Genomic DNA, 72,089 nt, shown 5'->3' with positions numbered 1-72,089 from the left:
CTGAATCTGGGTGTCAGTGAGGAGGCCTAGGTAATCTATTGAGCCTTGGACAGCAGATCAGTACCCATCCCAAGTATACACACCGACTCTGGACTCCCATAGAACAATGTGAGGTGAACTCTCACCCTGAACTCTTGGGGAAGGGTCTAGGCCCTGCCCTATATGAAATGACAGACTATGGACACCCCCATGGAGGGCCTCACCCTGGGGGAATGAGGGGATAACGGGGGGGGATGGGGGGAGGGCACGGGAGGAGGGGAGGCAAAGGGAGAGGGACCTCGAACTGACTTGTGAAGCAACCTTGTTTCTTATCTAAATTTAAAATGGAAAATAAAAAAAATAATAATAAAAAAAAGAAATGACAGCATTATTTTCTATTTATTTATTTATTTTATTTTCATTTATTATTTTGTTCAATTAATATATGCTTAATCATAATATATGGAGATATATTTGTCCTTCAATTTTCATTTAGATATATAAAATTCCCAACGGTGTTTATTTTAGCATTCCCAGAAAATAAAGTATAGTTTCTAAAACTTTTCTCACAAGACACATACATATTCATTTGAGTTTTCATGCTCAAGCTAAAGAACCTTAAAGAAGGTAAATTTACTGAAGGCCATGAACAACTAGATACTTCTGGCTCATGAAGATTTCATGTACCACCAAAATAATTATGAACTTCCAGTTTCATACAAGTATTGACTCAGCTCACAGCCACATAGCAAAACAAATATGAATCACCTACTGGCCTGTGCATGCCCTCTTCTCATCTAGCCTGGAGTATTTTTTGCTAGGGTCAACAGTTTTGCAGAATTGTTGTCAGGCAATGGAAAAATGTTGTTTCTTACTTTACATGGAGTGAAAAAGCAATAAATTATGTAATTTTTTAAAGGGAGTGCTGTGCCATTTGGTCAATGCTCAACTTTAAAAAGAGGGGTCAGCTCTTCTTTTCCTTGGCTGCAGTTCGTATGAGAGTCTGGAGACTGTTGGCTGGTTCATGCTGGCATGATCAAGGTCACTGTGATGCAGGAAACTCACAATGTCACTAGGAGTTCTTGTTGGGGATTTTTAGTCTTCTATTTTTAATGAGAAGATGCACGGAGGGCACTTTACTTCTACAGAAACATGCTGTAGATAAGCACTTATTCCTGCTCAGACATTATCAGCTTTCAGCAGAACTGAATTTTCAACACAGTGCTTTGTGGCTAATTAGCCAATTCATCAATCTTTAGAAACAGAGAAAAAAATTGAAAACCTGAGAATGAATGACCATTATTTGAGTCATTAAGTGTTCCTCATTTGAGATATACAGTCTCTATTTAATATATAGGAATTGAAATTAATTATTGACAGGACATGAAATATCAATAGAGGAAAATAGCAAAGTAAAATAACTCATTAAAAATAAGAGAAATATAATCCTCATATAATAGTTTCATGGCTAGAATCATGCAAATATAGTCTGAAAGTCACCCAAAATAATGGGAATGTTTCTTAGTATTAAAAGAAAAAAATTATTACTCTTATGATTGGATTATTTTTACCATTTGTGTTGTGTGCAAAGAATCTAGTGTTTCCTTGGCCTACTTACTGATTCTTTTTAGTATCAGACAGAAGAGAACACAGGGGTCAAGAGAAGGGTCTAAGAAAAACCGTACACAAAACATTGTTTCAGTGTAAGTATCGTAAAAGATGTCTCCCTGCAAGAGCGACCCAAGGTCTGCCTCATAAAAAGAAGAAAGATTTAGTGACCAACAAAGAAGAGCAATTTATTACTATCAAATAGACTGAACAAACCAATAAATCAAGCATACCTTTGACTATTAATATGATTGTCAATGGATGCTTGTATACACATTAGGTCCACAACATCAGTTGAATTAGGTCGTGTTTGTATTGTGATAGGCATAAACACCCAAGGGGAATTTAAGTGTTCTTATGGAGGAAGGGCACAACTATATTTTTAATTCTTAGGAGAATATAAAATAATTTTATTTGGGTGACAGTTTTTAGTTGAGAGAAAAACAACTTAAGAAAATGTAATTAACCTTAGACAAATTAGAAGAAATTGTAGAATTGCAAATTTGATAACATATAAATTGACAGCATATTTACATTTCAAAATATGTCTTCTGGCATGGAGTGATGCCCAAATTGGTAAAGTATTTTCCTACAAATTCTAGAACCTGATATTGATTCTGAGAACCCTTGTAAAATTACCTTGGATTCCCTTCCCTTGCTATTATGAATAAAGAATCAATAAATATGAATGTGCTAGTATCTCTGTGATAAAAATTAGGTCCTTAGATTTATGACCAGCCTTGGTACAGTTGGGTTATGTGGTAGATATTAAATTTTGATATCCCATGACAGTTGTACTAATTTACACTCCCACCAGCAGTGGATAAAATAAAGGTGACTTGTCCTGTACATTCTCACCAGCATTAGTTGTTAGAGTTTTTAACTACAATTTTTCTGACCTGGATGAAGTGTTTTAAAAAATGTTTTAATTTTCATTTTTATTACAGTAATGTTGAACATTTTGAAATACTCTTTGACCATTTGTGGTGTTTTTTTTCTCTTTGTTTTAGACCTGTGAATGTTAGTCAATGTATTGATTGGTAGGGTTGTGTTGTGGAGAGTTCATATTTAATATTTAAATTCTTATCTAATTCTGAGTGTTAGCCTCCTTTCGTCAACACAGATGGGATTTCTTCCCGTTCTGTAGGCTTTCTCTTTGATATACTGATATGGATAATGAAAACATGACACTTAAATATAATCAAAACTATGAAACTAGCCGGGTGTTGGTGGCACATGCCTTTAACCCCAGCACTGGGGAGGCAGAGGCAGGTGGATCTCTGTGTGTTCAAGGCCAGCCTAGTCTACAGAGGGAGTGCCAGGATAGGCTCCAAAGCTACACAGAGAAACCCTGTCTCAAAACACCAAAATAAATAAATAAAAAGGAAACTATATATAATTGGATTGTATGCTACTCTAGTGAAAATGAAATTTGCAAGGAAAAGACTGTATATGAAAAGAATAAAAAAATGACTCTAACTTTAAAGACAAACAAAGGTTGTTCTTTCTCATGCATGTATCCTACTTATAAGAGTATCTTGCTCCATAGTATATAAACCTATTTATATAAAAGAGAACTAGAATAATAGGAGATGGGGAGGGAAGGAGTAGAACAGCAAAAAGATACATGTGACATGATACTAGAAAGAAAACAGTTCAGATTTATAAGAGGCATAGATGACAGGTTGAAGAGGGAAATGTGAAGTGAATATGCTAAAGCATATTATGTTTAAAATTGTTATAAGAGCATCTAATATATTTTTTACCAATTTCAGAAAAAAAATAATAATAACAATAATAATAATAATAATAATAATAATAATAATAAACCAGTTGTACTGGTTCTTGCAGGTCCCTAAAGTTCACTGGCCAGGCATACAAACAAGTTATTTGGAGAGGTAGAGGGCACTCAAAGACTCTAGCTCAAAATTTTTGAAATGTGAACTGGCCCTTGTGGTTTTTGCCTCCACATTGATGAATAAAGCATATATGCATGTGTGCATAGAGACGGACACTGACAGACATGCAACAAGACACACGCATAAACAGAACCAAGCCTCCTATTCTGATATGATTAAGGAAGAGAAATATGGTAGCAAAATGAGGTAGTAGCCTTGTAAGGGAAAGTGGCCACAGTGGATGAAACTTCCATCATTCTTTGAGAAAAGAATCTATTAGGTTGTGTCTTTGTTTCCCCCAAGGACACAACAAAACCTTTTCAGGTATTTAGTGGCCAGCATAACTTCCACTGGGACTGAAGTTGAAAAATCAATTCTTGAAAGCATTCTGACTTCTTCATTTTATGCTCGGGTTTTGTAAAGAGCTTAGAATCCAAGTTCTAAGTGATTGTGCACACTTTCAAGGACATTCGGCAAATGAGACAAACAGTGATAAATCGTCTTTTGGTTCGAAGGTGCTGCACCAAGATGTTAGTGTCCCCCTGCAAATAAGATGAAGTTTCAGAAAAGGGAATGTGGCATTTAGAGTGGACGAAGAAATTAGCCTGATATATTAGTACATTTTGAAATCTCGGTGATATTGTTATATTTAGTTTTAATTTCTACTTTTAAATTATTTTCTGGTTAGACATGAGAAAATTGAAAAAAATAACAATATCATGCTATTGAGGGCAGAAGGAGGTGCTGCAAGCGATATGATCACACCCTGATTGTCCGTATTATAAGACATCAAATATCTGGATGCCATTGGTGCGGTCATCTCCGTTCCCTTGAATTGTTATCCGTTATATACCATTTTTCACTACATCGTCAGGCTGTGCATCTGCAGAAAGAACCACACCCTTCCAGACCATGTGTTTCTTTGTCGTTGATGCCTTTTGTTTGTTTGCTTTTGCTCGTATGCAAAAGCTTGCCTTAATGGGTAGAAGTTTCCCAAGAAGAAAGAATCCCTGCCTCACCCAGCAAACATCAGCTTGTTATAATCACGGTTTATTTCTTTAAACTTGATAGATTGCTCTTCTGTTTGATTTGCTACAATGATCTTAAATATGCATGTATACACATACGTAAAATAAAAATACAGCTACTTTAGAAAGATAATATCCAATTGAAATTAAAAGTTGAATTTTAAAAAATGATGAATGGATATGACACAACTAGACTCATCTCACAAGAGGGAACCTCAATCGAGAAAATGCCTCCTTTTCATATCTGGTTGTAGGTAAACATATGGGGCATTTTCTTAATTAGCAATCAATGGGGGAGGTCCCAGGCCATTATGGGTGGTATTGTCCCTGGGCTGGTGGTCCTGGGTTCTACAAGAAAGCAGGCTGAGCAAACCATGAAGAGACAGGCAGCAAGCAACACCCTCTATGGCTTCCGCATCAGCTCCTGCCTCCAGGTTCCTGACCTGACTGAGTTCCTGCCCTGACATACTTTGATGATTTACTTTGACTGTGGAAGCCCTTTCCTGCCTAACCTGCTTCGGTCATGGGGTTTCATCACAACAGTAATAACCCTAACTAGGGCAGTGGATAATTTTAACATATTTGAACTTGTAGGAATTCGAATAAGGACATCAAAATATATTCAATTTCATATAGGGATTAAAACTCAGACTGTGTTCATGGATACTGATGTGAGCAGATGATGCAGAACAGCAGTAATGGCTGTCACACTTTTGAGCAGCGGGGGGGTGGGAGAGAAAGGTGTAACAGCTGAGAAATAGCTCCACTCTCTGAAAGTATTGAAGAAGGCACTTAGCACTCAGTGTCCCAGTGTCTCATGTTGGAAGTCTCCATTTAAGCAATCTTCATGCTTCATTTCTACTGCATTTACTTATTCTGTCTGTACATGGACAGTTGTTTGAAATTACTCTCTAGAGTGTGCTGACAAGGAGTTAATTATTTTTTCTGTGGGTGTATGAGCTGATTTGCTGATCTGCCCAAGAAAGTCCTGCCTCTAGTGTACCCTGTATTCTTCCCTGCCAGGTGCTTGGGTTCCAACGTTGTCTTAAGCCCCAAATAACACATGAGACGCAGTATTAATTATGAAGTTGTTGACCATTTACTACGGTTTCTCATTGACTAGCTCTGACTCAACTATTAACCCATAATTACTAACATATATTTCTATAAGGACTTATCTTACCAAGGATGCATCCTCATGTATCCTCTCTTCCTGGGATCACATGACAACTATCTTCTCTTGACTACCTTTCCCAGAATCCTCCTCGATTCGTAGTTACTCCTATCTTGCTTCCCCATTGGCCAACAATACTTTATTAACCAGTCAGACAGACATATACACAGAAGGACTTCCCTCTCAACCTAGTATGATAAAATGAAATGCAAATACAATGTCATCACATATAGCAATGTTTTATTTATTTTTTTAAAATGTGTTACTTTAAGATCTCATATTCTAAGTTAAAATTTTCCTATTTTTAGTCTTTAGGTATGTGTCTATGCATTGAAAAGTGTTTATTAAATGTTAAGACAACATTGCATACAATTGAGAGATTTAAGAAACTGAGTGCAAAGAATTGTACTATAAGTTTGAAGATTCAAGAGGAAATTAGATATCCGATATTTTGAAATATCATATTCCTATGTGCTTTTATACTTGGCAAAATAATTTTCATGGTTATTCAATGATTATTATTTATACTTCCGTGAACAATATTTTTGGAAGAGTTAAATGTTATATTGCAAAAATGTATACAATGAGTTATAAGATTAGAAAGTAAAATACTCAGTATAAGATTGTGATAGTTTATTGAGATTCCATGAATGAAATACAACCATGAAATAAAGCTGGAAGCTTTATTAATGTGAATTTTTTCTTAACTGTTTTAGTCAATTTTAGGATTTACTGAACTATTTTTAATTATCATTTTCATATTATTTGCTCAGTGGCCATTTCGTGACTAATTAGATTGATTTGAAAAAATCTAATTTCATGCTGATAATTTACTTTCATTTACCAAAAGACAGATATCCTGCCAGTAAGTACAGAATAAAACCTCAAGTGTGGAATTTAAGAGACCATTTGTTTTTAGTGTACTTCTAGATTTGTCCATTATTTTCCATTTTAAAATCTTTAAAGATAATTTGTGAACATTGTTGCTGCTTTGTACAAAATATAACAAATATTCATTTGAAGCATGCATGCAAATTCCCTACAGTTTCTGACTATATTAATTTTGTTGTGTAGAGAGATTAAAGCAATAAGAAATTATTATTGCTATACAGATAATAAAAAAGATATCAGGACTCATCATAATGTCTTTCAACAATTGCATATTTAGTCTCCATAAATACATACTGCCCTGCTGACATTCCATAAGCCAAATTATATAGCTCTGTCCCTGGTGCTCTATAAACCATGATCACTGATGGAAACATGCACTTGTAACCCTGCAGGCATAGCAGAAAATTTCAGGTTTTAAAACAAACATAAAAAGCAATAATGATCACTAGTAAGAAAAAAAACTCAGGAAATTAGATGTTCATTAATCTGAAACATAAGATGAAAATTATAAAGTTAATACAAAACCGTCATTATGATTTTCTTAATTATGTTTGCTAACAGTTTAGAATGAGGACGGCAAAAATAATTTTTCTCGCACAATGCATATGAAGCACTGTATATTTACTCTATTAAAATTGCATGCTGATTATCAAATAAAACATGTACAGGAACAAAGCTTTCAAGAATGCCTGCTCCTCCCACCACCCTCGTTTTACCCCTTGCATTTCAAAACGCAAAAGTTACACTATCTCTCTCCTCCAGGATACACGGTCTTCCATAACTGACATGTTAACTGTGACTAAGTCTCAGTACCACAGACATAAAAAAATAACATTTACTACTTGCAAATATATTTATGTTGCATACATTTGCATATATATACCATAATAATTAGAGCAAATGGGCATATTTGCATGAATATGTGGAGGTATATGGGAGGATTGTGAGTGAAAAAAAGGGAAGGGAGAATTTTTGTAATTATGAAAGCAAACAGAAAAGGAGAAACCTAGGAATAATTAGTGAATGAAATAAATCTGCAATAAAAAATCTGCATTATTATGTGGTTGTTTCCTCTAGCAATATATCGTCATGTATTCAAGTTTATTCTGTATTTAGCTCAAGGTAAGAATAGTCCAAACAATGAGACTGTCTAGGATTCATGGGCAATTTCATGTTTCATTTCTTCATCTTTTTCAAGCAAAATGAACCAAGTCATCTTTGCTCAAGAGTCTATTGTTTTGTGTACGTGCTACAGTTGTAGACTAAGTGGATTAACTAATCCTGGTTCTTCTTTATATTTAACATAGATTTCGATCATAAATGGAAATTGGGACACATATACATATAATATAGTTTCCCAGCAGTATACAAGTTTTCAAGGAATTTAGCAGAGAATTAAATACCAACCCTGCTGGGTACAAGTTTATGCTCTACAGGAGTGATCTCCCTGCAAGATATGCCTGTGCAATAGTAGTACAACAGTTGTCAGGGTAACCAACCAATATGTGATTGAGTTTACAGCCAACCCGAAGAGATGGAAACCATCCCTGATGCTACACAGATGATTAAGAACATCACGAGGTGTGGACTTAGGGAACATCCAAATACTACTCTTCTAACAAAGGAACACAGCAATGAAATGATTCCTTGCAACACACCACTGCACTCATAATATCAGATCCTTATTCAATCATCATCTGAGAAGCTTCCTCCTGCAGTAGAGAGGGGACAAATACAGAGACCCACAACTGTACAATATGCAGACAGTAAAATGTCTTTGAAGAGTCATTCCTAAGTAGGATGTCTCCATCATCTCCTGTGACAGTTTGAGGAATTCAAAGAACAGAAAGCAGAAAAGTTATAAGAGCCAGAGGGGATAGAGGAAACAAAAGACCAGCATCTTGATAGGAATGCTACACATCTGCACTCCCAGAGCCTGTTGCAGCAATGTGCAATACATAGGTCGAAGATATGATGGTGGTTCCAGGGCTGATTGAGAAAGAGGAAACAAGCTCTCATCCCTAACCCAGAATGTATCTCTGATTGAGAAGTGCTCACAAAAGAAACATTAGTTTTCTTGACCATAGTTTCCCTAGGGATACAAACCACTCCTAAAGGATGGCCCCATGTCTAACAGTAGATGGTCACCCCAAAGTCAACTCAGTGGCGTTACTGGAGTTTTCATCTTAGTGCTTTTTTCTGATCACTTTTTCACCTTTTAGATTGTTTGCTTCAATATTGTAGTTTCCAATTTTATTTTTATGGGTTTTCTGTGTGTGAACATGCCTATCTCATTGTCCTTATGTGTTTCTTTTGCTTCTTGGTTTTCTTTTCTGTTTCACTGTTTGCTTTATCCTGTTTTGTTTTATTTATTAATATTATTATTATTATTATTAATGCTTATTTGCATTCTAATAGAAGAGAGAAAGAAAGGGTGTGGATTTAGGGGAATGGGGAAGATCTGACAGCACTTGAAGGAAGGGAAACTATAATCAAAATACATTGCATAAAAATCTGTTGTCAATAACAATGGTTAGTGCTATCAATATATATGTCACTTGATATTCTATTTCCTGTTTTATATTAATATATGAAACTTATAGTAACTGCCTTAACTTTTCAGATAGGAACTCTTGCTGGAGTGGAAATCACCATCTTTGCCCAACTGGCCGGTAAAACACTCAAGATTTCTCTTTCATATCTGTGCCTTCCAAAAACAGATTGCAGGACTGAGCAACTGCTGCTGTGTTGTCATCATTACTGTCGTTATCTTCTACCCCCTTTCTGCCCCACCCCTTTTCTCTCTCCCATGCAAGTTCTTGGAAATCAAGTTCAGGCCCTTACATTTGTTCAGCAGGCACTTTACCAGCTAAGATATTTGATCAAACTATAGCTGTATATAATGATGGAGTGCAGAATGGCCCTATGAAAATCTGTGTATAAATGGGAAGGGTGAAGGAACATCTCTTTCATATCAAATGCTATTGTAGCCTTTACCTACCTAACTGCGAAAAACATATTGATAAATGGGAATTGTTGGCAATATTATGTAAGGATTTTATAAGAGCCCACATTATTGCTTTCGGTAAAAAAATTGAAACTGCAATTAGAGTGCCCATCCAGTCTGTTACTTGAAAGACCAAAGACCATTAGGAGACATAATTAAGATTGTTACATAAATTATGTCTTAACTATTTATGTTCTATTAGGGATATGAAATAAGTGCTTAAGCCATTTGCAGGCACTTATACTTGTTTCTGATCATAAAGATTTACTATTTTCAGGCCAACTATAAAATATTTTATAAATGTGAACATCTTCCAACATGATTAAGATATGAGACAATAATTTCAGCATAGTGCAAAAAATTTTGGTTTTCTTATGGAGTATTTCATCAGTGGAAAACACTCGCTATATGTGGAAGGCTTGTCTTCATTGAAAAAGGCTTTCAAAGTGACACAATGTAAACTGGCAGACAAACCACACTGTTGCAGCACAATCTTGTTCCTATGCGTGTCCACCTGGATGCCGTCATACAGAAGCTCCAATTGTGCACAGCCCAGGCAGCTGCAACTGCAGGTCTTTTTAAAGACCTGCTCTTAAGATTTACCTCGTGGCTAACCAAAAAATGTTCATAAAACTGCACTGTTAATTGTGATTAAACTTTTATATTTTAATGTTTTGACACCATTTAAGACATTTTTGGGTGATTTTCTTTAACCTACTTTCCAACATTTATTCTACTATTTAATATAATGTAATAATGTCTAAGAATCCAGATGTTGCATTAATAATGTGTGATCTAAGTTTGCAAAAGCGTAAGAAGTTAGTAACAGTTGGAGTGTGGAAATTCCATCAGGGCTAAGGATATTAACAGGAGAAGGGAGAGACATAAAGAAACAGAGACAGAGAGCAAACTCTAAGAAGAACATTTTTACATTTTGGTTTTCAAGTAGTTATGCTTCCTTGTGCAAAAGGTTGTGCTGATTAATATACACTGCTTATCTTTAACAAAATATGTTGAGACAAAGATATCTGGGTGCTAGCTAGCCTCTATGAAATTCTTTTTCTTTTCTTAAAACATGTAAATAAAGCAAAGACAATATCATTTTAGTGTTGCAATTAGCAAATCAATCACAAATCTCTAAGGCCTGAGACATTAGAATGCTTGATGTTAGGTCATTTTAACTTGTTTGATAGAGGTTTAGCTCATGGTAGAAAAGACAATCTGTTGTTTCCTTGATCTGGAACTCATGTCACTGTTTTGGAAGGGCAATCTCATTTTAATAATGCTTTTGTCTTTAAAACACAATTACAGATGGTGCTAAAATTAATTTCTCTCCTATAGACAGGATTAATAAAATGTGAAACGTTTAATTTATGTTTTCATGATCTATTCCACCTTTAGATATTCTGTGTCCACTTATATTATGATTTTGTCTATAGACGAAATCTAGAAATTTTTCTAAGTTTAAAGACAAATAACTTTATTTTAAAAAACTCATTTACAAAGACAGCATCCTTTATATTCCCAATGCTATGCTAATTTTGCATAAGATTATATTTATGAGGGTCATAGAATCATAGTCCTTGAAATAATCAATATATGAAGAGGACAGATTGTGTCGATTACTGAAACTGTGCATAGGGGTGGGATTTTCACAGAGTTCACTGGCAGTACCCTGTCTCCAGCGGAGGATAAAGTAGCTTAATTTTAGGAACTTTCAAGTAGTCCATCTGCTTTGCCTTAGAAAACAAGCTACATGTTCTTGTCTGGCCTTTAACGATGTGTTCTTAGAAAAGTTCAAGCTCCTATATGTAGTTTCTTATTTTAATCATAGTGACAAAATACGGGACAGAAAAAGGCTGAGGCCAGAAGGACTCATTTTGGGGCAAAGTTTAAGAGTACAGTCCACCACGTTTGGAAGGCACGGCAGAATTCATGGCACAGCACTGTGGCTGTATGACCCCATCTTTGACGAACAGGACTTGCAACAGGAAGTGTTGACTCTCATATGGTGCTCTCCCGCCCCACCCTGCTCCCCATTTATCTACTCTGGGTCTTCACCCTGCAGCATGCTGCTATTCACACTGAGGTGGCACCTCCCTTCTCTATTATCTTGTCTAGAACAGCCCTCATGGAAATGCTTTTGAAATTCTAAATCCAATCAAATTGACAATGGCGATGCACTACCATTCAGGCTGTCAAGATTAATATGTTTGAGGACAAGATATACCAAAATAAAACCAGTGAGTCACAGTATATACAATTCCTGAATGTGAAATCATGTAATGAGTCCAGGTTAGTCAGTTATTTGTGTTGGTATATCTAGAACATGCTGAGGTGGTGCACTACTATATTTTGATGTACAAGTCTTACCAAATCACCTTAACAGATGTTATAGTTGTGAACTATTCCCTCTAACCTCCTGTTTCTGTACCCTCTGACCCCACCTGCTGCTGCTGCTTTAGAGGGTTGCTTCAGGTAATGTGAATTTAAGGCCAGCACTGAAGTTGTGTAAGCCCTGGGACACTTCTTGTCTTCTCTAACTTCTAAACTGTCTTTGCTATGTGTTCAGCATCCTCCAACTCCTTTCCCGGTACCCATCCTACTGTGATGGAATTTGGCCCCTTAATCTCAGAGCCAAAAATAAATAAATAAATAAAAACCCATCCGCCTACTCCACTTGATTCTTGACAGTATTTTGACATGACAAGAAGAAAAGTAATTAATAGTTACTATTAGAACCTTTTCATATGAAGTTATCTTTGCTGTTTGAATTTATGCTTTTCCGGATAGAGTAAAATTTTGCCTGTCATCTTGAATGGTGCATTAATAGTCCCAGTGTTCCCACAGAGTTTGACAGATAAAGCAGCTATGTTTGGTTAGCTTACACAATTTTAGCTAATAATACTGTTTTTAAATGTAAGTTATAAAGATTTCATTATATTTCTTTTTTTATTTCTTGAAACATTCTTACTTCAAATACTAAATGTAGATAGTTTGGAAAAGATTAGGCTGAGAATCAAAAGGAGATTGTATAACACTCCTTATGAAGTTTTTAATTTTTATACATCATTTATATCTCTCAATATGCTTCAGTTGTAATACACTAACCTACATTATACACATACTGTCTTACTAATCACTTAGCATAAGTTTTAAATTGTTGAATCCATAAATATAGATCTTGCATGGGGCTATTTTAATATCCTAGAATTTTAAAATGAGTTATCATGCAATATCATGCAACACATAGTTACATTAGATAAATGTGTTATTCTTGGAGAATATACTTAGAAAATATGTATGAGTTACATTCTGTTTTAAATTTATTCTTTGAAAATGTAACATATAGATATATACGAGTTTTTTAAATCACATCTACACCCTCTTTCTCTCTTCTGCCAGAACCTGCCCAACATATTTCCTTCCCAATATCATGTACTCTTTCATATTTCTCTTAAACAAATCCACTGAATTCTGTTTATACTGCCTGCCTGTAAGTCCACTAAAGTATGGGTCACCTAACATGGTCACAACCCAAAGAAAAGTGATTCACTCTCCCCACAACAGCAAGTCATTTCAGCTGGGTGTGGGTCCTCAGGAACCCCTCCTACTTCTCTTCTAGATGTATTTTGACTAGTTTCGTGTTGTGCAGGTCTTAAGCTCTTCTGTCATGTGGAGAAGGCAGCACTTACAGCACTCCTCTCCATCATCTGGTCTGAACCTTGGGTACATGGACGATAAACAGACTCTACCCATGGCTGAGTGCCCACATAGCTTCCTGTCAGCACTGTGAGGTTACGGGTTTCTGTAATAAGCACTAACAGTGGTTATAAAAATATTCTCTGACCAAGCTTACAAGTAGTACAGCTCTATGTAAATGACCAAGCATATTTGAAAGAAGCTGGCAACGTGACAACCAATCAAGTTTCTTCCCTTGGCTCTGACTTCTCTAGTTATAATTCCAAATGATTTAAAACATTTTATTTGGGAAATAGAAAAGTTTAATTTTAAAAATATTTCCCTTCAGTTTTTTCCTCTTCCTTTTTTTTATTTAACTTAGAAAAAAGTATGTTTCACATGTCAATCCCAGTTCACTCTCTCTCCCCTCCCCCCACACCCTGCCCATCAGGCACCCCAGGTCCCCACCCAATCTCCAGTCCAATCCCCAGGGAGGGTATGGCCCTCCATGGTGGAACTCCAGAGTCTGTCATTTCATCCAGGGCAGGGCTTCAGCCCTCCCACAAGTGTCCAGGCTGAGAGAGCAAGCCTCATTGTGGGATGGGCACTCAAAGTTTTTTTTTTTTATTTTTAAGTTTAAATTCAGATAAGAAACAAGGTTGCTTCACAAGTCAGTTCCAGGTCCCTCTCCCTTTCCCTCCCCTCCTCCCGCGCCCTCCCCCGAACCCCCCCCCATTATCCCCTCATTTCCCCAAGGAGGATGAGGCCCTCCATGGGGGTGTCCACAGTCTGTCATTTCATCCAGGGCAGGGCCCAGATCCTCCCGCAAGAGTTCAGGGTGAGAGTGCATCTCACATTGTTGGATGGGAGTCCAAATTCCATTTGCATACCCAGGATAAATACTGATCTACTGCCCAAGGCTCAATAGATTACCTAGGCCTCCTCACTGACATCCACATTCAGGGGGTCTTGATCAGTCCCATGCTGGATTTCCAGGCATCAGCCTGGGATTCAAGAGTTAATCCTTGTCAGGTCAGCTATTTCTGGGGGTTAAACCAGCCCCTTCTTAATGCCTTTGGTCATCAGTCTGCCCTCTCTGTTACTGGATTTCTTGAGGTCAGCTCAGTGCTTAGCTGTGGGAGTCTGCCACTTCTTCAATCAGCTGCTGAAAGAAGGTTCTGTTTCCCAGATTCTCTGGCCATGGGATTGTAGGCTGGCACTCCCCAGATCTATGTCTAAAATCCATATATGAGAGAGAAATGCCGTGTTTCTCTTTTTGTGACTGCGTTACCTCACTCAGGATGGTTTCTTGTAGAGTCATCCATTTGCGTGCAAATCGCAAGATCCATTTCTTTTTTTTTTTCTGCTGAATAGGACTCCATTGTGTAAATGTACCACATTTTCTCTATCCACTCTTCGACTGAGGGGCATCTAGGTTGCTTCCAAGTTCTGACTCTTACAAATAATGCTGCTATGAACATAGTGGAACAGACATCATTGTTGTATAAATGGGCATCTTTTGGATATATGCCTAAGAGTGGAGTTGCTGGGTCTTGTGGTAGGTTTATTCCCATTTTTCTGAGGATTCTCCATACTGATTTCCAAAGTGGCTGTACAAGCTGGCACTCCCACCAGCAATGGAGGAGTGTTCCCCTTTCACCACACCCTCTTCATCATAAATTGTCTTTGGTGTTTTTGATTTTAGCCATTCTGACAGGAGTGAGATGGTATCTCAGAGTTGTTTTGATTTGCATTTCCACGAGGGCTAAAGATGTTGAGCACTTTCTCAAGTGCATCTCAGCCATTTTAGACTCCTCTATTAAAAATTCTCTATTTAGTTCTGTAGACCACTTTTTGATTGGATCCTTTGGTGTTTTGGAGACTTACTTCTTGAGTTCTTTGTAAATTTTGGAGATCAACCCTCTGTCAGATGTGGAGTTAGTGAATATTTTTTCCCATTCTGTGGGCTACCTTTTTGTCTTGCTGTGTCCTTTGCCTTACAGAAGCTTCTCAGTTTCAGGAGGTCCCATTTATTAACTGTTGATCTCACTGTCTGTGCGACTGGTGTTATGTTCAGGAAACTGTCTCCTATACCAATTTGTTAAGGGTTCCTCCCACTTTCTCTTTTAAGAGACTCAGTGTGGCTGGATTTTTGTTGAGGTCTTTGATCCATTTGGACTTAAGTTTTGTGCATGGCAATAAACATGGATCTATCCGCATTCTTCTACATGCCAGCCTGCAGTTATGCCAGCACCATTTGTTGAAGATGCTTTCTTTATTCCATTGCATATTTTTAGCTTCTTTGTCAAAGATCAAATGTTCATACGTGTGTGGGTTAATATCAAGGTTTTCAGTTCGATTCCAATAGGCTACCTGTCTATTTTTGTGCCAATACCAAGCTGTTTTCAGGACTATAGCTCTATAATAGAGCTTGAAGCCAGGGATGGTGATGCCTCCGGATGTTGCCTTGTTGAACACGGTTGTTTTGGCTATCCTAAGTCTTTTGTTTTTCCATACAAAATTGATTATTGTTCTCTAAGGTCTGTGAAGAATTGTGTTGGGATTTTAATGGGGATTGCATTGACTCTGTAGGTTGCTTTTGGCAGGATTGCCATTTTACTACGTTGATCCTGCCTAACCAAGACCATGGGAGATCTTTCCATTTTCTGAGGGCTTCTTTAATTTCTTTATTTAAACATTCAAAGTTCTTGCGATACAGGTCTTTCACTTGTTTGGTTAGCATTAACCCAAGGTTTTTTATGATGTTTGTGGCAGTACTAAAGGGTGATGTTTCTCTGATTTCTTTCTCAGCCCTTTTATCATCTGTATATAGTAGGGCTACTGATTTTCTTGAGTTGTTTTTTTTTATCTGCCACTTTACTGAAGGTGTTAATCAGCTGTAAGAATTCCATGGTAGAGTTCTTTGGGTCATTTATGTAAACTATCGTATCATCTGCAAACAGTGAAATTTTGACCTCTCCCTTCCCAATTTTTATTCCCTTGATCCCCTTTTGTTGTATGGCAATGGATAAAACTTCAAGCACAATGTTGAAATGGTATGGAGAGAGTGGACATCCTTGTCTTGTTCCTGATTTTAAAGGAATCGTGTTGAGTTTCTGTCCATTTAGTTTGATGTTGGCTGTTGGTTTTCTGCATATAGCTTTTATTATGTGTAAGTATGTTCCTGTTATCCCAGATCTCTCCAAAACCTTTATCATGAAGGGTTGTTGGATTTTGTCAAAGGCTTTTTCAGCATCTAGTAAGTTGATCATGTGATTTTTGTTTTTCAGCTTGTTTCTATGATGGATTATGTTGATGGATTTTCGTATGTTGAACCATCCCTTCATCTCTGGGATGAAACCTACTTGATCGTGGTGGATGATTGTTTTAATGTGTTCCTGGATCCTATTTGCCAGTATTTTATTGAGTATTTTTGCATCAATGGTCATGAAGGATATTGGTCTGAAGTTCTCTTTCTTAGTTGTGCCTTAGTGTGGCTTGGGGATCAAGGTTATTGAAGCCTCGTAGAAAGAGTTTGGCAAAGACCCTTCTGCTTCTATTGCATGGAATACTTTGAGAAGAATTGGTATAAGCTGTTCTTTGTATTTCTGGTAGAATTCTGCACTGCACCACCACATGGTACCCTTTCAAAAATCGACCACATACTTGGCAACATATCCAACCTCAGCAGCTTCAAAAATTTTTGGTTTCTACATTCCCAATGATGTTGAAAGCTTGATGAACCAATTCAATAAAAGGATCAAGAATGATGCAGAGGAAGTAAAAAATGACTGCTGCCCTTTACTTTAATTTCCCTTCTCTCTCCCTGACCCTGGACAGATAATATGTAGTAACACCATTGTTACATGTTAGTATTACAGTTTCTAAAACATATCATTAATTGACTCCACAAATCACATGTGTTCTCAGAACCTATATAGATGTTTTAAGCATTTAATTTAAGAAGCTTGACACTTTGAAACATGTACAAAACACAGGGTTACATGTGTGTTCTATCAAGTTTGAATATCAGTTTATATAATTTGTTTTTTATTAAAATGGATATTGTGAATAAAACTATATAGGAAACATATATGGTATGTTATCTACAACAGAAAAATTTCAATCCTCAGTAATAAGAAAAAACATGATATTAAATATTAAAACATTTGTATGATTACCTCACCAAAGAAAAAACACAAATGACAAAGACTCACATAAGAAAATCATTGGCAATTCATTAGGGAAATGCACACTAAGCAATATCAAGATGTCAGACCTCACTACACATTTAAGATCGCAGCCCCCATCCAAAACATGGGGACAGGTATAGGCCCTTTAGTGCATTGCTGATGCTACAAAGTAGGATAGACAATCTTGGAAATACTTTGTAAGATTTTGTAAGTCTCAACTCTTATTATACAATCCTAACTGCTTGATAGTTGCCTAAACAACTTGGCATAGTTACTTTTACATGAAAATCTAGCAGATGAATGTTGAAAGTAAACTCATTTAAAATTGTAAAAACCTGAAAGCAACTAAGTGAGTGGATAGTTAGTGAATGAAAAAAATATTTTGATACATCCTGGCAAAGGGGTATTACTCAGCATTAATAAGAAATGAGCCATTAAGCCAAAAAATTAAGGATATTAAATACATGTTACTATTACAAAGAATCCAGTGTTTATAGACTATACCTTACAATATTCCAACATTTGGTAAAAAGCAGAGCACTGGAGTCCAATCAATGAACCAGCAGGGGCTTCGGTGAAGATGGAGTGGAAGTGATTCTTAGCCATTGAAACAACCCTCTGTAATTTTGTAAGTGTGGAAGCATGTCATAGTCTTGGCAAAATATGCAGAATATACAATGCTGTTGTAAATGCTTCCTCATGTCAGCTATGTACTTGTGGGACAGCAACAATAATGACTAACTGTGTATCGCACACTATCTGAGAGCAAAAATGGTGATACTAAGTGTGAGGTGTGCATTGAGGGATTTGGAAATGTATAGACAAAGTCTTTCTGTTCTTACTCTATTTTCTTCTGCTAACTGAAAACATAGCTAAAACTTTATATTTTAAAAATCCTTTAAATAATCTATGCCAGACATGTCATATCAATAGAAAATACTGACTGAGCAATAGCAATTTTTTTGCTGCTTCAAATTTTTTCAGAAGCTGGTTAATTTCCTTTAAATTCCAAGATTTCAGAGAATTGGCTCTGCTTACTTTAAATGAGTATACAATCTGGATTGAGGAACACTTAATAGAATGTTCCTGGTGTGCAACATGTTCATCTGTTGTCACTATTCACATTTTTAGTTGATCATTTAAACACCATTGGCAGAAATGATAGAAGATAACAGTCGTAACAACGTAGATATGATAATGCATGTATTCACTGTGTTAGTTTTCTTTTAAGTTATAAGCCCAAACAAATGCATGACTTGTAAGTTATTTCTAAAACTAAACGCTCATGTCTTTTGTCATTTCTGTCCCTTAGAAATTGTAAAAATAAAACTTTATATAGAGAGAATATTTTATGAGGATAACATTTATTATGAAATTAATTGTCTGAATTTTAAATGTTATCCATTGATCAATAAATGAAATAGAGCAATCATTACAGGATTCATATCTCTACAACCTCTGTAAGATAAAATGCATAAAGTCAAGTGAAAGCAGGTGTTTCGTTTTCCTGCTTTGGATATAATATAATTATATATATACATATATGTATATAGTGGATAATAGAAATTGCAACTTTTGCTACTCAATCATGTAGCAAGGAATGGGTTCATATGTGATTTAAGAGATGCAATTTAGATAAATTTAAGTAATAAAAATAAAAGCTAAATAAGAAACAATTCATAACATTAATACAAAGTTTTATTCAAAATTATTGCAGAAACAGTATGTTCTCAGGAAAATAACCATTACAAGAAACTTTACTGCCTCAAAATTTAAAATTCCTTGTGAGTGTCATCTACAATGTCTTAGTGAACTTAAACATCTGTGATATTGCTTGGGTGCTGTTATAGTGTGTGAAACATCCTACATCATGAGAATGTGAACCTTCATACTCTCGTTTGCAACAGAAATGTGAGCATGTCGTCAGTCAAAGTCCATAAAATGTATTCTGGAAAAGGGACCTCAAGTAAATGCATAGCTTAACTTTAAACACTTGACTGTAGACAAAATATAAAAATACTAACAGTTTTATTTTCAACTTTTGTGAGTTGCCTCAATGATTAAAAATAATAGTACACATTGTTTATAAAACAATCTGTGTTACTAATGATTTATGTATATGTATATACATGTGTATTTTTAAATTAGTATTTGATGTTGCATATAGTAACTTTACAAAATTGTGCAGGTAGTAGATATTTATACAAGAATGCACACACGTGTGCATTTATATGTGCTTTGATCTGTAAAGAAATAGTATCAAATTTAATATGTTTATGACTAAATGTGCAGGAGATTAAAGATCAAATATAGGAACTAGTAATTTCACAGTGATTCATTTAGATGACATTATACTGACTGGAATTTGTGAGATGATGAGATCTTACCTGTTTTGATTTTCCTGGGCAGAACTTTTAATTACAACTATGTAATTAGAGCCTTCCTTATATCCTTTCACCATGACCCTTACCAAAATGATTTGCACTTGTTGATTTGCCTGGCCTTCTTCACTGTGCACTGCCTTTAAAATATACAAACAGAAAATGAAGTAATCCAATCAGCCTCTGCATGCTAAGCTAAAAATGATAGAATATCTATATTACATATACTAATACATCTATCTTTATGCAAATGAAAGTCTCTATTGGATGCTGATTTTGTGACATCAATCTTTCTCCGTTAAAATGGAACAGTACAAAGCACGCATCTTTTAGGAATCACCAATAAAAACAAAAATGATATTAAAATTGAATATGCAAAACAATCATTTAGAAACTCATTTTACTACATGTTTCTTCTCTTTGCTGCATTTTTTTTCATTTAAGTAAGATGCCAAGTTTTAAAATATCAATTCATTTCCATAGAAGTACATTATAGACACCCTTGCTCTGACAGAATCCAGTTGGAGTCGTTAACATCTCATGTAAAGGGTGTATGTTAAATGAGTTGTGATGTTTAAGGAGTAGCTCCGGTTTAGTTTTATTCCCTTGCTCTCTCTTTATGGTATAAAAAGACAAGACTTGTGTTGATTACCTACTTTTTGTTGTAATTATGAGACACTTTTCAGTGAACAGTGTCTGTCTCTTAATCACAAGTAGCAGCAGGTACTGAGCAATTGATCTGCCACACATCTCACTCTGAGCAATATGCACAAAAGGAGCTACATGAAGTAAAACACTAATGAGTTCTAAAGTAAATGAGGGGGAGTTTTTTTCCACTTGAATTAACAAGGATAGAACTTAATGGAAAGGCATTCTAAATTTATATATTCTAATTAATACAAGCTACTTTTTGTTGTGAGTTTGCTCTTTCTTGATGATTTTGCTACTTTCAAAAATTGTATTTTCAGAAATATAGTATACAAAGGAAAACTGACTTCTCATCACAAAATATTATTACACATTTCTTCATGTAACAATGAATGATTTAATTTCTCCTAATTAAACAGCTGTGAGAGTAGAATGGAGCCAATTGAGAAGAAGCTGGACAAAAAAATGAGGATGGGGGGTTTGGGCAGGTTTTGGCAGGGTTGAATGAGTATTGAATAATTTTAATTTATGAAAATATCAAAATTAAACCCCTTAATTCATAGGCTGACTAAGAATATGATTCAAAGAATAGAAAAATCTGTTACAACATTTATTATTGATTTTGACTCAATACAAAGCACAGCTTTTGACAAAGCTTGAAGTTTATTTTCATTCAGGATGCTAGAACATTTCTCATCAGACAAATAGAAAAGGATCCAAATATTCCTCACCTAAGATTCACTTCTTGTGTACTTATTTATTTAAGTATCCATAATAGGTCCATTTATACACTATTCTTGATATCTCTTACTCTAATTCCAATATGGCATCAGATTAAAGCAACAGTGAGAAATCTTAGATAGTTGACAGAGACACTATAACACAAATATCAGAATGATGTCTCCAGCAATACCATTTAAATATTTAAAGGGAGTCAGAATTGAAGGGAAGCAACCCTAGACATGGAATCAACTGACTTTATTTTCAGCACTGGGGAAGCTGAAGCAGGAAGTTCTTGAGTTTGAAATCAGCCTCAGCTTCACTGGGGACCCTGTGTCAAACTAAGAAGATGGACTTGCTTATGGCCCAAAGTCATCAAAACTAAGAGGCTATGAACAAATGATCCTCACGTACTGTCACTAATGCAATGTATTCCATCCTTGTTCCCACATGCATTATTTGTGATGGTTGTTAGAGTCAGATCAAAATTGGTTTGTTGAAATAGTATGTGGTATAATATAAAGAATTTGTCAGAAATGCAAATATTAAAACAAGAGACACATGTGTCCCTCAGAGGGACCTGAACAAACTGGAATTCCCGGAAACATTTTTGTTGGCAGAAGACAAAGCCTAAAAAAGCCTTTTGGAAGAGAATGTCAGCTTCTTAGAACCTTAAAAAAAAGAGGCAGTGATAGACTAATGGTGAGTTTGTCCACAACTATACTGGGGACTACTTAACTCTAGCTCAATACTTAAGCCTTAACCTCATTCAGATCCCCCAAATTGACTGAGGTTGGAGGAGGAATCATTTTTTCAAATGTAGCCACATTAAGTAAATTTCCTTCTTCTGATTTTCAAGAAGGGAAAGGAAGAAATAAGGAAACAAAGTGGGGAACGAAATGATTGGAAAGAATAGACACACAGAGTGTAAATGAGACAGGGTATCCAGCAGCCATTTTCTCTTTAAGAAATTCAATCATAAATTAAGAAAGGACATGGGCTATGCTGTTTACCTCAGTTCGCAGGAACATTGAAATAGAAATCTGTATACTGTGATGATGATGGTATTTAAAGTGAGGAAGAGGAGGCATGCAATAAGTAGCCATAAGCACAGAGCAGTAAACAGAGCTCCCAGGGTGGGTGAGTGCTCAGGGAGATTTTCCTGCATGCTGTAGAGGAACAAGAAGTTCAAATATGTCTCATATGAGTCCACATGAAAGGAAAACTAAACTAAAAAAATAAAATCTCACAAAGCAAACAGTATATAATTGTCTTTCTGATATTTAGTAAGTTGTGAGTTAGTTATACTAAAGGAAAAAAAATCACCGAACAGAATGAAATGACATTGTTTCATTCCTTTTTTTGTAACGACAATCGAAGCAGCTAGGTACTTTTCAGTAATGTTGTCCCTACATCCACAGTATGCTATAAAATGAATCCCTGCAAGAAGGTTTATTAATATATTAGAGGATAAGCTTTGTGTCATCACCTGTTTCTAGTCAGGGGAAAAAGAAAATGCAGCCACAATGTACCCTCTGCTACAAACTTCATTGATGAGTAGGGATTATCATTTGAAGTTAAAGTATAGAGTTAGAAGAAAATTAAGTCTAGGAAATCTCTGGAAAAAAGGCCATTAATTGAGTAAGTAGGAACACAGAATAAATGCCTTATGATTAGCATCAGACCTGAAGCACAGAAGGTAGTCTCAGCAACCTTTTTCTCATAAAAGCTTTCGGCAAAGGAAAATGCTAAGTTGCAATTTGCCCTGATTATGTGTAATGAGGTTTCTGAGTTAAAACTAACCAAATTATATAACACAGCTAATTATATATAAACTTAATTGTCTTAGGTCAGCTCTCCTAGAAAAAAATTTGAGAGGCAGATTTGCATGCAGGCAATTTATTGGAAGGGTACAAGAGGAGAGTTGACCAGAGACGAGATTTGAGAAGCAGGGCAGAAGTCAATTCAATCAGTCTTGTGGGCTGTGACTTTGGAATGGGTCCTCTGTATTTGTCTGCTTTCAGCTGGAGCACTCAGCCCTTGAATGCGACGTGCTCCAAGCAGAGAAGGCAAAATGGTATGATGATTCTTGCTAAAGATAATTCCCCTCTCTGGTCTCTGCTGAGATCTCAGCTCTAAATATTCTAAACATCTGCACTTGGAGCATGATATTTCCAGACAGGATCTTGTCCCAGAAACGTGGACTGTATGTTCCAGCCATGGTACTGCCTTTCTCTGTAGTCCTTACATAGTAAGGGGTTCTGAAAGGAGCTCCTACAGTGTGGTTGTTCTTTTGGAAACCTCCAGAAAGGAAAGGTGATGGAAGCAAACTGTAGAGGCCCTAGGGGATGCCCATTGATGATCTTCTAGAATCCTTCAAGATTTCCTCCACCATCTACCCTGACTGAGGTAGAGACTAGATCCCTCCACGAGAAGTGATCTAGTCTTCCTGACTTCCAGGGCTCTGAGCACTGCACAAGGCTGTTTAAAATAAAACTAGACAAAGCATCCTTGTGCTTCTCTGTAGATCAAATTCCAAAGCTTCTCGTCTTTTAATGCTGTTTTTCAGTTTACCTTTGTTCTTTCTGTTCCTGTTACTATGGTAGCAATGATTCTCCTGATACCAATTCTAAATAGACTTTTCTGTGTTTAAAAATATATGGTCAGTTATATTCTCAAGTACAAAGGCAGATTTATTCAATTTAGTCATCACAAACTGTGGAAAGTTTGTAACTACTGAAGATCAACTTTTTGCTTTGCCCTCTCTTTAAAAGGCCTCTGTAAACCACCACTGAATTATCTACTACAGTTTGATGATTTGGGATCTTATTTAAATGGACTTTTCCAGTATTTATATCCCAGTTCTGAATATTTTTTACTTAATGTAGTTGCTATAGCAAGTAAGAAATAGGATGGTGCTCTTCAGAATGATTCATCAAAAAACAAAAGTTAGCTGCAAGTGATATAGAAGTTCTGTTTTTGGGTATAGTCCTCAAGGATTTGAAATAAGGATTTTTTAAAAGGTATGTTTCCAATGCAGTGCAATTTAAGCAGTGTGATGAGTACACTTCGGTACATAGAGACCATATGAATGGTAAAATGCAGCACAGAACACAGACATTATTCCTTACTATGTGCCTTTAAAGGAATCCCAACATATACAGATTCATGAACCTTGGGGATAGTATGCCAAATATGTCTACTAAACACAGAATCTTTGTATTTTCAACTGCTATCATGAAACAATGAACCAAAGTTTCTAAATGGAAATCTTAGTTTTCCATTAATTTTATTCCTTCTGAGTACTTATACTCAGATGAGTTTCTATTCTGAAATTCAATGTCTCAATTATAGAGTCTAGACTTATATAAAAAGAGAGCACTCAACAGAGATCTAATTCTACTGGACAACAAATGCCTGATGTGTTAGTAGATTCAGTCATAACTTGGTAGAGATTAATTTAGCCTTTTTAGTACTCAGGTAGATTTTGGTCCACACTTCATATCTGATAGGCTATAATAAATGAAATTCTTTATATTTATTCATTTGGATTTCATTTGTCTGTTTGAGTAGCAACAGAAAACACTGGTGAACATTCAGGCAATTATAATTCACCTATCTCCCACAGAGGCTTCATAGCTCAGAATCCGTTCCTGTCACAGTCTATTCTGTGCCTGAAAATTTGGGGTTGAGTTCAGCCTCCTGATTACTTACCTTGATCATTCTTATTTTCACAGTTAAGCCTACAACAGTAGCTCATGCTGTGTCTTAGACTATCAACTAAGTATATCAAGTATTTATCATATACTCTATAGTGCCACTTTTGTCATCTTTTCAGTTAAGACTACAAGCTATTAAAACTTCCCAAAGTCACCTGTGATCCTTCACTCATTGCCATGCTCTCTTCCACTGATCTCTTATCTACTCCCAGCTTTATCACAAGGAAAAAAATAATTGTGATGCATGCAGGGCATGATATGCCATGGCTACACATTTAGTTACCATATTCTCCTCATCAACAACATCATGATTGTCAGCCCTCAAGTGGTTCCAGTGCCTAACTCAGTAGCAAAACTAAACTGAATTGGATTTCGCAGTCCAAGTCAAGGCCCAACCTCATAGGGTTTCTAGAGGAACCAAAGCTGAGAGTAACATTTTTATCTACAGTGATGTTCTTGGGATTCATTATAGAAGTGGCACAAAAGACGCTTGGTGAGGAGTCTCTACTAGTGACCATGTAGTCTCAGTTAGGTACTTAGTCAATTTCCGTGCACACTTGAAGCAAAAGTGGCCATTTAGATTTGTCTCAAATAAGGGCAAGGAGATGAAATTTCAGATACTAGACTCTCAACCAGATAGTTTTTTTTCTAAACAAGCTGTTAGGAAAAGAATGGCAGATATGAGTCAATATATGTTATAGGGTTGGTTTAAATGCTGATGACATCACAGCACACTGATGACATCACAGCACACATCCCTTCTCTTCTTCTCCTTATAGTCACGTCCTCTATTAGAGCAGCGGTGCAAAGGTGTGAAGAGACAAAGCGACATCTTTTGGGATAACTTAAACACATACTCATCCTTAATTTTGTTTCTTTTTAGCTTCTTCTTAAGGGGCATGATGAATTAGAACACAAAAAGCCCAGAGCTGGTTTCCAAGGGAGCTGAAAAACATACAGATGTTATTATGGGGCTAAACTGGGAGATTTGAATAAACCTTCAAACCTCTGAAACCTGATATTTAGTGAGAATGTTTCAGAGATCTTAAATTTTTATTTTTTATTTGAGATTTTATTGTAAATGCTATTTTGTCTTTTCTTCCAATAAAGAGTATCTCATTTTAAATGTTATTCATAAATGTGTGTATTTATGCACAACATATAACCTGCATGCAGCATTAATACTTTTTTCTTGTGACAATTCTGTGGTCTTGGGATAGAAATGAACAAAAGAGTTTTGTTTGCATATAAATATTTAATAAATGTGTTTTAAAATATTCAGAATTATATAGACTTAACTTTAATAAAGTTCAAATTTTAACATGCTTTAAAATACTTCAATATATCTCTAATTACTCTTACATATGATGAGTATAAAGATAACTGGAAGATTTAACTTTTAAATTTTAATTAAATTTTGAATGTCTAGATACAGATATTAAGTAGTATATTATACATTTTATTATATCATGTATCAGATAATTACTACACTCATAATATGTAAAATATTAGAGTGTATAAATTGAATATGTATAAGAAATAAAATCTGTCATTATTTTAAATTGCATTAATTAAGATTTGAGTATTATTTTAACTGTTTCAGATTTTACATGTTTTACTCATATCTCATATGAAAGCGAGATTTGCAATTTGTTAAGTGTGGTTAGCACCTCATGTGGTCATTTAGAAGCAATTATTTCTCCATGCCATGGTAGGAAGAACATTTCTGTAGTTCTCCCAAGCACTGTAGCTCACAGATTGGCATGTAAATGTCCAGTGGGCTGAATTGAAAGAGCAACTCTTACCTTCCGTGAGGTCTGATCATTATTAATAGTAACAGAGAATGACCTGTGTCCTGGGGCTCTCTGTCACCTTGGTGAAACAGTCTGCAGGAAAGAGCCATGTGAGCACCTGCTGACCAGTGTGCAGAAACATAGACAAGCTTGAATTGTATTAGGGCTACAATACAGTTACTACGCATACCTTAAGATCATTACAAATTACAAAATAGCTAATCTTGTTAACTAGAATTGTCTTTCTTTTTCCCACCTACCCATTACCTTCTATATTCCACACCAACTTTTCCAACCCAAATTTGTGTGCTGTATTTTAAAACATATTGAATAATCTTAGTGCTGCAAACATGTGCATGGATATAGGATCATCTAGTGAGGATTTGGACCCTCTCAGTGGTGCCATTTCTAAAGAAAATTGACTGTCTCTCCCAAAGCAGCCATCAATTTCACAAAGCACTTCATCAAGGGTGGAGCTTCATAAGCTTTCCCCTTTTGTGAACTCATGCATGCTGGGACTTTGGTTTGCCAGGTTTAAAGACTTGTGTATGTGACTGCTGTAAGTTCATGTGTGCATTGTTGATATGATTTCCAGAAAATCATGTTTCACCATTTCAGCATCCAATATTTCTGCCTTTCTTACATAATGATGCCTGAGATTTGAGTGGAATAGTAGGATGTGGATGTCTCCTAAGTGCTGAGAATACAGCAATCTCCACATATCTGTGCATTGACAAACTGGGCATATCTGTTTTAATCATCAAAAACTGCTAAAAAAAAACCTAATTGGAAGAGAGTTAAATGACACACTAATGTAAAGGTAAAAATAAAATAACCCAATACTGTGTCCTTGTAGCATAGTACTAGTACCAGTTTCTCCTCTAGCACTGGTGACCTAGCCATCCAAAGAGTCTTGATCTAGGAAATGATACGAGGCCTGTGCTCTGTATTGTGGAGCTGGGTTTAAAACAAATCAGAAAAGTGGTTGGTTATTGTTATAACATCTATACCATTATTGAACCATACTTCCACACCAGTCATTATGGTTGCACACAGGGCTCACACTACTAGATAAGATTATTGATTACTTTTCTCCTACAAAAACATCAAGGGAACTCCCCAGTACTACGATAGATATCCCAAAAGGATAGAACTTCCATGTCCAAACCAGGTTTATTTTACACAGTCCATGGTTCAAGTATGTGGTTGCTTCAGAAATAGTGGCATGCTATCAAGCTCTTGAGAGTCAAAAAGAGCAATGCCAACGTCTTAGAATATTTACAGGAACCACTAACCAAAAACAAACAAAAAAAGAGCTAGTTTATGTCTGCCACTAGGCCTTTATTTAGTAACATATGGTGTGTGTAAAAGGGACCACTCCCAAGTTTAAGGGTAGCTCCTTCTAAACACTGTTTATATAGAGTTTCTTTTAGAAGCCTCCACTGTAGAACAATCATTCTGTACACTGCAATTACGCATTGTCTCATTGGTTAATAAAGAAGTTGACTGGTCATGAGCTGAACAGGGTAAGTTTAGCCAAGAGCAACAAACTGAGAAAGAAGGGCAGAATCAGGAGATGCCAGCAGATGAAGAGGAGCAGGAGATGAAAGTGCCATGCTAATAAAGGTAACATTGTGTGACAGAGCATAATTAAGAAATATGTGTCAATTTAAACTGTAAGAGCTAGTTAATAATAAGCCTGAGCTATTGGCAGAGCGCCTAAATTTATATTAAGCCTCTGAGTCAATTATTTTGGAATCAGCTACCAGTTATTTTGGAGCAGACAGTCAGGACAAGAAAACTCCACCTCTAAAGCCTCTTCAGTAATTTCATGTAGTAAAATATTATTTTAAGTGGTGTTACTTTTGTTTATGCTCTGGAACATTTGTTTAATGATGAAAACTTGTGTTTTCTTAAATAAAACTCACTTGTGTCCACAAGGCAGTGGGCTGGATCAGAAACTAGCTGACAAGAAGTTGTAGGGAGGAGCCAGGTGGAGAAGGTTTTTTTTTTTTTTTGGAGGGGAGAGAAAAGCAGGAGAACTTACTGGGAGACAGGAAAAGATATGCTAGGTGAGCTGCTTGCTGTTCAGCCTCTCTGGGAAACAGGATTCTTCCTCAGCCTTTGAATTTTGATTTCTCTAGTGGGAGAGACATTTAAATAAGTTTACAGAATTTCCTCAGGCTGCTGCTTGTGCAGCCTATCCACTTGCAGCAGAGTAGAAGTTGCTGAAAAGAAGAACCCCAACTTTAAAGGCAGAAAGAACTGAAAAACAAAAACAAGAGTTTCATGTGTGGCTTTTGCAAGGCTCCTTACTGCCTGTTATTCCTCATCAACTGTTGCACTGAACTTTCACCTCCCATGTGACTTAACCCATTCCTGTTCTATGTCCTCCCCACCACAGGACCTACATTCTGTCCTTCTCCATCCCTTGAAAGATGATAATAGTTCTGAAGTCTGGGCATGGAGTTTAGAACACTGATGCTGTAACAATAAATGGCAAACTTACTGAAAGTAAAACTAAGTATTTTTGTAGAAATTACTCACAAGATACCAAGCAAGTAACCCAGATGAGCCCAGTAGTTTCCCGCTGCTGAACCAGAAGCCAAAATCCGGGAAAAGGGACCAAGATTTCTTTGTGCTGTCTTTTATGCCTTCCCCCGTAACGCCCCCTAGCCATGCCCAAAAGTGGGCCTGGCTAGTGACATAGTTCACTGCCTACGTATGTATACATCTTTACGTCCATCCGTATACATCTTTAGTCATGCCTAAAGTGGGTGTGGTTAGCAGTGTGGTAAACTGCTCTTTTATTACCTCATCTGTATGCGCCTCTAGTAAGTCACATGGTTAATGGCGGCTTACAGGCTTCCTCCTACAATTCCCCTTTTAGTCCAAAAAAGATATTTAAACTTAAAACAACTTGTGTCAATGAACAAATTGTATCAAACATCTATTCTATCTAAACCTAAACTTATCTGAAAGAAACACCCAAAAATGAACACCTCCTTCCAATCCCAACTCTAAAATAATTGAAAACTAACACTAACAGGTGTTTTAAATCATGCCCTTCTACACTGATAATTGTCTGTAATTGAGAGATTTCCCCCTAATAGTTTTTGAAGATCATTAAGAGTCCGGTAACGATCTCTTCTGATCTGTACTTTCTGCGGTCTAATTTTCTGAGCAACTATTTTATAACCTAAATAGTTAATAGAATCTCCTCTTTGTATTTTTTCTGGGGCAATTTGTAATCCCCAGAGAGGCAAAGTTTCCTTTACTCCTTCAAACATCTTTTCCAAAGTATCCTTATTTGAATCAGATAGTAATATGTCATCCATATAATGATATATTAACGAATGTGGAAATTTTTTACGAATTAGTTCTAGAGGTTTATTCACAAAATATTGACACAAAGTTGGGCTGTTTAACATAACTTGAGGTAGTACCTTCCACTGTAACAGACAGGAATTATCATAGATAGGTACCATAAAGGAGAACTTGTCTCTGTCGTTTTCTTGTAATGGTATGGTGAAAAAGCAATCTTTTACATCTATAATTATAATTGGCCAATACTTAAGAATTAGAGAAGGTAACGGCATCCCAGGTTGTAGAGACCCCATAGGCTGAATTACCTTGTTGATGGCTCTAAGATCAGTAACCATTCTCCACTTACCAGATTTCTTGACAACAAAAACAGGTAAATTCCATGCACTAGTTGATTCCTCAATATGTCCAGCATCTAGCTGTTCCTGACCTAACTTCTCCAAAGCCTCTAACTTCTCAGATGTCATAGGCCATTGACCCACCCAGACGGGTTCATCTGTCATCCATTTTAATGGTAGAGCTTTTGGTTGCTCTGTAGGTTTTGCACTAGCATCCTGCTTCTGTACAGCCTGTACATTTGGCATCTGTTTTTTGTACTGCCTTACTATATTCTTTCTACTACTAAGAGCTTGGCTATAATTCCTAGCTGATACAGGAGGAATGTTAATCTGCATATTCCATTGCTGGAGTAGATCATGACCCCACAGGTTTATAGCAATATCTGCAACATATGGCTTTAACCTTCCTCTCTGTCCTTCTGGCACAGTAAAGTCAATCCATCTAACACTCTGTTTAACTTCAGATACAGTTCCATTCCCTGAGAATTGAACATTAACCTCTTTTAAATCCCAATTGTGGGGCCAGGACTTCTGATTAATGACAGTGATGTCACATCCGGTGTCTAAAATGCCATTAATCAGCATATTTTTTACTTTCACTGGTAACTTGGTTCTATGATATTGTATAGAAGTTTGTCAAAATATATGTTTTGTATCTCCTCCTGATATAATTGATTTATCCTCTGGAACTAATGTATTATCCAGTGCCGTATTATTTACAATGGGCAGTGGATCTTCTAATTGTCCTGGGAGAGGCTGTCCTCCACTGTCACTGGGAATGACCGGATAATCTTTCTTTCTGGGGGGCCTGCTTGAGCCCCCAATCCCCGTTCCCCGGCTTTAAAGATCTACCTTGTCTATCTCTTGTGGACCAGCATTTGTCAGTCCAATGTTTACCCTTTCCACACCTCCTGCAGAGACCAGGAGGCTTAGGCCTTCTGTTTGATGCATTCCTGGTAAAAAGCATTATTTCTATGAATGCGTTGTCTACAGTTCCTACTAAGATTTCCTATTTTACCACAGTTAAAGCCTGTGGCACCTTTATATCTGTTAAAATTCTTGGAGATTGCCTTCCCTACCCAGGCCTCTATATCAGCACAGGTAGCATATTCGGCATCCTGGTGCCTCCTCAAGCCTGTAGAAATAGCTTCACCTACCCAAGCTCCCGTATCCTGAATTTTTCATTCCAGGTTCGCTGTATGTAGGACCCATTCCTCCAATGGTGCTGATCTTATTTTTAATGGCCAAATTACCTGCCTGCTTTGAGGATTTGCGTTCTCATATGCCAAAGATTCTATAAGGAGTCGCCTAGATTCTGTATTTGCTACTTGTACATCTATTGCTCTGGATAATCTCTCTAAAAATTCAGTGAACCTTTCCCTTGGGCCCTGTAATACCTTGGTATAGGGTTTCATTATCTCTCCTGTTTCACAACCTTATCCAAGGCATTTAAAACAGCTTTCCGGCATAAAGACAACATGTGCTTGTCATATGCAGACTGAACCTGCATGTCAGCATAAGGACCCTCCCCAAGAATCTTGTCTTGGGGTACTTCATGACTGTTCTTTAATTCCTGAATCTCTACGGCTTTCGCTTCTTGCCTCCACAAAGCTCTCCATTGAATTTGACAAGAATTTTCGAGCACTGCGTAGGCTAATTGGACCCAGTCTTTTGGGGTTACTTTATTTACAGTGGCCCATGAGGTTAGGAGCTCTCTGACAAAGGGAGAATGAAGACCATATGAAACAATGGTCTCCTTGATTTCCTTTAGATCCTTCATCTGCATAGGTTCCCATTGATAAGCAATGGGACCATTTGATTGTTTTGTCGTTGCTGGTTTTTCTGTTAAAGATACTGGGAAAACCATAGGTGAACGAATAGCAACCTTAGGGAGATCTTTCCGGCATTTGAGAGGTGTTGTGAAACTCCTGTCCTGACCTATTGCCTGTATGTCTGATTTTGAAGTATCAGATAGAATGTCTTCTAAATCCTGTAGTCTATTCATCATTGTTTCTCTGAGCTCTTGAAGTTCTTGGGACAAATCATTTTCTAAGGACATAATTGAATCTTTCATTTTTTACATTCATCATTTACACATGATTCCAAATATTTAACATTCTCATCCTTAGAAATTACCTCATTGGCATGTACACTGCCTTCCACAAATGACATTCTATCAGTTAGTTTGTCATTGCTCTCAGACATGGAACAATTCTTTTCTGTTAGCATTTCAATCTTATGTTCCAGTCTTTGTAGTTTGCTAGTGAAGTCATCAAACATGAAACAGTTTTTTTTGGTTAAATGTTTCAACATTATGTTCCACTTTTTCTATTCTATCTGTTGAACACATTTTTCTTGAAAGGAATTCAATTTTGTGTTCCGTCTCTTTAAACCGGTTTGTCAGACCTACATTATCATTTTTAATATCCTGAATATTTTCTACCAACCCTTTCTTACTATCCTGCAAGGAATTTTGCATTTCCTGAATTCTTTGTATTAGGATTTCAAAACTATCCTGCGATGACCATATGACCTGTATAATTTTCGTCCTATTTTTGAGCCATTTCTTTAGTAAAATTATACTGATTATGAAACTAATAATCACCATCGTGGGTAGGAAGTACCTTTCAGGTAGGTCCTCAACACTTTCTAAAATCCCATCCATACAAAAACAAGAAAATTCTTAACATCCTGCATCGTAATGTTAGCTGTTGACATTGTATAAAGCAGTTAAGTTTGTTACTAGTGGAGTAATTCAGGCTGAAATCAACAGGCTGCCAGAGAAAGAGCACGTGGCCGAAGTCAGCAGGCCGCCAGTAAAACAGCACGTGGCTGCGAGGGAAATCCTGGAATACCACCTAACTTTACCGGCAGGTAGAATGTGCTGGTTCCTGGCAGCAGGAATCTTGCCTTGCCGAGCAAAGTGGTGAGGAACTTAGCGAAAGGAGAGTCCACGTGTGCCTGGTCGGGGCCGAGGAGCAGCCGCTTTTCTGGGTGCCTGGATCCAGATTCCAAAACTCCTGACACCGATCTGATGCTGTAACAATAAACGGCACACTTACTGAAAGTAAAACTAAGTATTTATTGTAGAATTTACTCATAAGATACCAAGCAAGTAACCCACATGAGCCCAGTAGTTTTCTGCTGCTGAACCAGAAGCCGAAATCCGGGAAAAGAGACCAAGATTTCCATTGTGCTGTCTTTTATGCCTTCCCCCGACGCCCCCTAGCCATGCCCAAAAGTGGGCCTGGCTAGTGACGTAGTTCACTGCCTACGTACGTATACGGCTTTACGTCTGTCCGTATATGTCTTTAGTCATGCCTAAAGTGGGTGTGGCTAGTGGTGTGGTAAACCACTCTTTTATTACCTCATTTGTATGGGCCTCTAGTAAATCACATGGTTAATGGCGACATATAGGCTTCCTCCTACAGAACACAACTTTTAGAAGCCAATTTTCTCTTTCTACTATGACGTTCCTGTGGATCACATTCAGGTTATCAGGCTTGGTGGCAAGTTCATTTATCTGCTAAGCCATTTGGAAGTTCCTTTTGGTATAATCTCTTCATTTCTGTGGACAATACCTTGCTATGTAAAAGGGGATGTCTCCTTTTCAATTAATACCCATCCTAATGACCTAGACCCCAATTTAATTACTTCTTCAAACACATGGTATCCGTTTATGTCCCTTTCTGACGTCCAGCAGATTGCAAATTACATGTGAATTTTGGCATTAAATAACTTCCCAAAATTAAAACAGAACATATGCTACTTAGTAATTACAAACAGTACATTGTCATTAACACTGAGCAAAAAAAAACTACAATTAATGACAATAGAGTCTGTCGTCCTTACAAAGCAAAAACCTTCACTGTCACAAAATATAATATAAATTATAATTATTTGAAAAGAAAAGTGTGTATCTGTGCTTTGGTCTGCCCCCTTTCTTTCCAGCAATAGTAGTCTACATGATAGTTATAAAGCTATGAAAATATTCAACTTTGAAATTTTTCATATGTTCATCATCATTCAGAATTCCATATAATATAGAAGTTTAAATATAATTTGGATTCTGCATCTTCTTTCTTTATCATCTGCCTGCCTACATACCTAACCATTTCTATTTCTATCTGTCTGCCTGTCTATCTATCTATCAATCTATCTATCTATCTATTTCTATATATACACACACACCAACTATTCTTTTGTCATACATTACATCCCAAATGCAAATCCTCATCCTTCCTCTCCTCTTAGTCCCTCCCTACCACTTCCCCTCTCCCCATTCCTCCTCTATTTCTCTTCAGAAAAGGGCAGGCCTCCCTGGGATATCAATTAAACATGGCATAACAAGTAACAATAAGTCTAGGAACAAATCCTTATATCAAGGCTGGGTGAGGCAACCCAGTAGGGAGGGAGATAGTTCCAATCCAGACAAAAGAGTAAGAGACAGCCCCAGCTACACCTGTCAGAATTAGCACAAGAATACCAAGCTATGCAACCATAACACATACACAAATGACCTGGTAAAATCCAATGTAGGATCCCTAACTGTCTGTCCAGTCTCTATGAGTCCTCATGAGCCCTGGTTATTTGACTCTGTGGGTTTCTTTTGGTGTCCTTGATCCATCTTGCTGCTCCAATCCTTCCTTTTGCACAGGACTCCCAGAACTCTAATATTTGGCTGTGGGTCTCTGTATTTGCTCCTATCAGTTTCTGGTTGAATCCTCTCTGATGATTACCATTTTTAGGCTATGGTGTAGAAGTATCTTTCCACATTGATGTATTTGTTTTTAAAGGCAGGGTTTCTCTATATAGCTTTGGATGTCCTGGAAATAGTTCTGTAGAACAGGCTGGGCTTAAACTCAGAGATCCACCTGCCTCTGCCTCCAGAGTGCTAGGATCAGATATGTGCACCACAAAGGCCTGGATCTACCTCTTCTTAAAGTTTAACCCGACCATTTAAAATTCATGTAGCAGTGTATAGATAAAAAGCAGTCCAAGTGACCGGATTGGATCTGTTTATTATTTCTTGCCAGTGTTTTAGGTAATTGATCTAATCTTTTGTGTTTCTTATATTTCTTAATGACAACTTTCCATTATCCACATGTTTTTATTTTACTGCTCTTATCCTAAATCGAGCCCATTCTCCTTCAAATGCCCTTTCTAATGCATTGCTTTGGAATTAAGAAATTATTCTCAGGGAGTATGGATAAGGCTACAGTTTAGGAGAAAAACTGTCTAATTATAACTATGACACCAAAGTTCAGTCCACTGAAAAGTATTTGCATTTTATATACTATGCATTTTAGGAAAAAATTAACGTTCATTTAGTGATTTTTCCAAGGGAAGTTAACAATGCAACCTAACTCTGAACTATGCTTATTATATGAGCTCATCAGGATATCTACGGTTAGGAAGAAATACTAGGCTTTTCTACTTCTTTATATTGTAAAGCTTCAATGTATCCTTTCATGGTTTTAATTACTGTCATTCTCAGTTTATACATCAGAGGGAAATGTGACCCAGTCCTACCAATGAAATACAGGAGAACTTCTGTTTAATGAGAAAGTAAAAAACCAATGGTTGCTGGTATTGCTATATGCCCTAACTTAGTATTCAGGATTTTAACACTCCTGTTTTTGTCTGAGATGTTACTCAGTGTGAGCTTATGGAATCAATTAAGTGGATTCTGTGTGTGTGTGTGTGTGTGTGGGTGGGTGTGTGTGTTTGTAGTTTTATCTGTGTGTATGTATGTCTCTCTGTGTTTAGGTATGTATACATCTATGTGTGTTTGTATATCTCTGTGTGAATGTATGTAACACAAGTTCTAATTAGTTTTAATAATAAAAACCCAGAGTCAGATATTAGGGACTGAATTCTAAAATATCAGAGAAGCAAAGCATCTGCCATTAGAGTTCTTTTTACCTCTACAAAATCCTCAGACTGAAAAATAGCCAAGCTACTGTGTCTTCCTTCATTCTGTTCCTCTCTCTGCCCAGGCATATCACTTCCTCTTTGTCTATATAGACCTCTATGGTTAACAAGTGGCTAACTCCACCCTCTGATCTTCAGGCAAATTTTATTTCTTAGAGCTCAAACAAAACATTACCATACATGTATGTATGCACATATGTATGGGTGTTTGTGTATGTCTCTCTCTGTGTGCATGCCTACATGTGCCTCTCTCTCTCTCTCTCTCTCTCTCTCTATATATATATATATATATATATATATGGGGGGGGAGGTGTGAGTGTGTCTTTGTATGTATGTTTGGGTGTGTGTCTCTGTGGTTATAACTCTGTGTGCCTGTGTATATGTGTGTATTACTATAATTGCTTTTAAAGACATTGCTTAATTTTACACATGAAATAAAATTTTGTACTAAAATATATTACTAATTTTGAAGGGAATTTTCAGAATGTTTTCTGTGTTTCTATATATATTTTCATCTGTGAATAAAGTGTATTATTTCTTTTAACTAAGTATAACTTCCAGAAAACATGCTATCTTATCATAGCATAGAGGAAAACATACCATTTTTTTTACCAGGACCTCTGGAATTTTCTGTGATGCAGGGATACTTTGTTTATAATCTAACAAATAAAGCTTTCCTGAATATCAGAGTGCAGAGCTAAGACACTAGTTAGTCACACACCTAGCTAAGAGCCAAACAACTAGTTAGTCACACACTTAGCTAAAAGCCAAGGCACTAGTTAGCCATAGAGGACAGACAGTGGTAGCCACACCTTTGATCCCAGCACTGGGGAGACTGAGGCTGATAGGTCTCCTCTATGAGTTCAAGGCCACCCTAGGCTACATGACAATGAATCAGTATAAAATGAAAACGGAACTCACACCTTTGATCCCAGCACTTGGGATGACACAACTTCAATACAGCACTAGAGAGGAACATAAGGCAGGAGCTCAGGACAATCTTAATGCAGTCTGATGTTTGGTGGAGAATATTGCAGTCTGCAGTCACTCTGAAGACAGGATGGCCCCTCTTTGGTCTTAGTCTTGGTAGAACTAAGAACTCTCTAGTGGCTTGGCTTCTTTCATTTTCTGATCTTTAGCTTGAGCCCCAATAAATGACTCTAGGTTTTTATTATCAGGACCAGCTAGAATTCATGCCACTCTTTGAGGTTTAACATTTATATTCCCATGTTCTAAGCAGAAGTCAAAGGGACTATTATACCATTTGGAAATACCACTGCTACTCAACATGCAAGGGGTATATTGCTGTCACATCTAAACAGTGCTTCTACAGAGTCATTTCTAGTATCTCGAAAATGGAGGGAGGGGTTACTTGGAAGTATTGAAAAGCATACATTTTAGAATTAAAACTTCAGTTTCTTCTATAGTTACTTTCCTATTTCGAATAAATATATTTGCCAAATTGAGTTCTAATATTTTATATTTACATGAAATAGATATCATTGTTCATATCAAAATTTGATTCAGATTCTAGGTATCCCACCAAGGTCTAAAATGCTATTTCCTATGGTGGCTGTATTAGCATGACTAGTCTCTAAAATTCCATAATTCATTTTGAATCATTAGGTAGTTGCCCACAACCAAAATATACCTCAATAAGACATGTACATGAGAGAAAACCTACTATGTTGTTTCATAAATTCACTGGATGAAGTACTACAAAGGAGGGGATATAGTTTCATCTTTATAGTTTTCTTTATATAAATTATTAATGTGGACAAATATAAGGAGAAATAAGTTTCATCAGAAAATGATTATTCCTCAGATACAGCAAACATTACAGATAGGAAGCTACATAAAATGAGGATATATTTAGATGATCTTGTGAAAAAAAGAACACAATGTACACAACATTAATCCTGTAAATACTTCTAAAGAAACAGAAAATAAAAAGCTTATAAATAAATACCGGCGGGTAAGCTTTGGGAGTCAACAAGAGGCCAGAAATATGAGTAGAATTTTAAGAGGTAATGTACTTTACACAATTGAGATCTGTAAGTCATTATCTGGGAAGAAATTGAAAAGGCAAATAGCAATTGGTACTGAATTGCTAAAAGAGTTAACAATAACACATAAAAGGCAAGAAAACTGCTGTTCTAGGCATCCTTGAATATCCACCTAAATTGCCATATTGTCTTGTCTAGCACTGGCCATTCTGAAATTAGAATAATTCATTTTTAATAGCTTCTTCGCAGAATACTAAAAGCAATGGCTGGATTTCACTGCTGGATAAGCTAAATGTATGTAACCAAGAAGACAGTAGATATAACAGACATACAAAGCATATTTCACAGGGATATTTTTATTTCTTTAACTGAAAATTAGCTATTATAATATGAAATTTCTGTTTTTCTCTGTTTCCTGTTTTCTCTCTGTAGGATCAAATTCTATCTGTGTGTGCAATGTCATCCTGGAGTAGTTGGAGATGCCAGCCGAAATGAACAATTGAGAATGTGGAGCAAAGCATTGTGTCTGAAATACACTATGGCCTTGCTTGTCACCAGAAGTGATAGACGGCAGCGGTTAATTTACTCTCAAATTCACAAATGTTTTGTAGGACAAATATAGTAAGAAAACGTTCTTTGAATAGCTGTTATTATATTCCCTGGTGGGCCATAGAAGTTTTATAAAGTTCCCATTCAGTCCTAACAGATGTCATAAACCATAGGGAACTTAGGGGCCTTACAAAACTACAATGGTTCCTGTAAAACTTGAGATACTCCATAATGCTACCTCATTTCACTTTTTTATTTTGTAATGGTTTAAATTTTGAGATGCAGTTTCACTCTGTAGCTTAAGATGGATGTCAGTTTATGGTGCAACCCAGGCTGGCTTTGAACCAGTGATGGCTTGCCCCAGTCTATGTACTATAGAGATTACAGATGTGAGTCACTATGTCTGCCTTTTTGTTTTCTTATGTGAATATATTCCTTGAGTACTTTCAGAGGCAAAAGTTGAGACTGAAAGATAACGCAGTGGCAAGCATACATTGGTAGGGAAACAGGGGGTGACTTAAAGGTTAGCAGATAGATACATAGATGATACAACTGGACCATTCCCCATCTCCGTCATCACAATTCACAACCCATGGAAACAAATATTCATTTTCAGTTATCGTAAAAATTCTTTTAATTATCCTTGAGTTCAGTTTGCTGAACTGTAGAAAAAGAATGTGCAGTGATGTGCTTACTACTTTTCTGTGGGTAAATTGCATGTACTAGGAAATGTAAATGTTCAAAATTGAAAACAGAAAATAACAAAACATTAAGATAACTGAGTTAAAAGCAAATAAATGGACTAAAGGAGGAATGGGATTATGTTAAATAATTGGCAACAGGACCCTACAGGAACATTGGTCAATAAACACATTGGTGTTTGGACCCTCCACTTCTGGGAGAGAGAGAGAGAGACAGAGAGACAGAGAGACAGAGGGAGAGAGACAGAAAAACAAAGACAGAGAAACAGAGAGAGACACACAGAAAGAGAGATATAGAGAGACACACAGAAAGACAGAGAGAGAGACACACAGAAAGACACAGAGAGACAGAGACAGAGAGTTAGAGACAGAGGGGAGGACATGGAGGCAGAACAAAACATTCAACATCCATCTGTCACAATTCCTGTCTTGACCCTGCGCCATCTACGAGAGACGAGAGGATAGAACCTTGAACCCATACCCAACAGGAGAGGGAGAGATCCTCACCAATACCCACTGGAAGAGAAGATAGTAAGACAACTGTATAAGAACACATCCAACAACAGATAGATTTAAATGACACATCCAGAGTCTAGGGACTATACAACAACAACATGTGAACAGGCCAATGCAGATGAAACAAAAGAGAATGACCTGAAAAATAACCTCAGGAAAATGATAGAGGCCCTCAAAGAGGATACGAGAAAATACCTTAAAGAAACGGAAGAAAAAACAAACTAAAAATGCAAGAAATCAGCTAATCTCTTAAAGAAAGCAAGGAAAGCCAAGAAAAGAAAAATCAGACAGATGAAGGAAACAATTGAAACAATTCAAGACCTGAAAACCGAAGAAAACACAAACTGAGGGAATGCTGAATTTAGAAAAGATGAGTAAGTGATCAGAAACTACAGGAACAAGCATAGCCAACAGAATACAAGAGATGGAAGACAGAATCTATAGAGCTGAAGATAAACTAAAGGAAATAGAGTCACTGACCAAAGGAAATCTTAAAATCAAAAAATACGTAACGTAAAATATCCAGGAAAAATGTGACACCATGAAAAGATCAAACCTAAGAATAATAGGTATAGAAGGAGGAGAAGAAGCACAGCTCAAAGGTGCAGAAAACATAATGAACAAAATCATAGAAGAAAACTTTCCCAACCTGAAGAAGGATATGCCTATGAAAGTACAAGAAGCTTACAGAACACCAAATAGACTGGACCAAAAACAACAACAACAAAAAAGTTCTCTTGTCACATAATAATCAAAATACCAAACACACAGAATAAAGACAGAATATTAAGAGCAGCAAAGGAAAAAGGCCAAGTAACATAAAGAGGCAGACCTATTAGAATTACACCTGACTTCTCCATGGAAACTCTGAAAGCAAGAAAGTACTGAATAGATAACCTACCAACAGTAGGAGACCACATATTCCAGCCTAGACTGCTATACCCGCAAAACACTCAATCACTATAGATGAAAACAAGATATTCCATGACACAACCAGATTTACACAGTATATATCCACAAATCCAGCCCTACAGAAAGTTCTGAAAGGAAAACTGTAACCCAAGGAAGTTAACTACACTCACAAAAACATAGGCAATAGATAATGTCACTTAATCAAAACCCAGAAATAGGGGAAAAACTCACAAAGTATCACCACTCAAAACAAATCCAAAAAAAAAAAGAATCAACAATCAATGATGATTAATAATTAATAAGTCAATGGTCTTAACTCACCTAAAAAAAACACAGACTAACACAATGGATAAAAAGTCAGAATACAACTTTATGTTGCATAAAAAAACACACCTCACCTCAAATACAGACATTACCTCAGAGTTAAGGGTTGGGAAAAGATGTTTCAATCAAATGACCCTAAGAAGCAAGTTAGTGTAGCTACCTTAATATCCAACAATTTAGATTTCAAAGTAAAATTAATCAAAAGACATGAAGAAGGTGATTTTATATTCACCACAAAATAATCTATCAAGACAAAGTTTCAATTCTGAACATCTATGCACCATTACAAAGAAGAAGAAACATAACAACTCAAGTTACACATTAAACCCCATACACTTATAGTGGGAGACTTCAGTACCTCCCTCTCACCACTGGACAGGACTGTCAAACAGAAATGTAACAAAGAAAAAAAGGAATTTAGTGAATTTATGACACAATAAGGTTTAACAGACATCTAAACTGGAAGCAATTTAGAGGTCCCTCAGCTGAAGAGCGGATAGAGAAAATGTGGTACATTTGCACAATGGAGTAATATTCAGCAGGAAAAAAAAACAATGGAATCTTGAAATTTGCAGGCAAATGGACAACACTAGAAGAAACTATCCTGAGTGAGGTAATCCTGTCACAAAAAGACAAACATGGTGAGTACTAACTCATATATGGATTATAGATATGAATCAGGGGAGTGACAGCCTACAATCTCACTTCCAGAGGTTCTAGGAAACAGAATCTTCACTGAGCGACTGATGGAAGCAGAGACAGACACCTACAGCTAAACACTGATATGAACTCCTGGAATCCAGTGACAGAGAGGGAGGAATGATGAGATTGGGGTGAAGAATGGCCTTGTTTAACCAACAGAAACAGCTGACTGAACAAGAGGGAGCACTTAGACCCCAGACTGATGGCTGGGAGGCCAGCATGGGACTGATCAAGACCCCCTGAATGTGGGTGTCAGTGAGAGGAGGTCTAGGTAATATATGGGGCCTTGGGTAGTAGATGAGTATTTATCACTGGCACAGAAATGGACTTTGGGTGCCCATTCTACAATGAGAGATGCTTTCTCAGCCTGGACTCTTGGGGAAGGTCCTAGGCCCTGCCCTGAATGAAATGATGGACTCTAGAGATCCTCCATGGAGGGTGTTACCCTCTCTGGGGATCAGAGTGGGGATTGGGTCAGGGTATAGGGGACTTGGTGGGGAAGTGGGGGAGGAAGGGAGGGAGAGGGAGCTGGGATTGGCATGTGAAGAAAGCTTGTTTCTAATTTAAATACTAAAAAAGGAACATTCCATCCAAAACAAAAGAATATATCACCTTCTCACTGCCACATGGAACCTCCTCAAAAAGCGACCACAAAATTGACAATAAAGCAAACCTCAATAGATATAAAAAGTTGGAATAAGTCCCTGTATCTTATCTCACCACCATAGCTTAAAATTGGAATTCAACAACACAAATTGCAGAAACTCCATAAACTCATGGAAACTGAGTAATACTCAACTGTATCACTCCTGGGTAAAAGCAGAAATAAACAAAGAAATCAAAGACTTCCTAGAATTCAATGAAAATGAAGGCACAACATATGCAAACTCATGGGCCACTCTGAAAATAGTGCAAAGAGGAAATTTCACAGCACTAAATGCACACATGAAAAAACTGGAAAATACCTGCATTAGAGAATTAACAGAATACCTGAAAGCTCTATAACAAAATGAAGCAAACTCACCCAGGAGGAGAAGATGCCCAGAAATAATCAAATTGAGAGCTGAAATCAATAAATTAGAAACAAAGGAAACAATACAAAGAATCAATGAAACAATGAGTTGGCTCTTTGAGAAAATAACCAAGATAGACAAATCTTTACCTACCCTAACCGTCTTTATTTACCCTAACCAAAAGGCAGAGAGAGAACATGCAAATTAACAAAAGGAGAAATGAAAAGGGACAGGATACAAGATTAATTAAAAGCAAAATCAGTAGCCCGGCTGATTTACAAAATATACAAAAACTCAAGAAGCTAGTCACCAAAACATCAAATAATTCACCTAAAAAGTGAATTCTCAATAGAAGAATCAAAAATGGCTTACAGACACTTAAGAAAGTGCTCAAATTCCTCAGCCATCAGGGAAATGAAAATCAAAACAATTCTGAAATATCATCTTAAGCCTGTTAAAGTGGCTAAAATCAAATACACCAATGAAGGTTTATGCTGGAGAGGATTTGGAGAAAGGGGAATACTTCTCCGTTGCTAGTGGGAGTGCAAACTTGTACAGCCACTTTGGAAATCAGTGTGGTGTGGCAGCTTCCCTGGAAAATGGGAACCAGTCTAACTTAAGACCCAGTAATTCCACTCATAGGCATATACCCAAAGGATGCCCATTCACACAACAAGGACATCTGTTTAGCTGTGTTCAAAGAAGCATTATTTGTAATAGCCAGAATCTGGAAGCAACCTCAATGACCCTCAACTGAAGAATGGATACAGAAAATGTCGTACATTTACACAATGGAGTACTACTTATCAGAGGTGGGGGTAGACAATGGAATCTTGAAATTTTTAGGCTCATGGATGGAACTAGAAGAAACCATCCTAAGTGAGGTAACTCAGTCAATGAAAGAGAAACATGGTAAGTACTCACTCATATATGGATTCTAGGTATAGTGAAAAGGATTACCAGCCTACAATCCACACCTCCAAAGAAGCTAAGAAACAAGGAGTACCATAAGAGTGATACACACGGTCCCCCAGTGAAGCAGAAAGGGACAAGAACCCCTGAAAAAATTGGGAGCATGAGCGTAGTGGGAGGCAGTAGGAGAAATAAGAGGGGAGAAGATAAGGGAGGAGGAGAATATGTGGGATCAGGAAGTTTGACTGGGGAGAGGAATAGAGGAGTGCAAGAAAAGAGACACATAAATAGAAGTTGCCACTATAGGTTTAAAGACAAATCTGAAAATTTTGCATTACACAGAGATCCAAAAGGATGGCTCCAACTGCGACCCTAAGCAATAGTGGAAAGAGTATCTTAAATGCCCTTCCTCTATAATGAGAATAATGTCTACCTTATACGCCATCCTAGAGCCTTCATCCAGTACCTGATGGAAGCAAAAGCAGAAATCCACAGTCAAGCATTGAGCCAAACTCCTGAAATTTAATTTCAGAGTGGGAAGAGTGACGAACAAAGGGAAACCTACAGAAACACCTGACCTGATCAAGTGGGAACTCATGGACCCATCGACAGTTGGGGAAACAACATAGGACCAAACCAGGCCCCCTGAACATGGCGTCAGTTAGGAGCTCTGGGCAGTCTATAGGGCCTCTGGCAGTGGAACCAGGATGTATCCCTAGTGCACAAATGGACTTCAGGAGTCTATTTCCCATGGAGGGGTAGCACAGATTCACAGGGGAGGGCCTGTAACAGATTTTAACCATTACCCAAGGTAGGCCTCACCCCCTGTGGAGTGGATGGTGAATGAGATGGGGGATCACATCCGAAGCATATGGGTGGATAGGAGGAATAGGGAACTGGGATTGATATGTAAACTAAGATTGTTTCTAATTTAAATTTTATATAAATATATGAAAAATGAACACATTGGTATATTTTTTTGTAAGCCACTATGCAGGCTAAATATATGTGAATCCTCCTTGCATGATGTGGAAACAGTTTGCCTATAAATAATCACAAATTCTCAGAGTATTCCAAAAGTCTGGACTAAAGGTGGACAAACGGTGAGACTGGGGGTCCAGGAGAACTCTGGGAAGGAGAAACACAGAGAGTCAGGATGTAAAAATTCTCAGAGTATTCCAAAAGTCTGGACTGACTTTTTATTTTGCTGGGATGAGGTCTCATTTTACCACACTTCTATAGTTACTACTAACATGGCTGGGCAAAGTGTATTCTTATGAGAAGCAATACATCACATACACTAACACACTGAAGGTATAATTAAGCACAAAACCCCCTTTTCAGAGCTTATAATACAAACTGTGAGGTTTGTACATAGACATGTTTTCCAATGACTAATTTTATTGCAAGGGGAGATCTTTGGCACATAAGGATTCCATTGTTAGTACAGTGGTATAGAAAAGATTTTTGTGTGTCCATTTATGTTTGAAATACTGTGCCATTTTCTCATAAATAATGACCAAAATTATTTATGAGAAAACATGCAGGACAATGAAAGACATTCTTTTTAAAATATTCAATTCACCTTTTATACTTAAAATCATAATATTAATTGTACAATAGGATATATTTCTTTTTTAATTTCTAAAATGAAAAAAATAGTTCATGTATGTCAGAGCTTCATGAAAACTGAAGTATATACTTTTGGAGATAGATTTTAATGTTGGGAGATGTCATTCTGTAAAAATGTGTCTGATTTGTTTGAACAAATCACTGTTGGCCAATAGGGAAGCAAGATAGGTGGAACGAGGCGTCGAGGAGGATTCTGGGAAAGAGAGGCAGAGGGAGACACCATGTAGCCGCCAGAGGAATAAGAGGTCCTGCCCCTTTCCTCCGGTAAGAGAAATACTTAGATTAACAATTATGGGTTAAACACTTAAGTCAGAGCTAGCCAGTAAGAAACCAAGCAAATGGCCAACAGCTTCATAATTAATGTAGTGTCTTGTGTGTTATTTGGGGACTGTAACTGTGGCAGGGCCTAGGCGGCTGGCAAGGAAAAAACTACACTCTACATTTTATTTTTAATTAAAGGGTTTCATAAGTTAATATAGAGCCTATGCATCCCTCCTACCCCTGTGTCCCCCATCCACATATTCTTATCACTCCTGTTTACCGTGTTTCGAGTCCCTGACCTTGTCTTCTATAATGACTTTTCACATTCAAACACACAGAGAAGGGGGTGGAAGAGAGACATTGCGGATGCTATGATTTCAGGAAAAGGAAAAAAAGAAAGATGAAAACAAAAGTGTATGCCCCTCCCTCAAAAGTCAGTGTCTGAAGCTGTTCATTTATCGTGGGGTGGTAAGAAATTTTCATTCGGCCGGGCGTTGGTGGCGCACACCTTTAATCTCAGCACTCGGGAGGCAAAGGCAGGTGGATCTCTGTGAGCTCGAGGCCAGCCTGGTCTACAAATAGAGTTCCAGGACAGCCTCCAAGATAATACAAGGAAACTGTGTCTTCAAAAACCAAAAAAAAAAAAGAAAGAAATTTTCATTCATCCATACTCACCTGTCAATTGTTGTGGTCTGTGTCGGTCTTGTGCATGCAGCTGTGTCATTGAGAGTTCATGGGAGCAGCACCTCGGCCTTATAGACTGTTGTGCAGCACTGTCCCTTCTTTAGTCCATTAAATCTTTCTGCCTCACCTCAAGGCCCCTGGGAGGTGGGTGTATGTATTGTGACAGAGAGATTTTTAGAATATAAAATTAGAGGCTATGACCAAAGATTGCAAAAATGGATTTAACAGCTAACAGAATGTAGATGACTTTCAAACCAGTCACTAGAGAAACAGGCATAGTAAGTAGAGAGAAGTGTACTATTTGATGACATGTGGAGAGTGTACCTATTCTGTGGCAAGTCCTCAAGCACCCCTACAGTTAGAGATCCTGTTAAAACCTAGCAAAATGTAGCCAGAAAGCAACCAATCATCATCGGGCCTCTAAGAGAGAATTCTCATTCCTAACTCTAGACTCCAACTTCCAAATACCTAGAATTTTCTTGAAAAACTTAAAAATCACCCACTTCCCTTGAAGTTGAACCTATTTCTTAGAGCTTCTTGGCAGTCTTAAAGCTAAAGTATGCCTCTGTCAGGGACCTGTGACCTTTTCCTTAGAAATGTCAAGCCACTATATAAGTGGGTGGCACCTCCTTTTCTCAGTCTCTGTGGGCAGATGAAACCTGACTGAAGCAGATACTACCTCCTCTGACTTCTGAATCCCTTCTATGAAGATGATCTGAGAAGGGATATTTCTCCACTTTGCAGGTCTAATTGGCAAATACTTGTTCTCTCGGGAGAGAGATCAGAGGCCCCAAACTCTTGTCTAGGGTCTTTAGGTAGAATTTAAACACTGTTAAGTACTATAGAGAATGATAACTTCATCTTCTGTCTTTTTTCTTAAGTACCATTTGAAGGTTAAAGCAAAGCTGTCAGAAGCAGAACACCCCGCCCATTGATTGAAGGCAGACAGTCCTTCCATCATTCATGCTCAGATATTTGATGAGAAACTATCCATATAGCAGCCCCCTTTGACAACAGCTAGACTTTTGTTAAATCAGCCCTCTGTTTTGAATCCTCCTCCGCAGTGGTGAGGAGATGCGGCATCATCTGAAGAGAACCCTGGAGTCTGGGTAATAGGTGTATCCATGACTGGTGTTCGCAGAAGCCTTGCTACAATCACAGCTCTTCCAGAAAGACTGCACCGCATAGAGGGGACTTCCCTACAGTGATAGATATCAAATAACCTTGTGGGAGACCTCATCTACGGTCACCCTGGATCTTAGAATAGCATCCTCTTCAGAGTTGGAGAAGAAGAAGGGCACCTGCTTTTGTGACTTGGTGAAAAGTTGTTGAAAGAGGACACTGCATCCATGTGAGACTTGTGTGTGTACGGAAGCAGGGATGTGTTCTGTGGACCTAAACTCCAAGAACGTCCCTGTGATTGCCAGTATTAGAAACCGCGTGTAAGTAGGGCACACCCTTCTGACAGCTGTGTGAATAGGCTGTTTTGACTAATTTGCTGTCACATCAGATCAACAGTTTTCTTTCCAGTGCACTATCTCCCCAGATACTGTGCTGTGATACTTGACCTTACAATGGCTTTCCCTGCTTAGTGTTTTATTCCCTAATCATATTCTTTATTACTGTTAGAGAGAGCTGAGCCAGTAATTGCAGACTGTAGCTCAAGAAACCCAGCAGTAAGTGGTGTCTCCAAACCCTTGAAAACCCAGGAGTAGCGGATGGGCATGCTGGTGCAAGCCTTTTCTTGGAACTCCATTTAGGAGCTGGAGAGATGGCTCTTGAGGTGAACCCAGGTTCTGTTTTAGTACTCCCATAGTGGTTCACAATTTGTGGGGATTCATTCAGTCAATAGCTTTTGGGGTGCCTGCCCTTAGCGTGTGGTCTGAGGTGTTATGCATGTAGAGTGATGAGCGGAGAGATATAATGTGCTCGCTTTCTTGGGAGGTTGGAGCAGAATCAAGCTGGTGGAGGTTGTTCACATCTCCCTTGGCAGAGTGGCAGAGCATCAGGACTCCGCTGCTGTGGTATTCTGTGAGTCTGTACTTCCCTTTTGAACCCCACTTCCTTTTGTATCCTCATAACACAGACAATCTATAACTCTTGAAATTTCCCCCCTGCTTTTCACAACCATCTGTAACTGCATTTCCAGGAGACCTGACACCACTTCCGAGGCCCCTAGGCACCAGGCACACATGTATACATGCAGACAAAGCACCCATACACCCAAAATAAGTAAACCTAAAAATGTTCCCTAGGGTTCTCTCTGGCAGAGTTCAACCCGCTCTTTCAAGAGAAGGATATTGAGGAAGTAACAGAATGTGAGGTAAGAAATAATCAGTTATCCATACAAGCCAGAGGGACTGAATTATATGCTATTATTATCACCATGCAGAAGCTTTGGGACACATTTCAATGTATGTTCCTAGGGTTCAAGTACATCTTCAGTTATAACCAACAGCATGGATCATTCAAAAACAACGGCCTTGACATCTGGAGCAAGAATGGGGTCTGCCTTACTTGATTGATGTGAAACCTGGGCACACTGAAAAGATTTAAAACTGGCAGGTTAGCCAAAAAGATGCCTCTCTTGATGAGGTGTGAATATATGTTGATTTTGCACAATCACAAGGAAAGTTCACTTTGATGTACAATTTATATATCATACTTATGTTGTAAAGTGTAACATGAAAATTTTGAAGATTAATTTACTTCCTCTAGTGTCTAAAAAATGATTCTAGAATATAACACAAAATGTTTTCTTAAGAGGAGTGCAGGAATTTTTAATGATAAAATGTGGACTAAACAAATAATAGCTTAAAAGTAATCTGTTAATTCTAAAATTAGCTGATGTTGGGATTATTGATTATTTATATTTGATACACATTAATATCTGTATAAATATGTAATTTGAAAAATTTGAACATTGGAATAGTTTATTAAATGCACAGGGCTATATTCAAAACCAAATTGGCTTATAAAATATTTTATATGCATATACCTTTTAATGATAAATCAATAACAATTTAGAAGTTAGTAGTTTTTCTAGCTCGAGCTTATTGGGAGATAAGAGATTTACATAGTACATAGATAGTGAATAAAGGGACATTTAAAATTATTTGTTTTGATTTTTTGTTTTTTCAAGAAAGGGTTTCTCTGTATTGTTTTGGAGGCTGTCCTGGAACTCGCTTTGTAGAACAGGCTGGCCTGGAACTCACAGAGATCTGCCTGCCTCTGCCTCCCGAGTGCTGGGATTAAATGCATGTGCCACCAACACTCAGCTTAAAAATATTTTTAAAGTATTTTACTTTTAGTTTTCAGGGTAATAAAATATAGATATGACACTCTGAATTCATAGCATACATTTTGTTTTAAAAAAAATTGCCTACACACCTGTCAACTTTGCCAATCATAGTACAAATATGTAAGATAAGGTGAGCCCACTAATTCAATAGAGCTATGGGACAGCCATGTAATCAGCCTCAGAATCGATTGCAGGCTTGCTGTACAGGGTGGAAAATTTTACTTGTGGTATTTCAAGGCTATCGTGACTACCTGTCAAGAGGCAGAGAAAACAGCACAAAGGAGGGAAACCCTTTTGAAGTTCAAAGCTGTCAAGGCTGTCTTGCTGGACATAGAGCTAAAAAAAATTCCAGGAGACCCTTGTTGTTCAAAAGAGAGTGGGAGTAGCTGTGAGGAGGGAGGTGTTTGCCCTAGAATAGACTGGGAGTTAGAGCAGTGCTTCAGGAGGTTTATAGGCTTGAGGAGTTGGAAGGCTAGCTAGCATTGGTCTTTGATATGTGTTACATTACATTCATGTGCTAATTTGGAGTTAGAGGCCCTATTTGCTGGAGGTCGAGAGACTTAAGGGAATTAGTGGACTCTCTTGACAAATAAAAATCTATTTCAAAGGTTTCTGAGGAATTCTGGCTTTAGCTTTTGGTCTATCCTACAGCAATGATTATGTTTACCCTGTCAGAGTCCGGCATGAAATGAGACCAGATGACCATTTGTGGGTTAGGACCTTTTAGCCCTAAATAGGACACTTTTTCCAGGTTCTCTAAGATTTCAAGAGTATGCAACAGGAGGTAAAAGCCAGATGCTAGGGAGTAGGTTTTACAATGTTTCTACTAGTTGTGATGAGAGAGCAGGAGTTAGGGTCTCTGGTGGAGAGACAAACAGGGAGAAGGGCCACGGCTACGTAATAAAGGTGACAAATTTCTGAGATGGCCAAATTCTTCCTCAAGCCCCCAATTTGAAATGATGGCCTGGAGGCTATTATCTCCCACCAACAAGTCCTGGCTAAAGGACCTACTCTACGTGTTCAATGTCGAACCATGGCACATCACACAGCAGTCCTGGACCAACTAATCAGCATCCTGTCTGTCTTCAAACTGCCCAATCCTAAAGTAGGGAGGGAGACTCTTCGGAGGCTGTAAAATGTCCAGCCTCCAGAAGACACTGGGTATTTGGCTTACTCGATGCCCCCTCTGCTTTGCTGAGCACCTTTTTCTCTCTGTGCCTGATACACAGGTGTGCTTCTTCACTCGGTATAACTGGCCCTGTTCAACAGCTGCTTCTGTGCTCTGGTTGAGATTTCTCTGCTGCTACACATTGCACTTCATATTTTTCTGCCTTTTCATTCTCTAAGTGGAAGAGAAAAAGAATCTGATCAATACCACAAGACTATATCAATGACATGGCCGTCACAGCAATGAACTCATGATAGCTGTGGCTGTCTGCCCAAGGCCAGCACAAAACTGGGACTGCCAACATTCAGTAGTGGATGGAAGAAAAATTCATGATGCCCTATTCTTTTCCTGGGGAAAGATTGACTATTGACTCTTGGCCAGAGGGACCATTGTGTTTAGTTTGTTATTTTCAACCTACTGGCTGGTCAGCCAGGTTCATATGGTCATTCAAGGGGTCACAAAACAAAAGCTGTCAGCAATTACGACAGTTGCATTGGGTCTGCATGGGGGACAAACAAATAAACAACCAGAGAAAGTAGTAAGAATGAGGGGGTTCTTATGGGGGTTGTCCTTCTGTATATATTCCTCTTATTTGTTAGTGAATAAAACACTGTTTGGCCAATAGAGGCAGGAAGATAGGCAGGACTTGGGAACAAGGATGCTTGTAGGAAAGGTAAGCAGAGATAGATGGCGAGGAGATGCCATGTAGCAGAGGAAGGAATAAAAGGTCTGGACCCTTCTCCGTTAAGATAAGTCCACTTGGGGGGCTGGAGAGATGGCTCAGAGGTTAAGACCCCTGACTGCTCTTCCAGGGGTCCTGAGTTCAATTCCCAGCAACCACATGGTGGCTCACAACCATCTATAATTCAAACTGGTGCCCTCTTCTGTCGTGCAGGCAGAACACTGCATGTGATAAATAAATAAATAAATCTTAAAAAAGGTAAGTCCACTTGAAAATACTTAGACTAATAGAAACTGGTTAATAATTAAGACAGAGCTAGCCAATCAGAAGCCCTAGTCAGCAGTGAAAAGGTTAATGATTAATAGTGACTCAGTGTGTTCATTTGGAGCTGAAGCAGCAGGATCTGGAGGGACAAGAAACTCCAGCAACAGGATCCCTGTGGAAATCATACAGGGAAGCCAATTGGAGGAGAGTTAAGAATGAACCCCCAGCGCAGATTGACTTCATCAAAGGATCAGACTTCAGGGAGTCTAATGCTTGATGGTTCATTGTCAACAGGTTTAAAACACAATGCAATTTGGGAAAAGGATTCCAGGCAACAATCAGTCCAATTGCACTATGTATGACTATGTAGAGACCCTTACAAAGAACATGTGACCACAAAGGTGGGTTCCATACTTAAAAGGTATGAAATCTAGTGTGGTCTCTGAGGGATAGCATAGAGGTCATTAGTGCACAAAGTACATGTGCATCTCCCCTAAAGATGGCTAATGGTCTAGGGAGAGAACACTCTGAGATAATCATTCAGGTAATTAGGTTGAGGTCTGTCCTTCCACCAGGACATTAAGAATCTGAACTCTCAGCTCTCTGGATGGAATTCAGGTATTTGATTATTTTCTCCTCCTCTGAGGGGAAAGCCACTTGTGACTTGCATTCCTGGTTTGCTTAGTGGTTCTCTGTGAACACAAGGACCCCTGTGGCCATAACAGAAGAGGATTTCAGGATGCCATATCCCTCACTACTGACCTATGTGGGCATATTATCTAGAAGTTCTACTTTTAAAGTCCACCAGATTCCATTTGACAGTTCCAGTCTAAGGGACACGTGGATGACCTTGATTTAACTAAACGATCCACAAGATATTAGCTGCATGCAAAGAAAAAAAATCAAACAATGTGGTGGGAAAAGTGTAGGCAGAGAAATGAGGCAGAGAAGCACACAAACCAGTTCATCAGGCTGAGACTTATTTAATGGAAGAGTGAGGGTCCCCGAGTCTTCCAAGCAATGAAGCTTGGATGCAGGAGGAGGGGCCGGAGGATGTGTGTATAAACGTGTGGTTGGTACCAGAAAATTACAGCTCTCTGTTGATGTGTGGTCTGACTAGGAAGAAAGTGCTGGAAACGTTGTTCCTGCAGGTGAGGCTGAAAGGTCAGAGAGGGATTAAACAAGTCTTTATGTCTAGGGGCTGTTGCCAAGTACAGCCTGAAGCAACTCCTCATGAACTGAAACGATTGATTACTGAACACAAAAGACTGTGGGAAACAGAGACAGGTGAAGGACCGGGGGAAGAAAGAGGAGAGTGGGAGTAGACAGAATGCAGTTACAGATGAATCTATTAATAAGTTCAGTAAGTTTAATAAAATACCTCACGTTTTAAAAATAAAGGAGAAATGTTTAGTTCAAAATATAATTCATCAGTATATTATACTTACTTTTTTAAGTTTTAAGAACAAAGCAAAATTTGATATTTTGTAAGTTAGTTGAGTCTTATTATATGGTTGCTTATTATATGAATCTTAATGATTTCTATTTATTAAAGTACCTTATAAGTTTTGGTAATTGGTGTTTAGAAAAAAAACTCAGCTGAAATGCTATCAAGAGTCTACACACGTATTTCAATAACAAATGCTATTCATATGTAAAATGCCAAGGTTTGATTTCTTCTGTTGACATTAATAGGTGCCATGAGCATATCTTTCTAGGTGGAAAGTCATTTATTAAAATGACTTCAATGGCAGATCCCATTTTGTATCAATGAAGACTTTGAAAGGTAACATTCGATGAACAGCTTAAATATAATTGGATTTCTGATGTGATTCAAGGGCTTATAAACTGTCTCAAGGAATCATTAACTCTGATATTTGCTAACAACATCAACAATCGGTTGTAAATAATTGGACTCAAAACTCTTCAAATTGAAAAAGTTTGGAAATTAGTCTTTGGGGCCAATTATTTCAACCACAGGACATTTTGATTTTTCTTTGCATGATAACTGGATCCTTATAGGAACAAAGTCTACTCTTATTGAAATTGATGCATTAATGTTTTGTCTATGTGTGTGGTATATGTGAACATTCTTATGTCTATACACATATGACTCATACTTTCTCCATCTTATTTTAATAACTAAGCATGCATAGCCTAAGCATGACTAATTTTGTGTATGAATCATATGCTATCATGTCATGGACTAGCCCCTTCCAAATTTTACCACCAAGTGTTTTGAAAACAAACTTTATACTTGGTGCTAATTTAAAAAGAGAAAATATGTGAATTGAACAATTCTGTAATGAAAAAATCAACTCATAAGGACTAAACAAATCGGTGACTGTATATTCAAATACCCAGGCTAATTTATAGTGCACACCTATTATGTCTATTCTTTTACTTGGTGAACACACCTAAAAATGGATTTTAGCACTACAAAAGTTTAATATTTGTATTAGTTAGGGTTCTCTAGAGTTACAGAGCTTTTAGAAGGGGTTGCTTTGTACCTGTGGAAAGGGGGCTCATTAGAATGACTTCATAACTGAGATCAGCTAATTCAACAATGACTGTCTCTAAATAGAAGGTCCAAGAACCCAGTAGTTGCTCAGTCCAAGAGGCTGGATACGTCATCTGATCTGTAGTATATACTGGAATCCCAAAGAAGTAGGAGCTAATGCTATGAAAGTAATGTACTTGTTAGCAGACAAAAACAAAAGTTTTCTTCTTCCATATTCACAATTTTATATATACATATATCAATCATATGCTTCATATATGTGTGTATCACACACAAACAGAGAAAGAGAGAGAGACAGAGAGAAAGAGAGAGAGAGAGAGAGAGAGAGAGAGAGAGAGAGAGAGAGAGAGAGAGAGAACTTCACAGGTTCTAAACTAAATTTAAGAAATCACCCAAACAATTTAATTTACTGGGATCTTAACTATTATTCTGTAATGGAATATAAAATGGGACCTTAAAGTTTTCTCAATAATTTCTGTTATATGCTCTATAACCATTATAAATGACATCCTCCATTATATATAAATAGCATCAATGCAAAAAATATGATGTTGCAGGAAAAAAATTCATCGCAAGACAATGAAATACCCTAATTATGATTCAGTTTGTTATGTAATTTATAGTAGTTTAGTCTCCTCATTTCATTAAAACATACATGAAGCATTACACTTATATCTTTATTGAACTTTGAAAAAAATAATTTAAAAAGCCCTATTGAGCTGGACACATTATAGAAATTATTGAGAGATAAATGCTTTGATGTTCTTTAGATTTATGATGCAAACTGGAAAATTTCTTAGTCTTATAATTCTTCCTTTCTCTTCACTCTTCATGTATTCATGAACTTAAAAATATTTTAGACATTATTATAGAAATTTTATGTGAACAATTTGTCAGTAATCTTTCTGCTTCCTTTATTCTGTTCTATATTAAATTCATAAACCTATATCAAATTCATATATTCTCTATATCAAAGTAATTGTTATGTTACTTGAAGTTATGTCATTTTTTCCAGATGTAATCTACAGGTAAAATTATTGAAAACTGGGCAGTCTTTGAGAGTGAATAGTTTTGATACCAGCTGTGTTCTTAAACTTCACAGTTCCCACTATTGTCAAAAGAATCATCCTGGTATATGAGTGTAAATTAAGAGCAATTTTCATTTAAATATCCTAGTATATCATAAGTGAATGGAAGAATATGTAAACAAAAGAACCATAATGATTAATAAAACAATAACTAGAGGTCTATGTTAGCATGGTTGTATAACACTGCAGAAATGAAATAAAAAGAAATCTACTGGAAAATGTATTTGTAGGTTCTTGACATAATTCTGCTTGTTTTATTAGAACCAATTTTAATTTTAGAAAATTGTATGTGTGCTAATATGTATGTGTGTGTGTATATGCCTAGATGTACTCATGTACATGAATGAATATCTTCATGTCTGTGTGGAAGTTAGACAGACAATCTTTGGAAATGAGATATCTCCTTCCAACATGTGTTGTAAAGCTCCAACTCTGTTCATCAAAATTACCTGCTGTCCATCTTCTTGGCTCAAGGCTAGTTTTAAAATGAGTGTTATATTTCTGTGTGGTTGTATCAGTAGATACCTTAAAGCCCAGCACTTGGGAGGTTGAGGCAGGTCTGAGTCCAGCATCAGCAAAATGTCTAACAAAATAATGAAACAAATCAACCCAACCCAAACCAAACAACAACAGAAAAAGACCAAACCTAAAAAGCAAAAATTATCTTTCTTTGGGCCCTTAAGTTAAAATGAGGGGTTTCATAGGTTTTAGGTACAGTTTCAAGAAATTGTTTATGTGTCTTTAAATGGAAAAGTGGCATGCGAAATATATGTATAGTTGAATATTTGCCCCAGAGTAAAACCTGATATTTGTGATGACTTGGATATATATGGGGAATAATGTTTTAAATGAAATTTGCAATACACAAGACGATGGACTCTGCAAGATCACATTCTTTAAATATAACCATCAGCTCATGGGAACATAGTAGAAAGATGATCATCACGAAGAGAGGGTCACAGCAAACCTCAGGTTGCAGTCAAGATATCAACAACTACAATTATCCAATGAAAATGTTCTGCAGAATGACAGGAACCACAGTGATAACACTTAAGGACAAACTGGGTTCTTCACATTCTCTAGGGATGTAAACTCATCACAGATGTGTGCAGGATAGTAACAAAGCAGATTCTGTAAGTAACATAAGTGTTATTACTTGATAATGTGGGATTTTTATAGTGTGGATGTGTGTGTCAAATCTTCTGTTAGTTAGACAGTGGTAGTGCACATCTTTAATCCTAGCACTTGGGAGGCAGAGAGAGGAGAATCCCTGATTTTGATGTTGGTCTGATCTACTGAGCGAATTCCCGAACAGTCAGGTCTCCACAGAGAAACCCTGTCATGAAAAGCAAACAAAAATGAACAAATGAAAACAGGAATTTCTGTTGGATACTTGATTATGTGCTATATAATTTGATCTTGCTAAATGGATTTCAAAAACGAACCTGCTACAAGGAAAACATATTTTAAACATTACTGTTTTTCAACTTAAAAGGGTATCTTAGAACTCTATTTATATCATCACTCTAAAACTGATTTTATTTATTTTAGTGGAGATTATATTAATATTGCTTTCTTTGTATCTGCTGTTGAAAGGTACTTAGTTTGCTTTAAGATATTTTTGTGCTGTGGTTATGCTGCAGCATTCATCACTACTGTCAAATGAATATTCTTTGAGAAGTATAAACCTAGAATGATCTAAGCAACAAAATCATACTTCAAAACCTTGATTCAAATAAGACAGTCCTCTAATATCCTTCACTGTATGCATTTTTCAATTATAAGAGCATGATTTGTCCAATTCTTTCAATGTTATGAGTTTGACTATCCTTCATTACAATTTAATGTAACACATTTTCAAAAGTTTGTTTTTAATATTTACTAAATGTTTCTTTATAACATTTATGTGATATTTTTGAGTTGTTCATCTATTTGTTAAATATTTATTTTCTTTAATATTGTGTATATGCATGTGTGTCTGTATTTGTGCCTGTTGAGAGCAGCTGCCATGTAGGTCAGAGAATCCCAGAGCTGGAGTTACTGGTAGTTGGTTGCAAAATTCCTTCCATATGTATTGGCAACTGAACTCAGTTCCTCTGAAGGGAATATACAGGCTCTTAGAAAGGGAGACATCGTACCAGTATCTGATCATCTGTTCTTAAGGAATAATAAGAAATCTAAGCAAATTAAGTGTTTCCTTGTCATACTTTGTTTGAAATATAGTTTTAATTTTACATGAGTATATTAAATCATTTACTAATGTGTCATTCATCTTTTTATTTTTAATTTGGTAATATTCTCAAGTAATCTTTAATATTGTCTGTTATTAGACTTGAACTAAATGCAATTATGTATTACATAGAAATTCTATTATCTTTTGGATAAAGGTAACTCACATATCAATGTATGCTAATTTGTTGAAAATAATTGTGAAATTTGTCCATAGAACATATACTCAATACTAAGATTCTGCTGAATGAGCACATTAATGAATCTTTAATTTTTATCTTTAAACTTCTTGATTGAAAACTTTCTCATTTCTCATCAGAAAATATTTGCTATATATGGCAATCAATACAGAGCCCTGCAATTGGTCCATGAGCATAAAATAATAGATAGTGGATTGCTTATCAATCAATGTGCGGTTTATAGCACATCCCTCAATTGAGTGCTCAGCTACATTGCATAACTCTAGTTGGTAAGATTGTAGTAGCTGTTTGCAGCAGAACGTCTTTGTAAGATGTGCCACAGCTTTCATATACTCATGAACTCACTGGTGATGTCACTACAAGTGCAACGTCTGCAAAAGATCAAGCCAGGCAAAGCCCTAGTACGGAGGGAGTGGATCATAAAATTCCACCCATAATTGAGATGTTATTGCCAGTGTACAGCGGTTCTATGGGCATGACACAGAGAGCTCCAAGTTGTAATGGCTCTGGATTTTGAAACCTCGAAGCTCATCAGTCCTCCCTCTCTGTCACTGGGTTCCAGGAGTTCAGTTCAGAGATTAGCTGATGTGCCTATGTATCAAGGATTAAGTTCTTAATAATGCATTCACATTTTGTTCCAAGATGTATCTACTTTTCTCTAGACAACTAAATAATTATATGAAATAATGTATACATATTATAATTATGTATATATTGTATTCAATTATTAAATAGTTGCTCAACATTTTCTATCCCATTTGTATCATTGGTGATATATGTGCTTTATTTTTGAATAGCTTATAGGGTGCTTTCCTTTTGTAATGTCAAATTTAATTTTTTATGCAAGTGATGGCACTACAATTTTTCTTTTACAAACAACTAACTTAACAGCTTCCTGTGTGTGAGCACAAGTGTGTATGACAGAACTCATGTGTGGAGGTCAAAGGACAATTTTGGTGATTAAATTCTCTTTCATCATGGGAACCAAGGAATCACACTTAGATCAACATTATTTGTAAGGACCTATGCTCAAATAAAGCATTACTTATGTAGTATTCCATTCCAATGCAACAAAACATCTATGTTTATATAGAAATTTAGTAGATTTTAGTTGAATACAAATTTTATTATTGTAATTTGCCCTTTTATGTAAGACAAAATAACTATGCATTACTTTATACATATGCATTACTTTATACAATAAAGTAATGAATGTTAAAACCTAAACAATAAGAAAATCATCAATAATTGAATGGGGATACTCTAGAATAGACAAAAGATTCTAATGTCCACATAAAGAAGCAAACCTTACAGCTGAAATCAGATGTGTTTTGGAGATTTCAGAAAAAAATATTTTAACATCTCACCTAAATCATCAAAGTGGTCATTGGTCCAAAAACTTAGTGTTCTGATAATATTTCCTACATTGAAGATTGAAAATTGTCAGACAGAAGCAAAGTTTCTGCTTTAAACCCTGTATACTTTAGTTATAACATTATATATCTTAAATAGATACTAGAGGTACTTTTTTGCATAGTCAGGATAACTCCCAAGGAGGATGAAATTGGATTTAAGCAAGCAGACCAACCAAGATGTAATTCCTGGATCTGGATGCAAAGGGGATTCCAGTATTTGTTCTGAGGACTATTAATTAAAACAAAAATCATAATATACTGTACACATTCTTTATGTCAGATGATGAACTGCCTACAATAATGTATTTAATCCTCAAAGCCACATTTCAAGGTAAATAAGATTAAAATAATTTGCATTTACAGTTAATGAGGCTTAGATTATTTATTAGCTTTTTTCTGATATGTTCCCATGGCTACCATTTTCTCTGCCTTCATATTTATGTTTAATTGCATCACATTTATTTTTAGATATTATACCACATATCATTCCAATAATATTTTTTGTAAGCATTGAAAAACCAACAAAATGTATAGTAAATACATTCATGAGCAAATTTTGAAGAATATTCTGGTTATTTATTATGGAAAAGTGTACAAACTTGAGAAAACAAAAGAAACAGAAGATGGAGTGGGAACGAAATTGGTTATGAAGGACCGTAGAGGACTTGGGTAAGTATTATTACATATTATATAAAATTCTCAAAGAATTATTTTTAAAGTTAATACAAAAATGAATACATCACTATGAGATAATGGACTCTTGATTCTTAAAGGATAATACATTTAAGTTACACAAAGGCCAAGTTTGTACACAAGAACATTTAAGCATATTTCAAAAAATGATTTGAAGAAAGTCTTGAGGAAAAACGTTTTTTGAAACAATTCACCAAAGGTTGTATAAGACTGTAAAGTTTCTTTTTTCTCTTCTCTCCATTTGTTCACTCTAAGAAAAAGGAAACAAAATTTCAGTAGGATTAGAGCTATGTGGATGATAGATTTCACTTTAAGTCAACTATATTTCATTAGCTGGTGGGGTTCTGGGACATATGCAATATCTTGACTCCTTTGAGACCTGACCCAGTTCATATCACCTTGATGTTAATGTTAGCCATTGTATAGTAAAAGTCCCTGGTGAGTGGGTGGTAGGTGGGTTTGGGTGTTGGTGGGAAGCATGGGAGGATGGGAGAGAGAGGGAATGGGGGGATGATATGTAATTTTCTATAAAATAAAAAATGTGGCAAAAATAGAATATACAAGAAATATTTTTGTTATGAAATAGTACAAGAACACTCCAGGAGATACCTTTTTGGAATCATTATAATTAAAATTTGGATCCTCCTTGATGATACATTATCAGTTCTCCCAAGACTGTTGGTCCATGGGACAGGACAAATTCATAGTGGCTTACCCTCCCAGGCATCTGTCTCTTTCATCTCTTGCCTCTACAAACTGTACAGTATAGGAGCTTCTAACCCGGTAGATTGAAGTATGGGTGGAGTGATAACGACATGGTTATACATAAATTGTCTTTACCCAATATACAGGAGCCCCAACACCCAATAACTAAGGTTCTGAACTCAAACACATGATTTGGGGCTGATGGTGCAGTCATGCAATTCCTTACATTTAGCAAGTGGGACCGAAGGATCAGAAACTGAAGATCATGGGCTGGATAGATGCATAAAGGTATCTGTCACCAAACATGATGACTTAGGTTCGAGTACAGGATCTATATGGTGGAAGGAGAGAACCAATTCACATGAGCTGTGCTCTGACATCTACAACCATGCCATAACAGAGTACCCAAGCATAAAAATAAATAAAGTAGTAAGTAAAAATATTTTCGTTAGATTATTATGTGTTAAGGCAGAACAGTGGGCAATTGACGGGTCATTTCCATTATCCTATAAACAGTAACTCTGAAGTATTTTCCAATATAGAGTAAATCAGGGTGGAACTTTCTTCTATTCAAATTTACAAATATATAAAGTCCTAGAATGGTACTTGCTTCAACTTTTCTGCTAGAAATGAAAAAACACAAGGTGTTTTGAACCAGCCCACACATCCTGAAATTGTTTTGCAGTGGGGGAAGATGTATAGCCAATCTGTGTTCCCAAGTTATTATACATTTTAATTTTGTTACTGCTATATAAGTTCCAAGATTCATTATATTTATTTACCTACATAAATTCTGTTTTTTAAATACAGAAATCCCTTGTCGCCCCCAGGCAATATCTTAAAGATGAAAATCTGATTCAACTACTGTTTTAAAGAGGTTTTTGTTTTCAGATGAAATTGCTTCATTGAGGTCAGTATAACTAATCATTTTACATCTGAGACAGTAAAAAAAATAAGAAATTGGAAAGTACAGGGTTTTTTAACCAACTGTGTGAAATAAAATAGGAGGCATAATAAAGAAATAAATATTCCCTAAAATCATCCTGTATTTTCAAAGGCTAGGAAATTATTCTGGTATATTTGATATTACATTCTGGCAAAGTGATATGGTGTGTGGCCAGCAAGTGTCCTTTCAAAGGTGCCATTGTCAGAGCAAATTAATTCATAGCTCACACTCTGCAATGTCAGCATCTATTGTTATCCTTTTTTCTTTCTGCCTGTCATTCAGATTAATAACATAAGTGGTGCTGTATGCTTACAGCTTTTTTCTCCTTGTCATTTGAGTCAGAATCTCCTTTGCACAAGTAATTTTTCTTCAGCAAATTTAAGTGCATTGCAATATATCTCTGTTAAGGTGGAGGTGCTACATAATCATTTCTCTTTAGACTACCCGTATTGAACTAATTTAGTAAACCTCTTTATCTTATTGGGTTTTATATCCTAAACACTTCATTTCAGACTGAATTTGAGGTCTTACATCCACTTTTGGCCATGGCCTCCAACAAAAATTATTATAACATTGTCATGATGCATTTTAATATGGTGTGTTTATTTGAAATATTAATTTACTCTTGGCACAATTCATTTGTTTTCCTTAGAACTCATGTTTGTGAAATTCTTTATATCTGTTCATGGAAACCATTCACAGAATAAGAATGTATGCATAACACAGTATGAGTGGCAAAATATTCTATATCCTATCAAAAGATAAATCAAGATGTACAAAGCTTGACTGTATAGATTTTGTTTTGATTCAGTGGGAGCTCTGATCTGATGATGCGAAGAAGGGAAAGGTTGTAAGCATTGAATTTCTCTACTAGACACATGGGTAGCAAACAAGATAAAACTTATCATAGATGCAGGCTACACTTGCAAGTTCAGATGCTCAAACACATTTTTGTGCAGGAAACAAAAGCTACTTTCTCAAGCATGTTATTTGCAATAAGACCAATGTATGAAGCCAGGGTTCTGTCACTAGGGTGCAGATTCATTCAAATGTGGTCATATCTGCAATCTGGAAGTAAACCGTCAGTTATTGTCACAGCTCAAGCTAGGAAACTCAGGATATCTTGGGGCTCTTGTAGTTGTCTCACACTAACATAAGGACTGCTCTTTTTTGTTGTTGCTATTTTATTTTTGTTTTGTTTTGTTTTGTTTTTGTTTTTTAAGACAGGGTTTCTCTGTGACTTTGGAGGCTGTCCTGGTACTAGCCCTTGTAGACCAGGCTGGTCACAAACTCATAGAGATCCACCTGCCTCTGACTCCCAAGTGTTGGGGTTAAAGGCATGTGCTCTTATACATGGAAATATAGACCCTTTCCTTCAAGTTTCAACCTTCTGGGGGTCTGGAGAAGAGTAGAGTTCAACCTTGTGTAGCATCATTTCTTGGGTAAAATTAATTCATAGTGGAAAGGGAGTCTGGTGAGGTATCCTTTGGTATTTTGGCCTTCTAAACTGGTCAAAGTAGAGGCATAATTGTCAGAGGAATTTGAAAGCCAGAATAACTAGACTTGTAGTTATCATCCATGGTGATCACACCTCCTACATGGCCAGTGACCATATGACTGACATAAGGTAAGAACCATTACTCTCTCTAGCCACCTTAAATCTCTATTTATATTGCTCCAACACTATCACTCACCCTAGCATTCAGCCTATGAATCCTACTTCCCATACTGCACCTTCTGATGCAATGAATAAGATTATCCCATATCGAAGGCCCTTTAAGGGTCCCTTGTCTGATAAGTTACACTCCTCGGCATTACAGTTCTGTATCTAATCTAATTGCTTTCCTCATATTCGTGTGCAGTGTCTTTGTTCAAATAAGAAATTGATAATTTGAGTGTCTCAGACATTTCACCATTGTCCCTGATAGAAGGAGGTAAGATATTTAATATCAAAGAGCTCTGCTCTCCCCTCAATGAGGCACAAACTAAAGACAGCAGAATCATTCCCAAATCCTCTTCAATGCCACCTGGTTGTGGCAGACAGATCTGGAGACTGCTTGGAATGAAAATGAGGATGGGGTCTCTCCTAGGTGTGGTTGACAAGAAGGCTTTTATTGTAGATATGAGGGAAAGAACAACTAGAGGCATTTGGAAGGGTCCAGAACAACACGGAGAGAAGTTAGCAGAACAGAGAACCAAGGCATAGATTGAGCCTAAAGGCCAAGTAAACTCTTTAGAATGCTAACAAGCACTGGAGTCAGCCACCTGTCCTGAATTTCTTTGGGACTAATGTGTCAATCTCTGTGTTTCATTCTCAAAAAAGAAAAAAAAAGCTCACTTTTGTGAGAACTCGACTTGCTTTTGATCATTGGAAAATAGCAGAGGTGTGAACCCAGGATTCTCTAATAGAGGATCCCATTTTGTCAGTTAGTCCTAGTTTCACTTCCTAGTGTCCCCTCTATACTAGCTACAAAAAAAAAACGCTGCTACGATTTAAACAAAATAGTGAATTCTGCCAATAAGCTGATTGAACTGGAAGTGGATAGAAAAATCTCGAGGCAAGCATTTGAATGAAAGTGTCATGCCACCTGACCCTTGGCTGTGGCCTTGCTGAGGACTCAGCTAAACCGGAACAAATTGCTGACCCAGCAGAACTATAAGGTAATAAATGTATGTTGCATTAAGATTCCAAGGGTGTGCTGAATTCATATACGACAGTCTAGAACTAATAAACGATGATATGAAGACTTGCAATTTTAATAGAAAAGGGGCAATTCAGAAAAGAAAAGCTACATGAGGGCATCCAATAATAACAGCACAAAGATAAATTGTTATGCTCTATCAAGATCATGTCATTATGGAGTTCTTTCCCTATACCATCTCTCCAGTTTTCTTTCTCAGGGCAAGTGAGGGGTCAAATACTTGGACAGGCTTGCAAAGAAAACATCATACACTACATACACACAAAGAAACTTTGTTAACTATTATGACAAGATATTATTTCTAACATAATGATTTAAGTATTAAATTTAAGTGTAATTTAAGTTACTTTAATATTACTTTTAATAAAGAATGAATAAAAATAAATAAATGAATTGCCAGATATGGTAGAACACGCCTAGAATTCTAGCATTCCAAATTTGGAGCAGTAGGATCACAAGATTGAGTCTAGCCTATATTAGACATTATGACCCTGGTTCAATACAAACAATAAAATAGTACGAATAATCTATGTTATAAAAAGCATAAATGCATTAATAAATACCATATGTTGAAATTGGATTTCATCTACATTCAAACTGAAGAGCAATTTAAATGGAAAGAGCTATGCCTCTTTAACCAAGAAAACATGGTGTGGTTAAGGAAATGCATCCGCTGTCTTTACAAAGATTTTTCAGTTGGTACTTGGCAATGTTTGCTTTCTGAATCTGATCACATACAACACAAGAAACTGTATCGTTGCTTGGGTAGTACAGGACCACATATTTTTCTAAAGTCTTGTTTAGTTCTGGATATTTCTACACATTGAAGGAATAATGCTTAAGGAAATATTTCAAGTTGTAGTTCCCTTGTTTTCTAAATAAAATTATAAACATAACCTGGGTCAAAACCAATTCTTTTATAAATGTGTGATACTCATATAACTATTGTATATAAGTTATAATATAAGCAAGGCAGACTTTTAAAATTATATTAAACTCCTTTTAAATTATGATAACAAGAGAGTATATAAATGTAATTTATGTAATATGATAAACAGAATCTAATTAAGAAGCTAAATGATATTAATTATTCTTGATTATATTTACATTCTCTATGGTCAACCAATAAAATAATGTAGGACTTTACTAAGTAACGTTATTTTGTATTGCTTCATTTTCTTGTTTACTGTGACATAACATAATTTTGCCTCCAAGAAAGAATTATTAATTTTTTGATTTTCTTCTGTTAAGCATCTAAGATATTTATTCTCAATTCATCTTTATATTGTATTATGGCAGCATGTAGTTTCATGAGTGTATAAAACATTCTGGAACACATGTATTAAACACTAATTTCAATTGTTTTCTAATTAAACGTTTTGTCATTTAATAGCAGAATTATTGGTATTGAATTGTTTTATTTGTTTTATTGACATACTTATGTAATTCTTAACCATATATCAAGAAAGATAATTTTGCCAGGCAGTGAAGACACATGCCTTTAATCCCAGCACTCGGGAGGCAGAGGCAGGCAGATCTCTGTGAGTTCGAGGCCAGGCTGGACCGACAGCCTCCAAAACAATACAAAGAAACCCTGTCTCGTAAAATCAAAAAAAAAAAGAAAGATAATTTTGATGACAGAATATTTAATACATGGAACTATATTAGGATATTTTATTCTGATGAAACATTTCTAGATGCTTTTGGAAAATGTATTTATTTAAAAAAAATCAGTTGTAGAAAACACTTATTTTAAGTTGTGCACCATTCTTTATGTGCATACCTCCAGAGAAATAGATGAAATAAATCACCTGCATTCATATTGATTGAAATTGTACATGAAGGTAAGTAATGACAGTGTGTGTGTTTGTGATATATATATACATATATATACATATATATGTATATACATATATAAAGAGAGTGAGAGAGAGAAACAGAGAGAGGAGAGAGGCATAGAAAGACATAGAAAAATAGATGTTACAATGCAGTCTGTTAATATTAAATATTCCATCATGTTTTTAAGAAAATATTTTACATATAAATAAACTAGTGAATTATTGGGTGTCCACAATGCATAGCTACAGATAAATCAATTGTTTACATTCATTATAATGCCCCCACTAACACTAGCATTGAGACACATAAATTTTTCATTTTTATGTATTACTTTCATCTTATTTTTCATTGTGTACTTGATCAATCAGTTACTTTTAACCAGTTGGGCAGTGATCTTTATAAAGACTGTTGATGGATTTCTGTTTATAGTTATGTTTAAATTATAGTGTTTATCAGTCTTTTAAGTGCAGCTAGCTAACAAACGGGAAATTTTCTTGTTCTGTTTTAAAAATCATATATGTATATGGATATTTCTAGATCTGCTTGAATGATTTTGTTGTGTATCATGAAATCTGGAGTTGGGCAATGGAAGCACAGTAGAGCAGGTTGGGCATGATGAGTCATTGCACTTTATTGTAAACTTACATTCCAGGTATTGGCCACAATGGTCTTCTACAAAAAGGCAAATCAAGATTTTCAAGACACAGGTTATTACTGGGAATTTAAATGTGCCATGGTATGTTGATGATATCGGGTTGGATGGGAATATCCACCAGTGTTGGTGTTAGCTTATCCATTTTATACAAAATTCCATCCCTCTGACAGTTTTCTGACATCGTCCTGAAGTTGCTGTGTTGTTCAGCCCTAATATTACTCTTTCACTGTTAGTAAGAAAGCTAAACTAAACAAAAACCAAGCTTATGGATTAGTTCAGCAGTGACCTCCATGGCGTACTGTGTTGTTACCTTCCCTATGGAAAACAGTGTCCTCAAGATCTGTAACAATATTGATCCACTTCAGCTAATACAAACCTAACAAAGAAATGAGCTAAAACCCACCATGAAATTACCTTTTGATGGTTCATGTCATCCAATTATTTAATGAATTTCACTTGTGAGGCTTGCTATGGTGTCCTGGCTGGCTATCAAATCGGATGTGATACTGTTGCTTAATATCCTAATCTAATATTTGCTTGAAAAAATTAAATGCATTGGAAATACATGAACAAAGATACTTAGGACTGAAAATTAAACACATTTCCATAAAAAAATGTTCTGAAGATTAAGTTAGTGGGAGTCTGACACAGTGGCCTTTGAATGCTTTCTTAGCATGCTTGGCTGGTACCTCAGCATAGCTGTTATAAAAAAAATACATATGTTGCTCATTGAATTGGGGTGTAAATGGAAAACACCCAATTCCCATTCTCATTGCTACCAGAGACCTGACAAACATCTAAGAACGAAAGCAATTTTCAAGACATGTCTAAGCATTCTGTCTTTGTTTAATGAGTAGTGAGAATTCTTTATTTTTCATTAGTCTGCTAATTTCCATTTATTGTGATACTCACAACGACTAAACCTCAGATTAGTGGCAGATTAGTCTAGGTGGTTCATGGCCAGTTAGTGCTATGAGTTCAATCCTCAGGTTAAATTTGATTCCTAGGAATGTAAGTAGTCAGACATGATGTATATACTTGCTAGTTGCACACTCAATAAAAGGTTCTAAAGAGAATCAGCACATTTCTGCTCTTAACTTGCAAATCAAATCTATTAAACTTTCTGTGTGACAGTGAAGAGTAAGACTAGACTTGTATAAAGCAGAATCCAAGATTAATAACAGACACAATGAATCTTCTGAATTCTAGCTATTAATCTCACTCTGGTTTTCAAAATCTACATATATTGAAATTCAGTATTTGTAACATTACTTCCTCATACTTGAATTTATAGATGTATAATAGATAATGAATGGAGAACATCACAACGGAAATTATTTTAAAAAGTATAAGAGAAAACATTAACTGTTACATGTTCTAACTGTTCAATGTCCATCACGATTAAGATGGAACTAGATTAAAAATAAATTGAATTTCATTTCCTAAAATGAAAATAAACCAAACATTTTCAAAATGTAAATGCTTGATGCTGTTTTTTGGGGGGAAAAAGAAGATTTCTTTCTTACATAATCTATCTTATTCATCTCCTTATCTAGTGTGAAAATAAAATCTGATCTCACATTGTGATTTCAGGGAAATGACCACTTTAATTGGCTCTGGTAACAGAAACTGTGATTTAACCACTTAATTTCCTGATCTTCAGTTCAGTCATCTTCAGACAGGAATAAAAATAGTACCTACTAGTAGGGTTGATGTGATGATTATGTAAAATGGAGAAACACATGCAAGGTGCTGAACTCAGGACTCACAAAAAGGCTCTATGTCCCCTACATGGACAATTGGCTTCCTCTCTACACTTAGCCAGTACCCATCATCTCATTTTCCTATAGTTTTTCTTCACAGCACTGTCATTTTCTAACCCTATTGATGTTCATTCTAATTGTATCTCTGGTTCATCACATTACTACAACACTATGCCAGATCCATAGTAGAAAGTGTAAGGCACTGGGTTGTTTCAGTGTCACTATTGTCAAGGTTGGGAAAAGGTATAAGAGATAGACAAAAAGCATTCTTGTGTTGTCCCCGAAATAATTTTGGACTTAAAACGTGGCAGATAATCTCTTGTTTCTGTGATGATGGCAATTATTGATATGTAGAAAAAATTATAATGCATAAATACAGACATTATCAAACATGCTTGATACTGCTTCTTATTGAAAAAAATTCATGTAACTAAGTAATTGACTTCTACTAAAAACATTTCCAGGTTTTCATCGGTGTAGGATACATACAAATATGTCTTTGTGAATGTGCACAGTGAATATCATCAAGATAATCTTTAAGGTTTAACAAAGTAGTGATGGTTATTAGAATGATAAAGGTAATGAGGATGTTGTAGGAGTGAACCCCACAAAGCTATCCACCCAACAGTGTGGGGTCAAGGTAGATAAAAGGAAGTGAAAGGAAAAGGGGCTTCCCTCTTTTCTCCTGGAAGCCAGCCACGCTTCTAACTCCTGGTATGTGCGATTCTCTCTCTCTGGTAAATAAATATATCTTTTTCCTTATATAGCATCGAATATCGATATATCTGGTGTCAGAAGTGGGATTGTGAATAAAGTTTGGCTTCACCTTTAATTTTGTGACCACATACACAAAATGGATATTTCTGATATGTTTGAAATATTTCACAGAGGGAGTTTAAGAATATTGCACATGATCATAATTTGGAGAAAAAGTAGAAAGAATTACATGTGAAATATTTACACGCATTCAATAATCTGAAGACAAGAAACCAGTTTGGAAGATTAACAAGTAAGTATGTTGAGATATTAATAAGTTAGAGTAGTGAAATTTGGGACATATTAAGGACAATGAAGATAAAAACAGAGCAAAGATCAAAGAAATTGAAGAACCAATTCACAGGCATCAAGGTGGGATCATGGGGCTTTTGGAGAAGTACTAATTTTGACGAAAACCTGGAATCCAAGGAATAAGATTATTGTAGTTGAATCAGTGATAATGCTTGTCTTAATTTGATGTCCAAAGTTTTGTATTTAATAAATAATTACCATGAGTAGTCTAAGAAAGTAAGAAATGTGCCTTTGGTGTAAGCTAATAAAAGGAAGTTGAAACTATAAAAAAAAATAGTCTTTAGGCTTTTGTTGTGTTTGAGTTCCTGTCCTGACTTCCTTCAATAATTGGCTGTATTGCAGATATGTAAACCAAATAAATTCTTTCCTCCCCAAGCTGCTTTTGGTTATGGTGTTTCATAGCACCATTAGAAACCCTAATTAAGAGAGTCCAATTTTGTATTGAGCCTACAGAAAAAAAAAGTTACTGTGAGGTTTATAAAGAAAAAAAACACAGGAAAACAAAAACCAACCAACAAAACAATCAAACTAATTAACAGAAGACAAAACGGAATTTAAACTACCCCAAAGGAATAAAAAATGCTTCGGACATAAATATGCCAATTACCAGGAGCTCAAGTTATCTTCCATGAATGTAACAAAACTATAAGTGACTTCTGTGATTTTAATGAGCAGTTACATCACTTGTGAATGTCGAAAAATAAAATATTAAAGAGAACAGTGGTATCAATTCATAATGTCGTGACCTATATTTCTTTTGTCATTTTCCAACTCTTCTCTGTAAAATATTCAATTGCACTTAATTTTCACCCAAACTAAAAGAATATGAAATAAAAGATTCTTCTATTTTTAACCTTAATTTGGAATATTTATGATTACAGAGATGTCTCTGTGCTGGGTAACTATTCATATTTCTTCTTCAGTGAATTATCTTATCCATTACAATGTCACCCTCTTTCAAATGTTGAGGCATTCTCTAAAGATAAATGAATCTCAAATTAGGGGTCATTAGAAGATGTCTCATATGATAATCATCCATGTACATCTCCTGCCATAAGCTATAAGAATATCTTCACCACAGATGTATATGTATATGTGTATGTATATGTATATGTATATGTATATGTATATGTATATGTATATGTATATGTATATGTATATGTATATGTATATGTATATGTATATCTATCCTAAAGGTCAAGATTGAAGGTTTTCACTTCCAAGGACTAAACATTGCATTAAGGGAGAGATCTATTATCTCAAATGCCTATTAAATTTGAAAATAGATATTCTCATTTCAACAATGCTAGTTTTGTTCTTTGAAGTGTCACACAGTAAATCTAAACTCATTTTCTTTATGAGGACTTTAATTATGTTAAGAAATAGCATGCATGTCTATGCGGAACTCTCTTTTTCCCCATTACACATCATCAGCACTTCCAATTTCTATTCATCTTTCTTGTTTTAGAGACATCTCATTATTCAGATTTCTTTTCTAAGAATCTTAATTTAAAAAGTTATTCTATCTCCAAGAAAACTTGAAGTTTTACTACATTTTTAAAATCTCTTTTGTTTATGACTAAAGTGTAGACAATTATGAATTGTGCTCAATAGGATTTTCGTGAATCAAATCCAATGCTTTTTTAAAATAAAACAACAAATTATTTTCATGTGCATTCAATTATTGTAACAATTACTACATAAAATAATATAATTGGAATTAATATTTATGTAGAAAGTTTCAATATTGTACAATTTTACTAAGTTATAATTTATGTAAGCTGTAAAACAAGACTTCAGCAATTGAGTTTAAGCCAAATAGCATATTCTATTATTTGTGACAAGACCAGTGACTCTAAAGGGACTAATGAAATAAGCCAGGCACAGAGAGACGCATGCCACTTGATATGGTTATCATGAAATTTGAGAAGGTGAGATTCCTAAAAGAAGACAACAGAATGACGGTGTCAAGAGCCGAAGCAATGGTGGATGGTACAGTTAGACCAGAGGTGTGTGATCTGATGCGGCCATGGATGGGACTGATGACAACCAAAGTCATGAGTCAGGCATTTCAAACTAGCTAAAGCAGGAAACCTTAAAGACACTACAAATTATTAACCTTATGAAATGATGGGCATGACAACTAGTTTTACTTGATAATGTGGCAATTTAAATCTGTATTGAAGTCTTTCAAACGCCCAAATATATAGAAACCAAATTTAAAAAGATGTATTTATGACAAGAACAAATTGCAGTGACCTCTAGAATAAAACCACATTTAAAATTCATTACAATATATTTAGATATTTCTTGGAAATGAAG

This window comes from Mesocricetus auratus, unplaced genomic scaffold, assembly GCF_017639785.1.
Source record: "Mesocricetus auratus isolate SY011 unplaced genomic scaffold, BCM_Maur_2.0 Super-Scaffold_2245, whole genome shotgun sequence".
NCBI classification, from domain to species: Eukaryota; Metazoa; Chordata; class Mammalia; order Rodentia; family Cricetidae; genus Mesocricetus; species Mesocricetus auratus.
The sequence above is the reverse complement of the archived record's forward strand: the minus strand, read 5'-3'. Positions refer to the sequence as shown.